Source organism: Rhamphochromis sp. 'chilingali', assembly GCF_963969265.1.
Source record: "Rhamphochromis sp. 'chilingali' genome assembly, chromosome: 17".
In the NCBI taxonomy this organism is placed as follows: domain Eukaryota; kingdom Metazoa; phylum Chordata; class Actinopteri; order Cichliformes; family Cichlidae; genus Rhamphochromis; species Rhamphochromis sp. 'chilingali'.
In genome coordinates, this window is record NC_137944.1 from 22,563,690 (window position 1) to 22,633,733 (window position 70,044).

Sequence of the window (70,044 nt, forward strand, 5' to 3'; positions counted from 1 at the left end):
TTAAGTTTGTGTTTTGGCGTTTTGTCTTTCGGGTGAACCAGTTTTTGTCTGAGCGTGTTGCTGGGTCTGAAATGCACCGGGATGTCATGCTTGGAGAAAACTCTCCTGAGTTTCTCTGATACACCGGCTACATAGGGGATGACAATGTTGTTGCGTCTGTCCTTCTTATCCTCCCTCGCTGGTGTCTGGTCTTCTTTTCTGTGCCTCTTTGCTGACTTTAAGAACGCCCATTTAGGATAGCCGCACGTTTTGAGTGCTTCCTTTACATGTGTGTGTTCCTTCTTTTTTCCTTCAGGCTTAGAGGGAACATGTTCTGCCCGGTGGTGTAGGGTCCTGATTACTCCAAGTTTGTGTTCCAGAAGGTGATGGGAGTCAAAGAGGAGGTACTGGTCCGTGTGTGTGGGCTTCCGGTAAACTTCGATGTTGAGTTTGCCGTTCTCTTCAATGTGACTCTCCACCATTTGACCTTAGAACTGAAGAAGCTTCTCGGATGAGAGGTGAAACGTCTTCAAGCAACTTAAAGAAGTCCAGACGCTTTTCTTTGCAAGCTCCTTTGACTACGATGACCTGAATGACTGAGAACCTTCACAGACATGTGAGGTTTTATGTTTACTGACCACAGATTTGTTCTGTGGTTGTCCTATTTTTTAAATAAATGCATCTCAAAGACCAAGATACAAAAATATATTTTATTTAGTTTTTGTATACAAACAAATGAGACGTACGTTAAAAAAAAAAAAAAAAAAAAAAAGATAGGACCATCTGGTCGATCACTTGAAGCGAATGATCTCCTGAGTGGCCAGTCTGATGAGCTGGTTGAAGTCAAACTGGATGTACTTCCTCCAGTAACGTCTGTCTTTGCCGTAGGTTTGAGCCGGATAACACGGACTGCCTGAAACACAGGTTGGATTTATTTAGCGTTAGTTTATAGAAGTTTTTACTTCAACATCCACAGCTGATGGATCAAAGGCCAAACAGTGAAATTCATACATGAGAAATAAATCGCACTGTCAACTTCTCCTTAGTTAAATATCAATGCACAATTACTATTATTAGCTGTGTTTAACTGTGGCTAATAACAAAAGGAAGGCTAAAGATCAAGGTCTATAATTCTGGGAGGTGCTGGATAAAACTTATTTTAATAGAAACGTGCCACCTCAACCTTTTTTCAGGTTGACAGCCAAAGAATCCCAAAAGAGTAAAATAAAATTCAAATGTAGGAAAATGTGAGAGCGATTATCCCTGTATCTGCGGTTATTACACTCTTGCATAAATCCAGATTCAGGTTAGTGTCAGACTGTACAGCTGAAACCCTAATGGAGGTCTTCATAACTTTCTCGTCTACATCACTGCACTGGTGTCCTCTTTGGTATGTTCAGAAGTCAGCTGCCAGAGATCTTACCTGCATCAAGTCAGATCCTATATCTTCTTTAAAAATCCTTCTCCTCACTTATCAGAACTTCTCCTCCCCTACACCCCATCCCAGACTCCGAATTCTCCTGATAAAGTCGTGCTCTCGAGTCCCCACAGAAAGTCTTCAGTCCTTATGTGGGGACTGTTCCCATCTGGGATTTGTAACGCCCCGGCTTTGGAAATTTCAACAAGTAGTTAAAATGTCACCTGTTCACGAGGTTTTTTGTCTAAACGCTTTGGGTTCTTAAAAAGATATGTTATAAACATCATGTTCTTTCTGAGAACTTATATAAATTAAAGATAAAAGATAAGTGTAAGGAGGGAGTTAGACTTTTGAAATAAAGAGCCCATTGGTCAGCTGAGAAGTGAACATGTGATTAGCTGAGCACAGTGAATCTCAAACTGTTTGGCACTTCCAACGCAAGTCATCTCCCGAGCCCCCAAACTTCTCAGCTCCTTATTTTCTTAGCTATTTATCCCAGTTTACAGTTGTAGTGAGGAGGGAGTCCATCCAGTACAACATACAGCCTGAACACACTGACAGGTCAACACAAAGGCCTCTCAAAACCTTTTTTCTCTCTTTTTTTACATAACACATAAGTAATTTCGTTCCATGCCTTGACAGATAATCTATAGCAACAATTTTCTGACGCTATCTAGCTTATGTTTGTACACTTTGAACTATTAAAATCTCAGCAAAACTGAAAAGTCCTAAATTAGCTCTCTAACGACCTCTAGAGGTTTATAGGTTCACTGCTTTGGAGTTGATGTTCTGACAAACAAAAAAATCTGTGACCAACTATTCACAACAGACAGGCTTCAGCTTTTTTAAGTTGGATAATTTGGTGCCATTTAAAAGGATACATTCTGAATATGTGTAAAGGTGAATGTAAACAAGCAAACACCTCCACATTTATTGTAAAGCATGAAGTACTTCAGTGAGAAGGGTTTGGAGAGAAAAATGTTCTGGTCCAAAAAAAGAAAAAGAAAAAAAACTACCTGCGCTTATGCAGGTAAATGTGTGTGCGCATGTGCGTCCTCACCTATGCCATGGAAGATACGAGCGACAGCCCTTCCAGAAAACTTCTCGTCACTTCGGTTGGAGAGGAAACTTCTGATGTCGGCTCTGATTTGATCCTCCCAGTCCAACAGCTAAAACATACAGAGGTAAGCCGAATCGTTCACAGACTTCACGTTAACTACAACTCCTGAAAAGTTTTCTACATTATTTGTCTTTGTAAAACCTTATATTTGTCGAGCTCCTCGAGATCAAAAGGTTTGAGAGCGTGGTCCCTGTCCCGCCTCTTATCAAAGTACTCGGACAGAAGGCTTTTTAACTGCAAACTGCGGCTCTCGTCCAGATCGTCTACACAGGACAGTACGCTGCAGAAGGCAACACTGAAGCACAGCGAACACAAAGTCAAACACCAAAGCAGACAGAGGGTAACTGCACGCAAAAAGACAAACGGTCAAAGCTAGCCAATACTGGAAAACAGGCTAGATCTTATTTAAGAATGTGTTTGTTTTAATTAGTGGATAATCCATAAAATCAGCGGATAATTAAAAAAGCTTAGCGTACCTCTTGAAGGCCTTAAAACAGGCCGTCAGCTGGTACAGCTGCGTTCTCTCTTGGTCCTGCACTCGTTTATGGAGGAACTGACAGACTCTGTCTATCTCCTCATCGCTCAGGTCGCCATAGGAACGAAAGTAGAACGAAGGACTGGAGAATTCGACGAGGACGCCGCTACGTCCCCCAGCTGAAACAAAAGCATTTTTGACTGATTATTTCTACTGCAGCCCAGCAGGAAAAGAAGGGAGACATCCAACAAGCATCTCACAGAACTAAATTTAGACTCAAGGTTAGACCCTAAAACCACAGAGGGTCGATCAGAGAGTGACACTGACGTTAGAAGGCAACAGGGCATCCCTACATGTATAAGCAAGTTGTACTTTTTATGGGCTTTTAGTAAAACTTTAAATTAAACTACACTTGCAAGGAAAATACATATAAAAGGTCAGATTGTCTTAAGAACACAAACTGATGTCAGGAAAATTGTAGGTACAGTAAAAGTATCTATGGCAGCCCGTTTCCGCCTCTCATACTCTCAGTGATGTGAGACCCTTCTGAACCGAATTCAAGGCAGCTTAATACTTTTTAAGGTCTTCTATTACTAAATGTATGTTAAAGACATTTTCAGACTTTATAAGGGCTGAGATCCTCCCTGAAACATTTTCCATGGCGACTGCCTGGATTGTTATTGCTGTGAATGTGTGGATACTAAATCGATACTAAATGAAAACAAAGCAAACATGAACTCATGAACAAACCTCTATCGGTGCTCCACTGCAGCTGCCTGAGTCCTCTCTTCACGAGAGGGAGCTGCCATCCCATAGTGTCCGCGACCTCGACAACATCAAACTCAAGCTGGTCGCACTGCTCCACCCGCTCGCCCGCCATCCGCCGCCTGGCCAACACCACAGCGATCGGAGGACAACTGCAGAGAAAAGACAAGTTTAAGACGTCTTAACAGTAACATTACAATCACAGACGCACACGTTCATGTGCCCGGCCAACGTTGTCATACATTTTAGTGATTTTCTGGAGCTGCCTCGGCCCATCGTAGCAGCTGACTTTACACACAGACAGAGTGGGGTGGAGCAGCTCCACGAAGCGCTGTGGGTGCAGCTCCAGATAGCAGAGCAGCGTTTCCACACCTGGAAAAACATAAAAAATGTTAAAATTTCAAAAACACTGGGAGTAGTTGTTGTTTGCTGGATTTTAGAGTGTTTCTTGGGAAATTTAGGTTGAATTTCTGTAATCTACACGATTTGTTTTGTTCTGTTAAACCAGATAAGAATAAATACGAGTGATTTTATTAGATGGTTTTCTTATTTTAATGCAACGTTTGCTCCAGTTGTATCATTTTATTTGTTTTCTAAATTCATCTGTTTGAGCGTAATCTGGTCATCAAACTGTTTTGGCTTTAGCTTTTTGGCCTTTTGCTTTCAGCGGATTCAGCGCACGAGCCACTAAACAACCTGCGTGGATGAGATCAGGCTTAAATTCTGTCTTAACCTCGAGTCAGAAATAATTTTTAAAATGTTTAAAGATTTATGCTAATGTGCTTTCCGTGTACAAATCAGCCTACACCTGTTCATTTTACTGTCTTATCAATCAATGTGATTTTTTTACTGTACGTTTCCACTCACCTTCCTCCGTGATGTCCAGAGCCTCGATGGTCTCTTGGATGGGAATCGCTCTTTCGTGCGTGTGACAGACTCGCTCTCTGGGCCAATCACAGCGCTCCTCTTCTTGGTCCCTCTCCCGGTTATCTCTCTGGTCTTCTGTCTGTTTTTTCATCTCATCCTCATTTCGTTCCTCTCTTTTATCGTTGTCTTCTCGGATGGCTAGCCCAGCAGAACTGAGATCTGATTCCTTGCAGTAAAAATAGTCATATTACCAAAAAAAATTATGTACTAAAAAAGTAATTATGAAATTAGCATTTCATTATTTTTTTGTTTAAATTTCTCTATTGTGTGAAGCGATCAGAGACCAGTTCCCACTTTACTTACAGGTGCAGCAGCAGGTTGTGATTCATCTTTGTCTGACATGTCTTGCTGAGCAGAAGAATTCATGCTGCTCTCCTGATCGCACACATCCATCACCTCCAACAGCTCAGAGTCTTCAACATCCTACACAAACACACAGACACACAGTCCTTTACTTCACAGAAAGTTTGAGTTCTACAGACAAAGACATTTCTTCAGGCTAAAACACACTCACAGACAGACGAAGGAGGAGTTACCTTGAAGAGTTCCTGCTGTTTCTGGTGTATCTGTTTACATTTGCAAGCTGGGAAAACTTTCTGCACCAGTCTTTTCACCGTATAGTAGTCCACTGTGTCTGCGTAGATATGGCGACGGAGCTCATGGAGGTCTCCACCCTACAATCACACACAGAATGACATGATATTATTCGTATATGCAATATACACTCACTGGTCACTTTATTAGGTTCACCTGTACTGCTCCTTGTCAGTCCAAATATCTCATCATCAGACAATCACACTCAACACGACAGCAACTCTATGCATTTTTCACATGCACACGTTCGGTTGGAACCTGCTGAAGTTCAAACAGAGCACCAGAATGGAGAAGAAAGATGATTGTTGGTGGTGTAACAGTGTGATATTTTCATGGCACATTTTGGACCTCTCATTACCCACTGAGAATCACTTAAACACTACAGTCTACATGTGTATTGTGCTGACCATGTCCATCCCTTTATGACCGGGAGCATCTCAACTCCTCTCTCTTACTTACACAAACATTTTATTACAAACTGATTGTGAATATGACAGAAGGTTCATGATTCCACTTTCTCTCTGGTTTATTTGGGGTCATTTTATCTACACCGACACAGAACGCCCCCAAAGATCATTATTTATAAAGTATTTAAAACGGGATTTGTTTGAAATTGCCAGCTGACATTGAGGAAGTTCATTTCTTAAGCACAGTCGACCATCACAACAAATGTGTACAAAGACCTATTTTTTCCAAGAACTGCAATCCCACTGCATCAGTACTGCTTTCTGTAACTACATCATTGACGTCAGTAATGAAGAAAGTAATCACAATTTTAAGACTCACCTCCGGGTCCAGGAAAAGGTGACAGTGAGCCGGCTCTCCATCTCTTCCTGCCCTCCCAATTTCCTGAACGTAACTCTCAAAACTCTGTCAACAAGAAAAACAGGATAAGATGCCCCAAAACAGACTAAAAGAGAAAGTTAAAAAATATTTAATGTATTTTCAAGTCCAGTATGAGGAGACACGAGTCAGGATAGATCCGAGCACTGCCCACCTTAGGCATGTTGTAATGGATGATACCACAAACGTCAGATTTATCCAGGCCCATGCCAAACGCCACTGTGGCCACCACGATCCTGAGCTCTCCGCACATGAAGTTGTTCTGCACGCGTCGCCGCTCTGACCCCGACAGGCCGGCGTGGTACGATTCAGCCTGCCATTTCAGTGGTTTACGAATCTTCTTCCGAGCTAAATACATAAAGGACAAAACCACAAAGTCATGGAGACTGAAGGAAATAGACTTCACCTGTAATTAATGTTATCTTAAGTTATGTACCACAGATTTCCATAACACAGCATAGGCTCCACATACATATTTCACTTGTTCCCCCGCCATATCAACTCTCTCCTTACTAGTTTTTAATTAATCACATTTTTAAAAAACACTTACCCAGTTCTTTCTTTCTCTGCCCTACAGGGTTGTTTTCTGACCGACTGCTGCTGCTGCTCTTCTTGTTTTCTTTTAACAGCACCCCTTGAAGGCAGGTTCGGAGAAGTGCCGCCACACGCACCGTCTCCTCTCTTCTGGTGCAGTAGACGATGATCGAGTCAAGACAACCAAACCGATCACCTTTCAACAAGGAGACTAAAGCCTAAGACGACAATTGCACACATTGCAAACTCATTTTAGTAAGAGAAGGACTCTTGGATCTAGAACTACTAAAAATCCACAAATAAATGTCAGTCAGGACACAAAAACACTCATTTGACCTGATCCTTTTCTCTATCCGTGGACACAGAAAGATTCAGGTTTGGAGGCACAGCTGCAGATCTGACAGCAATGCCGGCTTGATCACTGATTTCCAGATGTTTAGCAATGTCCAGAGCAGTGGACAGAGTGGCTGTAGCTGTGAGTCCTAGCAAGCATCGTACTCCCAGACGCTCTCGTAACACCTACAAACAAGCATTGTATTAAAGACTTAAAGAGATAATCAAGAGTGATACCACTGTTCTAAAGAAGCCAGTTTACATAAATTTGACAGAACTTTTTACTTGTTTCAAACTGGAAAGTTCAACACAGTGAGTTGTTTGAACAAGTAGCAGAATTAACATCACTTGTGTTAGAGTACAATTATCTCCAGAAATCATCAACCCACCTTGCAGAGTCTTAGGTAGCAGGGTCTGAAGTTGTGGGACCACTCTGAGACACAATGAGCTTCATCTATACAGGCGAAGGCCACAGGAGGGAGCTCCTGAGCAGAAGGAAGACACCCTGAACCTGAACCTCCTCCCCCAACAAGGGCTTCTGGAGAGAGCAGCAGCAGACATACCTGGCCTGACTTCACCTGGAAAAATAGCAGGAGGTGAATACAAGGTATGAACGGAAAATAATCAATGATATAGTAAAGTTTCAAATAAGCATAGAAGTCAATTAATTCACGCCTGAAATTAGAAGATAAGGTGCTGTAGAAGTCGGCAAATCGCAAGCAGAAAGATGAGGAGGGACAAACTACACATTTTGACTTTTTGTGGAGAAAACAGCTGTTACTTCTGTGCAGAGGTGTGCGAGCATATGGAGCTGGGACCACATCTGCACACACCTTGATCTGACTGATTTGAAATTCCAACTCTATCTGATTTAAGACCATATGTGGATATTTGTATTCACACTGGCATAAAAAAGGGCATCTGAGTGTCGCAGAATATTTAAAAATAAAATAAATAAATATGTTTGTATGACTAACTATCTTAAACCATTTATTTGCATCCCAGCCAAAGAACTGGGACTGCAGGAGAAGAAAGACTTGCATCTAGTGTGACTGGATTCATGGATCCAATAAGAGGCTGTTCATTTTTCAATGACATTAACAAAGAAGCTGTAATCAACGTGGCTCAGTCTCACTCATATCTTATTCTTGATGCACTTCCTTTTACCTTTTCTATCGCTGCTTCTCGCTGTTTCATTGTCATATTGGAGTGGATACAGGCCGCCTTCAGCTTGGCTGGCAGGCCAGACAGCTGCACAGAAACACAAAAAGATATTCAGCAAATACATTCTCAACTCTATCATTAGTTTAGAGAAATTAGATTTGCTCTGTGCCTACAGCCATCAGGTGTACAAGTGTTTACCTGGTCGTCCATTAGAGAGACGAGAGGCGATATGACCAGAGTGATGCATTTGGATCTCTGAGCATAGAGGTAAGCTGGGAGCTGGTAGCACAACGATTTGCCCATCCCTGTTGATAACACTACGAGGGTAGACAGACCTAAAGGTGGAAACACACAAACATGTACAGAGATTGTAAATTAGCAAATGAGTGTGTGCAGATGAGCTCATGAGTGTGCTCACTACATACCCGACAGGATCCTCATGATGGCTTCCTCCTGTCCTGGTCGAAATGACTGATAGCCAAGATCTCTTAGAGCCGAATAAACATCTTCATGTGTTTCTTAATATAAAGAGAAAAATCAGTTCTTAGGCCAGTGTACTGTATGTCTATTTTTCAGATTTCATGAGATCAGTGTGCAGTCCTTACCCTGGACTTTTCCATCCTCTGTGAGCTCATAAAGCGGCTCCATGGGTGGAGGAGGAGGAGGTCGTTCATAATCGGGGCGAATCACATTCAGCAGCACTTCATCTTTACGCTTACTGTCCACTTCCTTTTCCTGATCATTCTGCTCCTCTTTAAAAGTGGATGCTGCCACTGGAACACACAAACGCATCAGGGTCTAAACGCGCACGACTTAGGAACACAAAACATCTGTATTTGACAGCTTCGTTACTTAAAACAGCTCAAATTTAAGCTCTAAAAATAAATGTGCACAAATTTACATGAACAAAGTGTTAAAAACTTTTTTCCATTAATGAGCAGATGTAAACATACACCTCCAGTCTATGTGTTAGCTGTAGAAAACATAAGGTTAATAACTGCTCTTATTGTAAAGTAAGAACAGTTATTAACCAGATAAAAGATAAAACTAAATTTCACATAATGTCATGAATATGATGCACAAAGTAAAACTTAAACAGTGCATTTATGACACTGGAACTATGCAGTCATGCATAAGCCGACTAGTTCTGTCAGAGAGCGGCATGCAATCAAGTCAACAGATGTACCCTGTGGCTGAGGTTGTAGTGTCCCAGTTGCCCTGGCAACTTCCTCCAGGGTGGGTAATTCAAACGGCTCCTCCTCAACCGCCTTCTCGTCAGCAACAGGAGGTGGAGGGGCTGCAAAACATATCAAAACTTTTAACAGACCTGTGATGCTGATTTCCAGCTCTGAAACTTTATTTTTGGACTCTAGCAGAGCAACTCCGTCATCCTTCAGATAAAAGACGAACTGAAGGGCGTCGCTGGAGCTTTGAAGAGAGCTCTTCTCTCTTTACAGCCACCCTCCCTACAAGTAATCTTTTTGCTAACTGACTTCCTCTTACTATGGGTGTGACTGCCGTGTTGACGACACTAAGGACTGTCTAGAGCATTCTGAAGGAATCACAACAAGGTGAGATATGCGTTTAATAATAGTTATTGTTGTTCCTGCATCACCTCGCCCTTTGCAGTCAATAGCCCAGTGTCCGGTCCCTCCACATTTGTAGCAGGTGTCACCCTGTCGACTGAGGCCCCCTCTGAAACCCCCTCTGAAGCCCCCCCATCTTCCTCTGCCAAAATATCCCCCACCTCCACCGAAACACTCTCCCTTCAGCTGGAACTTCTGCATGTACAACTGCAACACCAAGAAGACATTTATGACACCAAGAAAATATAAAAAATGCATTTTAATTACTCAGTTTGTATTATAACAAGGACGTGTTATACATGATATAAGCATAAACTCTTTGAGAAAGTGTGCGCTTCTTCTCACTTCTTTTTGATATGTAAACCTAAAAAAATAGGCCTTAAACTTTCATGCACAATGATAACCACACACACACACACAAACAAATAAATAAATGTAATATACCTGTCTGCGCAGAGCAATCCCTCTCAGGGCATAGCCTTTGACATGAGATTTCTTCTTCAGGTTTATTTTCACAAAGTTACCCTCGGCTCCTTTTGCGACTCTGTTAAAACAGGAAAACAAACACATGTAGAAACCTTTCAAAGACATTCTGCTTTCCTCACATGCACTTTGTCCTACCTGGCTCTAGCAGACTGTGCCCGATAGATTTTGTTAACTCCAAATTCTTCTTCTATGTCTCCAAACAAGTTCTCTTGGGGCATCTAGACAGAAGCAAAGCTACATCAGATAATCTTATATAAGCTTAAAATAAGACATACAATGCACCCTCCAAATCCCCCCTTGCCTTTTTTGGTCCCTTGGTTTCTTCCTCTCCTTCACCCTCTCCATCACCTTCTTTTCTCTTGCTTCTCTTTTTCTTTCCTGCTCCTCCGTGAGCTGAGCTGGGGCTAACGTCAGAGCTCTCCTCTTTCTTTCTACCACCTCTCCGTCTCTTTTTTACTCCTCCTTCTTCTGTAGTGTTTCCCTGCGTGTCACCCACTTCTCGCTGCCTCTTCTTCCTCCTATTTTTTGAAGCTTTAGTTTTTGGACTGCTTTCATTGTCATCATCAGCTGTTATATGTGATGTCTGCCCTCTTTCCATCTCCTCCTGTCCCTTCCTTTTCTCTTTGCCAACCCCTTCTTTCTTGCTTTTTCCAGAGTTTGTAGCACTAGTAGTGACTATTTTATCCCCTGTTACACTCTCAGACTTTTTACCTCTTCCCATTTCTAATGACTCCTGTCTTTCTCTCTCTATATCCATCTCTTCCTTTGCTTCTCTTTCGACTCCTTGCATTTCCCCTTTTAATTTTTCTCCCTTTTCTGCCATCCCTCGTTGCTCCACATTCATCTCCTGGTTGCCTGCTCCAGGCTTCTCCTCTGCTCCCATCTCTCCAAACACCTGACACCTCTCTAGCCACTTCCTGTCCACAAGGCTCAGCCTGCTGGCAGGAGAAGGCCTTGCTCCAAGGCCTCTGCCTCCTCTGAAACCTCCACAAATCTGTGGACTTCCGTTAAAGCCAATTACACTTTCACCACCTGCAGAATCGGTACCTCTATTCTGAGTTTTTGATGTTTCAGCATTTTCTTTTACATCTCCTAAAATGCCTTTAGTTTCACTTCCCATAGTTCTGGCTCCTACTTTTGAAGCCCCTAAATTTCGCTCAGGGGATAAGGATGACAACAGGGTGGAGGATCTGATGGGAGAAGGACTTAAAGCAGAGGTAGTGAATTGTGAACTAGTGTCTTTGCCAATGCTACAGCTACCAGCAGCATCTGCAGCTTCATCATTGTCCTGTCTGAACGTTTCAAATGGTTGAAACTGCTCTTCAGGCTCTGCTGGTTGGAGCGTCTTTGAAGCCAGAGATCCCAGGCAAGGATTCATTCTGTAAGCAAAGACGTGATAACAAGGAGGGCTCACATAAATCATCACAAAGTCACATTATTCAAGCTTTTTAAAGTGGCACAAGCAAAACAACTACTTAGTAACCATCTTGCTTGAACACTCAAAAGTAAAAGACGATATTGGATTCTCCAATATCCAAACTGCTTTATTTTGCAATTCATTCATCCTAATAGTAGTGTTAAAAACAAAAGCAATCAAATTTTTATAATAAAAATGAGAGAAATAGTATCTCGGGTATAAATTAAAATTAATTCCTTTTCCTTATTTTCTGGTTATATATATAAGTAATCCATATGAGCTAAAAGCTTTCACAAACTGAAAACCATCACTAAATTAAAGTCATTTTTTTCATTAAAGGATTTAGAAACAGTTATCCACGTCTATGTTATCTTTTCTATTCTTGTATAAAGGATTTCCAACTTTCACTCTCCCTTTCTTAATTCCAAATACAGCTGCTCGGCTCTTAAGAAAGAACAGCACATCACTTTGGTCCAAAAGTAAATGCTCACAAAATAACTTACTTATCACTGAATAACACTTATTGTTAACATGAAATGAAATTATTTTCCTTGATCTAATTACCTTGGTGAAAAGGGACTGAATTCAGAGTCAGTGGTTGTGGTCTTGGCAGTGGCAGCAGGAGAAGTGACGCTCTTTGTTCTTATAGTTTGTTCATCTTTCAAGGAGTCCAGAGGTAGCCGACCAGGACGGTGCATTTTCTTCAGTGACACAGGCCTCTCCTTCATTAATAATAAATAAATAACAGCAGAACAAACACATTATTATATAATGGCTACTTTGGTAATCTCCTAATTTCAATATCTCATTAGTTTATTTTATTGTTTTCTGTCCACATGTAATCCAGGGAAATGATAGAAATCATTGAAAAAATTAGCCTTAAATTATTTCTATCATTTGCATTATCTTTGTATCACTAAACAACACAACATGTAGGGAAAATGAAATTAACTACCACTGGTTAATGTCATCATCCTCACAGATGGTCATCAACAAGTGAATATGGTCCTTTTGCAGGCAAATCAGTCTTAGCACAACAAGTTGAATTAGGTGTGGTGATTCTCACCTTACTGATTGAAGACAAGTTGTTTTTAAGCTTTAGGCCATAATACTGAGAAGACGCCTTCAGACTGTCTCTGTCCTGGGATGTCAGTTTGGGAGATGATGTCGGCAATGCACTGCGGTTCAAGTGGGAACCCCAACAGTCTGACTCCTTCATAGACAGAGACAGAAAACAAAGCAACAGCCTCATTGAGAGATTTGTTCAGATATGTTAGATATTTATTACATTTGAGATTAAAACACAAACGTCAGACAACGATGGACACAAAGAGAGCCTCCTCATTACCTTTTGGCTGTGAGTATGCCCATTGGCGGCCTCATTGCTGTTCTCTTTGGCTTGTTTTAAGCTGCGGTATTCTTTATACAAGTCTGCAAGGAAGACACCAAATAAATCATAATCTTCTTCGCTTATTTACACTACAGCTGGAAATTCCTACTGATGGTGAGCACTTACTTCTGGTCTCCTCTGGCGCCCGATCAATGTCCTCCTGAAAAATGTACCATTCAGCGTTCATAAACAATAATACTAAAACAGGTAGCATGCTAAGAAAGCTCGTTGTTGTTAACAGTTAACTCACCTTGTTGGGTTTTCTCTTGTGCTCTTTGACAAACCCCTGCTCCCAGTTTTTCAGCAAAACTTTCACGTCATTGTAGCGATCCATGCTGAGGTGGACAGGGCTGTTTTCAAACTGCTGTCGGGAGTTTTTGTTATAACATTGGCGTTATTGTTCTTTTTTCAAAGAAAGTAGCAGCGTAAGCTTATATTTTTATCCTCTATTAGCTGCTTTAGCTTCTTCTCACTCCAATTAACATCTCTGCCAGTATGGCAGATGACATGAAGACATTTTTGTGAAGTATACAGTAACTATCAAAGCTCCTTCCGCCGTGTTGTTTACGATTTTCCCGCGCCGGAAGTCAGCTTGTGTTGCCAGGTTCTTTCCTGTATCCTCCGATCTCACAAAATTGCTTTTTTGGTGTCAAACGATTGAGTTCAAGTATTTTTTTTTTAATCATTAATGATGAAATGAAAATATAGCAATGAAACAAAAGCGCCTTCAATACATAGCTGTGAAGCACGTACATTTATCTTGCAAGACGTCAAATTTCTTAAAACTCGTCACCTCATTTGTCAAGCAGGCACTTCCGCTTAGTTTTGACCCGCCTTCATTAAAGAGACATGGACAGTTTAAAAGGACTCAGCTCTTTGATCTATGCCTGTTTATGGGATACATTATACTGTAAACATGAAATTTCTATAAGATGCGCATTTTGTTATTATAATTGTCAGGACTTCAGGCATATAAAAAAAATAGTAATAATGAATTAATGCGATGTCTCAAAGCAGACATCAAGTGCTACTGGTTTAAGTAACTGACCCTTGTTTGTTTCACAACTCGTTTCACCACAGTGGCAAGTTTACTTTTATTGTTCATTTATAGCTAATATATCAGACTGAATTAAAGAATATAAAAGAATATATGTCTGAACGTCTTCATAAGTTCTTGTATAACATTTACAACGCTCTCCTTCCTGCATCTTCTCCTTCTCTCTCTCTAAATTAATTTTTTTCCTGCAGGATACTTACCTGCACCTTTATTCTTTAGTAAATTTTGACTTCTATCATTTCAGTTTTTAGACATGGCAGGATTCATCTAGAGGAGGGCTGCTTCATTACAAACTATTTCATTACTTCATTACAAACAGCTCATCTCCTCTGTGTCCAGAGGAACACAAAACACTACTTTACCATCAAATCCTGCCCACATGCGTAACAACTAGAGTCCAGATAGAGAGGCAGATTTTTTTTATTTATTTATTTATTTTTTTTGATTTTGTTTTGTTTTTTGTGGACCTTATTGTCACATTGTATGATGAACCTCATCTGAGGTCTAACATTATTCCTCCTGCCTGGCAGCTCCATTTCTTCTCTCTCTCTTGCTGCCTCCTAACATGCTTTCTGCCTTCTCTTTCCTCTTGTCTTTGGAAAACAGCATCACAGTTTCCACGGACACCGTATTGGCCAATATCACCAAGGTGGTTGTTGTTAATCCTAAATGATCCAGTATGGAAGTCTCATTATTTATGAGCTTGATATTTCCTGACACAACCATCTCCATCGCCAAATAGTACCAGCCTTTGGTCATGCTGCTATCACTGATGCCTCAATCACATTTGACAGCTTCTAAATTAAGCTTATCAACATTTTACCCTGTTATAGTCGGTTATGATGGTAAGCAGTGCACTGCATCAAAAGTACATCTTGTTACATCATGAAATGAAAAGAAAAACAACTCAAAGTAAGAAAGACACATTTATTATCAGCAGGGTGTATAAAACCATTCATTGTGAAAGGTAAACCCACAAAGTTTATGGTCTGACATGAAGGACGAGCATATATTACACCTGTCATTATGAGACACCATCAAATCACTCCAGCAGAGAGACCTCATGGAAATATGCTCCTAGCAGCTTGACTCCCTGAATGTAGTTTGATCTGAAAATGGAGAAATAAAGCGATGATAATGGTTTATAATTTAAAAAACTCTCTTTACCTGTCATTAAGTTTAGAACAGAAATAATCTGGAGATGACAAACATGATCATCTTCTTTTACTGCAATATTTCATCCATTTTATCAATAGTTCCTACTTGTTCCACATTTCAAAAGAAGTGAAACGGTGTGAGCTGTGACCAACCTGTTGATCTTTTCATTCTGAGAGTGAGCTCCATCATCAGAGGACCCTATAGGAAGCAGCATGACATTACGGCCTGTGGCCTCCTGGAAGGTCAGGGTGACCGGGATGCTGCCGCCCTCGCGAGTCAGATCAGGCTCGACCCCGAAGACTACAGCACAACGAGGAGGATAAGACTTTTTTTGTCACAACAAAACTGGATACACTCCTATCAGTGAAAATATCTGAAAAAGACTTAAAAAGTTTCACAAAAACATGCATATAACAAAAAACTTATAAAATTTGCTTGTCTTTGTTTTTAATGTCCTGAAACATCTAGCGAGGACAGGAGCTGAAACATGAAAAAATATTTTCCTCTTAAAGAAAAAGTATCAACATGTAAACTGTAAGAAAGTCAGTTGTACCATTGCAGGAGAAAGTGTTTTACACTTTTGCAATACAAAAAACACAGAACTGATTTAGACTTTTTAGCAAAATAAAAGAAATGGGGGAGATTGAGTGAACTCCCGCTTTAATCTAACAGCTTTTATCATTAAGTCCTTGTACCTGTCTTTATGGCCTTTCTCCCTGCCATGTAGTGTGGGTGGTTGAAGTCTGAGACCCAGGCTTTGGCCCCGTGGCCCATGTTCACTTTCAGTTTATTGGGGCTTCCCAGTTCAGCAAACTTCTTCTGCAGATGATCGACGACCTTGAAGAGGGAAAAATAACTTAGACTTGTTGGAGCTTTTATGCAGAAACAAACTGAAGCTAATCATGTGGCTACTTCCAAGTGGCCCACAGTCAGTCCAGGCTCAGCTTTAGGTAGTAAAACTTAACTAAATCTCTTTGTCATGTTAATTCAGAGTCAGTTTTAAAAAAAAAACACTATGTGTGCAAAGGGTTGAACTGTATTAGGTAAGGCAAAAGAAAGTGACTTGATTGGTTGGTTTGCCTGTATATTTTAATGCTATGATCTGTGATATTGGTTTTCTGTCTAAATAAAGTTACCTTCATTCACATTAAATCCCTCCACAGTTTTTTACTACATAATATAATATATTCATAATATTTCTCAATTTTATACATTGCAGTTTGTTTCACGGACTTCTTAAAAAAAGCATGGCTAAGCAAATCATCTGAGCAACAAACTACCAATAAGTGGCAGAGATACAGAGCGACTTCTGCTACATTATTTAGGTGAGTGCTATATGCCATCATTGTTACCTATCACAGTGTTTACCTGCTTCTCCACATCTCTAGGGTCCATGTCAGGCACAAGGCGGATGGAAAACTTGCCGATGACCTTGCGAGGAATAACCGTCTTGGCTCCTGCTTCAGAGAAAGCCCCCTCAATACCATGAAGGGAAAGAGAAGGATATCTCCAACGGTGCATGAGGATTTGCTCCTATGGTGGAAGAAATCAAGAACACTAGGTTCAAAAAGTGTGAATGACCCCACATTATACAGCACATTTCCACCAATGAGTGATGCGAACAACATAAATAATTTCTTTGCCTTTGTGTCATGCAGCAGCTGGTCAACCCCCACATCTTTACAGTACTCATCCAAGTCAAAGTCGATCTTCTCGTACAGCTTTTGCTCCTCTGCTGTCAGAGGCGCCACACTGTCATAGATCCCAGGAACCAAAATCTTACCCCTTTTGTCAACCAGGGAGCCTGTGCAGGAAGTCACAAACACATGATTAAAACTCTAAACTGCTGTAAAATAAGGTCGGTGAGACCAAAAATCACAATTATCAGCTTCACTTGCCCATAAGTGCAATGAGGTCAGTCATGGCCTCATGAACAGAGCCACCAAACACCCCTGAGTGCAAGTCCTTTCCACCACACTCCACCTTGAGGTTGGAATGTAAAACATTATTTTAAAATACACAGATTGTGTGTCTCCCCACCAACAGTAATCCAACAGGACTTCACCTCAATGAAGAAATAGCAGATTCCTCTCAGGCCGTAGGTGATGCAGGGTTTGTTCTTGCCCAGCCAGTAGTTGTCAGAGATGCAGATGTAGTCCACATCTTTAAAGAAAGTGTCCTTTCTAGAAAACACAAGATCATCCAGACCCTCAGATCCAGATTCCTCCATCCCCTCGAAGCAGAATTTGATGTTGATGGGAAGGTCCTGCAACAAGAAGAGAGATGCATAAGAAAAAAAATTCTGGCTCATTTTCTAGAGTTGAAATAATCTCTTGACAACAAATGACCCACAATTTCATATACAATCAAATTGTGGGTGCTCCACTGAATAAATGTGAATAGCAGGTAGCAGGAATGCATGTTTAAAAATAAATACGGTACATTCACCAGCTGGGATTTATTTGTTCTGACTAAACACCCATTAATGAAATTCCTGCTAAAGATTTACTCTAATTATCAGAAGATCCAGAGAGCCATATCAGAAAGCACCAAGTAAGGAAAAACTCAACAGATCAAGCTAAAATAATATTTTTAAAATGATACAAATGACCCACATATCCTTTTAGAATAGTGCTGTATAGTAGCTATTCTGCTTTATCATCACTGTACAAAAACAAAATAAAAACCTTGATAAGAAGTAATGCTATACATTTTCAGATACTGGAATAAAAATTCACACCTCAATATACTCCTTCCTGTCAGTAATTTCAATTTAGTTTTCAAACACGCCCATCTTAGCATGTCAGGCCACAGGGTTGATTCTTTAGGACACACTAAAATATCATATCATCTTTAAACTATCTAAACTTGAAACACCTTTTGTTGGCCAGCTTAAATCTGGCAGTAACTGTACCTTTCCGATCTTCTGATACGCTTCAATGCAGTTAAACCAGGCCAACACTGGACCCTTGTCATCAGTAGATCCTCGTCCATAGAGCTTACCTACAAAAAGAAAACTTTGTTTCAGTTTCAAGGTTTTAATGAGAAATTATTGGCACTGAAAAATGTTTCTAAGGTTATGTTTATTACATAGTCAGCACACCACAGGCCCTGATTTTAAACTTGGAGGTTAGGGTTAATGATATGAAATCCTTGTTTATGATACAAAAAAAGGTCTGCAGCAGGTTTTGTAAAATGTGACATAAGCAGCACTAACACAACTGAGCAGGCAGGAATGAGACAGGGGGAGTCAGCTGGCATTTTGTGTCAGCTGACTCTCACCAGAAAACACACAAGACCACGTGTGCTCAATTTTCTAGCTGAAAAAAAAAAAAACCCGTCCTACCTGTCCCATCAAAAAAGTTTGTTTAAATGCAAATATGTACTGAAATGATGCAACATAAAGAAGATCTAAAAGAGCAGCAAAGAATGGTTAGGTTACCTTGTGGTACACAGTATTAAAGAGTCTGAAAGATCGTGCACAACAGAGTCAATCTATGTTGTTTAACATAAAACAAAGAAGCCTTAAAGGGTTGAAATTATTCAGGTGCAGCTTTTGCATTACTGTGTGAAGCATAACAAAGCATAGACACCAATTCAGGAATGCTGCAGTGACTTAGTTATGTGCACAAACAAATGCAGTCTGTGAAATAAAGGACCAGTCATGACTCACAAAGGAAAACGCCTCACTTGAGCCTTTTTGCCGAGTGTGTTTCACAAGTCTGTCATGTGAACCTTTGCACAATCTTTGAACCTTTGCTAAATGGAAGTGTTCGGTCAAGGTCTCAACCTTACCTCATATGATGGTAATGGCCCATATCTTTTGTTTTCTTCACACCTTGGCTAATGTGATGCATGATTAACAACCCTCAGAACCTCCTGAGAAAAACTATTAGGGGTTAAATACCTGAGACACACAACCATTTGTTTTAGAACTGAAGAAGTCTCTTGGATGAGAGTTTAAAACTTAAAGAAGGCCAACAGCTTTCTTTTTTCATGTTTTTAAGACCCTTCTGTGACTTGTTTTGTGTTTCTTATCTTTGCTAAAAATACATTCACCCAGTGTTCCCAGTCTACATAGTTAAGCTTGTTGATACCGTGTTTTCTCTTAGTTATGCTACCTTACAGGATTCACACACCTCACTCCACACTTCGTCATCCTGCACTACCAACGTGCTGACTGGATTTTTTTTTTTGTTTTCTGTAATCTCAGTTAAGACCACTAAAACACCGAGTCCTCATCAGGTTATTACAATGTTCTGATAGTAACAAACTGCCTTTATGCTGCTCTGAAAATTAATTCTTCTTCATCTTTTAGTTTTGCCATCTATTCTATCTACAGGACAGTACTGTAGCTCATTTTTTTAGCCATATTTGATATTATAACTTTGCTAAACCAAAAACTACCCGGTGTAACTTACAAACAGCTGGATACAGTAGCCTTAAAGTTTTCATTCTCATCTATTTTTACAAGCACAAAGTGCGTTCCAGCTGACTTCAGTTATTCACATAACTTTCCAGCTCAGAAAAATCTCCAGAGTTGTTTTGTAAAAGACCAAAAGTATTCTCCTCTTACCGTCTTTCTCCACCAGAGTGAAAGGCTCTGTGTCCCAGCCGTCACTGATGTTGGCTGGCTGAACATCAAGGTGCCCGTAAATACACACCGTCTTCTTGGCTGGGTGTGATCCTAACTGCCCCAGGATGATAGGAGGCAGGGGGATCTCCTCTCCTGAGGGAAGCTGCATGAATGAAACTTAATCTGAGTGACCGTTTAACAACAAGGTCCATTTATGGTGAAATTTAAGTAGAAAAGATAACGCAATATACAAATCATTAATGCATTAAGAAATGTAACCAGTGCAAGACCTTCTGCTTGCCAACGTCCACCAATTCCACAGTCCCTCCCAGCCTCTCGATGTCCTTGGCTGCCATCTCCATCATTTTTTTGATCTCCCCGCGCTTCTCAGGCCAAGCAGAAACACTCTGGACACCCACCCACTCAGCCAGGCGCTGAGGACAATTACGAAAAAGGGATTTAAAGACATTAAAATGGGTTTTTTATAGAGATTTTATCTTTTTTTTTCCTTTTCTTTTCTTTTTGTTTTTTACTATTTCATGCAGTTACTTGTTGCAAAAGAATGAGCCACAATGAGTTATTCTTAGGACATTAGACCCACAAAATTTGACTCGAGCAGCAGTTGTAATATCACTGATTCTTATCAGGAAAACTGGTTTTACAGCTGGAACTGTACTATAATCCCAGTTTAAGTGAAGGAATTGCAAATCTGTCCAGTTTTCAGTTAGCTCAATAAGCCATTAAATCAAGTGACAATCACACAAAAAACTGAATGATTAAGCAGCTGCACTATATAGTTTTTTCTGAGTGATCTTACCTGCACATACAGGTCCTGGTGGTCGTCCACATACTTGAAAAGTTCAGTGAGATGAGCCATTTTTGGTAGTGATGGGATCTGAGGGTTAAACAAGCAGACTGGTGTGAGTCTACGTCTGGGTTTGTGCAATCTTATGAGAGGACAAACCCTTCATGCACGCATGCACTTCACGTAACCCAGATAGCAAGGAAACATTGAAACAATGTTTAGTCAATATCAGACGATGTCATTGAATCAAAGTTCAGGTGTGACGTTGACCTAATGTCACCCTTGCACCCTTTTAAAATATTGAAACAACGTCAGGTTTTGATATTGAATCAATGTTGAAACCTGACATTGATTCGACGTTATATTTTCTAATACTGTTGACATTGAAACAATGTCAGATTCTGATATTGAAACACTGTTGAGCTGTGGTGTTGATTTTCCACCTCTTTCGCACAGTTGCTTTTTATTAAAACAACAGTTAAATCATGACTGGAAATCTACCTTTCTTTATAGGTATTTTAACCAAAGTATGTAAACTCCTAGGCTGATAAACATGAAAGTCACCAGGCGTAAATCTGCAAACTGCCGCATTTGATTCCTAAAGAGCTATGAGCGGAAAAAGTGATAAGTCTTAGCATGGTGTGCCGTGTATCCTTTAAAACAAAATAAACATGGGGTTGATTTCCAGCCAAACTCGTTTCACTTCATAATTTTGCAGAACTATAGCTGCAGTCGATTGGAGCTGCAGGCTTTCAGAACCAAACAGTGAGAAAAAAGCCAACACGTATGTGGCTTACATTACAAAGCTTTGCCATAAAATGACAATAAAATAGAATTCTCATTTCAGATCTGCACAGAAGGTTAAATATGGAATTTTATGGTCATAAATGACGATCAAATTGTGTCATGCTGAGTGAGAATCTGAAAATAAAAAATGAAATACTCACATCGTAATTTTCCACAGGTGTGCACTGAATGCCAACAATGGCAAGTGAAGTGAAAGTATCTCGGGTGTAATCGCTAAGCAAAGCGAAAGCAAATCACGTAGGTAACACTCCATAGCTAAGACCTTATCTAGCCCTCTCTGACAAATACGTTTCCTGGGCATGTCTGAACTGCAAAGGGAACCATTAAAATCTACCTGTCCCATAAAACAGCCTTACTTTGTTGTTATTCCGGTGTTTCAGATTAACTGGTGTCACAGATTGACTGTTGGTCGAAGATATGTGTGCTAGACTTGCTTTTCAGGAGCCGCTAACAAACCAGGAGAACGCAGTCAATATTTCGTCTTTAAACATGCATTCGTGTGCTTGTTGTTTTTGTTTTGTTTTGTTTTAGATTTGAAAAAAGAGTAAAGAGCACGTGATTTTATCGGGAGACGCTAAACCCCAAAGAACAGGCTGAAGGTGTCTGCGCTGATAGGTTAAAGCAGTGGTTCCCAAACTTCTTTTGCTAGGGCCCCCTTTAAATCTTAAAGCAGGCCAGCAGCATTTTTGTTCATGTTTTTAAGACCCTTCTGTGACTTGTTTTGTGTTTCTTATCTTTGCCTGTTAAAAATACATTCACCCAGTGTTCCTAGTCTACAAGAAAACCTTGCCCCGCCCCCCCACACACACAAACACACAAACACGTCTTCCAACCACAGCAAAATTGGGTAGCTGAACCACAGGTGCAAAAGTAAAGAAAACAACGAGGAAGGGGAAAAAACAATTAAACAAATAAAAATAAACTGCAAAAAATTACAGGCTGCAATAAAATAAACCACTAAACTAACCATCTTTAAGGTTTAATTATTTTATTTTACGTGCCCCCTCCACTTTCAGAACCACTGGGTTAAAGTGTTTGATAAATGCTCTTACTGCCTTTGTTATGATTCCCACACACTTTTGTGTGATAGAAAAAAACACTACAGCACACTCAGAGTGGATGTTAGACTGCTCAACAATTTCGTGTTTCGAGTTTGGTGTTTAACACATCAGACACACCTCTGCCTGCAGCTGTCAATGTTTTCAGACTACTGCGTTGACGTCATGTTACCTTGAGCATACGGCTGTCACACGGCACATCAAACTGTGACTATCATCAGTTAACCTGGGTGTGTTGGCTCCTGATTTATGTTGCAGAAACAGAGATTAAAGATCAGGCACAACACCTTTTGTTATGTTTTTATTAAAATAGTTTTATTGTTGTCTGAAGATAATATTAATACTACTGATGGTCAGATGAAGCCTCGAAGCTTTCTGTCCAATTGCTTAAAAACAAGGTTTCATTTCTCGAGACTTTATGTTCACACAACTCCCCACCCCCTGCTGGTCAAAACCTTTATTGTCATTTCAACTATTTATCTTTACTATTAGCTGTCTTACAGCAGTGTCGGTGAGAATAATTATAGCCAAGTATATATAAAAAACACTTTAATAATCTAATCCTTCTGTGCATATGGTTCATTCATTTATTAATCTAGTAAGATCTTGGGTGTTGTTCCTGGGATCTGCTAGAGCCACTCACCCAGCTTGGGGGTCTGTTGCCTTCACCTTCAACCTGGACAGTGGTTTTGACACTCGCTAGTCCTCAGTGTCCTTCCTTCCACTTAGCGTACTGTTTCATGGTGCTGGGTTTGAGGTGAAATCCTCCATGCATGCTCAGGAGCTTCCTTTTCTTGATGTTAGTTTCTTCTGTCTCCTTCTTTGGTCAGCTTATTATCCTAGCAGGGTATCTGATCACCGGTAGAGCGTAGGTGTTAATTGCCCGGACATTCTTCTACCCATTCAGCTGACTTTTCAGGACTTGGCTTAATATGTGGATGTCCCAGGTACCTATAGCTGTCCTCGATGTCTGCAATGTTGCCTTCTGGTTGTATAATCCCCTCAGTTCTAACTGCTTTCCCTCTCTTTGTTACCATCCAAATACACTTCTCCAATGTCATTGCTGTAGATCATAGTAGTGTGGGTCAGTGAATCGATGTGTCGTTCACTCCTGGTATACAGCTTGCTGTCATTCATGTAGAGGATTTGCTGATGATTATGCCTTTCTGTAGTTGGTTTCCCTAGCCAGTCTTGTCAATGATCTCACTGAGGGGGTTCAGGCCTATGTGGAACAGCAGTACGGAAGACCACCTCCTTGTTAAATCGATTGGCTTGAAGTTGGACTGATGTTCACCACAACGCCATCAAATTTCTGATGAAGGCTCTTAGGATCCTGTTGATCTTGTATAGCTCAGGGCATTCCAGGATCCAGGTGTGCTTTCTATCAGTAGATGGTGTTTCACCCCTCTGGTGTTTCTTCCCATTCCTTTCCGTGCCAAGTATTGAGCCATATGCCTGTTCATCTTAGCCGCTATGATGCCAAACAGAAGCTTCCATTTGGCACTGAGGCAGGTCTTTGGCTGGTAGTTGGATGGGACCAGTCCCTCATGGTGATCCTTAGGAATCAGGACTGTCCGGCCTTTAGTGAGCCATTTTGGATGTGTCTCATCTACTAGCTACTGGTTCATTTGTGAAGCCAGACACTCATGGAGTCCAGCCAGTAGGTGTGAATCATGTTTGGTCTTGGTGTTTTCCAACTCTTCATACTGAAGACATTTTCTTAGATATCTGACACAGTGATTGTTACTGGATCCTGTTCAGGGGTCGACATTTAGATCCACTGTGGAGGTAAACACAGACAACACGAGAGCTCTCGCCAATCAACGGGGTCCTTAGCTGTGATGAGTAACAAACACTCCTTGTTTATTACTCATCACCACACAACTGAATACTTTTCCCTCCAAAACACAGCAACAACACTTCCTGAGAACTGGGTGTGAGTGGAGCCCTCCAGTGGTCCACCACAGTGTATGCTTTTGCTGCCCTGCAAGTAAAACAAACGCAGTAAAGCCTGCTGCTCTGTGTGTCTCACTTTTTTTTTCTCACAGAGTCTGCACGCAGACCTGTAACAACAGCAGAAACATGACTGTTAATAACAAGATTTGTGCCTTGCTGCATGCACGCTACAGAAGTGATGTACCACAGACAGATTGCACCAAACACAGACGACATCACAAAATTACACATCTGCTGACATCCAACCAGCAAGTATCTGCTTCTTTTTCGTCCTATTAAAATGTCACTCATTCAAAGGGAAGTGTTAACAGCAGACTCAGACCATGGGGTAATAAAGAGGAAACTATTCAGCAGAGACAGAAACCACACATCAACTGCCTGTAAAAGACGAACATGGCCAGCAAATACAAGCGACTCGGCAAGTACATTTAAAAAGAGCAATCTATAATATTAGTGTTAATTAAACAGTAATAGAACTCAACACTCACTTTATCTTTCTTAGGTTTTATCTTTATTTGATCTATTCCTCTCACTGGTTTCCTTTGTTTTTACAATAGTTGACGTTTTTGTGTGGTTGTTATTGTAAAGCAGATTGTACAATATGATCTAAATACATGAGCACAATGACCGACGTAAACATTAATCGACCAATGGTTAAAAAAAAACCTTGATGGAAGCAGTTTGTAGATGACACGAGAAGTAAACACGATTTTAACACTTTTGACAGAAAAACAAAGGGCAGGTTTCGGTTTTTGTAGCTTCTTCTGTTTCCTTGTTTGTGGCTTTTGTTTCATTGATTGACATGTAGAGAGAGGAAGTACAGCGCAGGAAACATCTGTAGCTTCTCTTATCATCAGCAGATTAATGCTTAAACGATCAGATCAACTTTTCTGGCAAGGAAACATGGTGTTTTTTTAGTGACAGATGTAGCAGCTCCATTTCCTGAATCACTTCGTTGTACAATAAATTACGTATATTTAATGAGGTCATAGAAAACGTTTACCTTGATACTGTAAGTAATGTAAAAAAAAAAAAGATGTCAGTGGGGAGGCCACACGAGCCTCGCTCTTCTTCAACCACTCTTTGCCTTTTTCATCTTACCTCTCATAGCACATGATCAAAAATGGATTGACAACCATTTTAAGGTCCAACTAGACATTGTCTCCAAACGTCTCAGGGATCATCCAGATGTTTTCTGTCCAAACTGAGACGAGCCTTTATGTTCCTTTTGGTCTGCCGTGATTTTCTCCTTGAACTCTGCCATGGAGGCCATTTTTGCCCAGTTTCTTTCTCATTGCTGAATCATGACCTTAGCTGAGACGTGAACCCTGCAGGTCTTTTACGTTGTTCTGGGTTCTTCTGTGACGTCCTGGATGAGTCATTGGGGTACTCTTGGAGTAATTTTGGTCTAAACAGGATAATGTGCACAGGGTTAAAGTGGATTCGGCAGGTGGAGGAACCCTAAAATCAGCTGTAAGGTCTCAGTGTGGGTAAAAGAATCAAACTCTCAAACTCAATAATTTCTATTGAGCACTCCAGTAGATGTTCTTAGTGTACAGGCTGCGATCAGCTGACCTGCTGCTCTTCGTGCATGCACACACCAGATGTAAAAAAAATGTTTCATAAGTTGTCCTGGTTGATTTCATCCTCTACACTGACAGAGCACTGTTAATGCTGTCTGATTTCTAGATGGTATAAAGTTGGTATGAAGGTGAATTTCAGTCAATGAATCTCTGCTACACTTGATGTAAGCTAACTGTGACCATGAACCCACAACCACTGTGCAGCAGTCACACACTGTTCTTTACATTAAACCCAACACAGTGCAGCAAACTAACCCGTTTATCCTGCACAAACCTGCAGAAGATTCTCATGCAGAGACAAACATACAAAAAAATCTGAAATCAGGGAGGAGCTCAAACACTTTTTCACACTGTTTATTTGGTTTTACTGATGTTAACACAGTCGCTGATGTTAAAATTTTCTGATTTATTTAAACAGAGTCAGGGGAACCACAAAAGAAGCATACAAAAGCGAAACCAGAGCTCAGGATGGTGCTTGTTGGAAAAACTGGATCTGGAAAAAGTGCATCAGGAAACACCATCTTAGGAAGAAAGGGTGCTTTTGAATCTAGATCATCTTCAAGCTCGGTAACTTCAGTGTGTCAGAAGGAAACAGGAGAGTTTGAAGGTCAAAAACTGGCTGTGGTCGATACTCCCGGTCTGTTTGATAATGTTAAAACTGAAGAGGAAATGAAGACAGAGATCAGGAGAATCATCTCCTTTGCTGCTCCTGGTCCTCATGTGTTCCTGGTTGTGATCTGTGTGAGCAGATTTACAGACGAACAACGAGAAACAGTGAGAATCCTTCAGCAGATGTTTGGAGTATACTTAGCAGACTACACCATGGCCTTGTTCACATGTGGAGATAACCTGGAGCATGATGGAGTCACCATAGAACAATTCATCAGGGAAAATCGAGCTCTCCAAGACTTCATCCATCAGTGTGGAGGAGGATATCATGTTTTTAACAACCGAGATGATGACAATCCCTCTCAGGTCAGAGAGCTGCTGAGGAAGATCAACACTATGGTTCAGGGAAACGAACGAAGCTGCTACACCAATGAGATGTTCGAAGAGGCTAAGGAGTCCATGAGAAAAGCTGAAAAAGACTTCAGGATTGTTGTTGTTGGGAAAACTGGAGCTGGGAAGAGTTCATCGGGAAACACCATCCTGGGAGGAAAAGCCTTTAAAACAGCATCAGCTTCATCCCCTGCCTCAGTGACGTCAGAGTGTCAGCAGGAAGCAGCTCTGTTTGATTGTCAAACCCTGGCTGTTGTTGATACTCCAGGCCTGTTTCACTCTGTGTTTACCTTAGGCCAGGTGAACACGGAGATCAATAGATGCATCTCACTGGCTGCTCCTGGTCCTCATGTGTTCCTGGTTGTGATCCAGCCAAACATATTTATAGATGAAGAACAAAAAACCCTGAGAATCCTTCAGGAGGTGTTTGGAGATGAAGCCGTTCGTTACACCATGGTGTTGTTCACACATGTAGATCTGAATGTCTCCATAGAAGAATTCATCACTAAGACTCCAGCTCTTCGTGAATTCGTCCGTCAGTGTGGAGGAGGATATCATGTTTTTAACAACAATAGCAGAGATCCTGCTCAGGTCAGAGAGCTGCTGGAGAAGATCAGACTAATGGTTCAGAGAAACGGAGGAAGCTACTACACCAACAAGATGTTTGAAAAGGCAGAGAGCGCTATAACCAAAGAGATGGAACAACTTCAGAAGAAAAACCCTGGGCTGATGGCCACTGAAGCAAGATATGAAGCAGAGAGAAAAAACAAGTTTATCCGGGGCAGCTGGGTTGGTGCTGTTGCTGGAGCTGCTGCTGGACTCGGTGCTGGAGCAGCTGCTGGAGTCAGTACTGCGATTGCGACCGAGCTTGCTATTGGAGCTATTGTGGGAGCTGCAGCTTGTCCAGTAGGAGTGCTGGTTGGAGCTGGACTGGGTGTGGCAGCTGGAGCTGCACTGGATCGTACTACTGCTGCTAAAGTGAGGAAGCAGGCGTGTACTACACAGTGACAAATACTCACTCAGCAGCAGCTCATTCACATCATCAAGACAATATTAACAAGTCCTTCTCATTATTCTCATTTTTATTTTCTTATTTACTTTTTATTGGATTAAATTAAAACGAATTATTAATTATTGATCATGTTAGTTGTTGGAGTGATATTTTATGATTGTCATTTGTACTTAGAAACATAGCATCAATAATGTTTAGAGGTATATAATCGATTGAATATTGATAGAATGTCTCATCTGCAAAGACTGTGTGCGTTCCAAAGTGCTCTGGCATACACACACAACCTAAGGTCATGACAGGTCGTACCTTCTCTTCCTGATTTATGGTATGGGAGGACACCTACTCTGTATCTGTTTAAGTATAAGAGCCCTTTATTTAGGTGAACCGTTGGACTCCTAGCACCAGCTTTGGGGAGTTGTTCGCAGGGTCATATTTTCACACACACACACACCTACACACAGACAAGGTACTCTTTGTTCACATATATGCCTGGTTGAGATGTCACATGTTAATGAGACTATGCATATTTATGTAACCACAATAAAGAGCAGTGCTACGGGGAAGCTGTCTGAGAGTGACTGGGGTTCGAGCAGCAGGAACAGCGCTCGTCTTGGTCATCTCCCTCGTGCACAAGATCACACAAAGAGCTCTGGTGACTTGCGTCTTGCTTTCACCATTGTAGTAGAATTGTCTCGGCAGCAATAGGTTTATGCCGAGATAAATGTAATATTAGTTGTGGCGCTTTCTTGAATCTGTCTCTCTCAGATGATGTAGAGTGTGTTTAAAAGCATCGTGAGCTAAACAGATGGAATTTATTGATGAGGGTTGCTTCTTGTGCTGTCAGAGGAGAAACTGCAAAAGAAGCTGGTCTGACTGCACATACATAAATACATGTATGTATGTATGTCTGTATGTATAAGGGAGGGAGGAAGGATTCATCCAAAGGAGGGCTGCTACGTCACAAACTATTTCAGCGAGTAAACCTGTGAAATCTGTACACGAAAGCTCACCTGTTCTGTGTCAAGAAAACCACTAAACAAGACTTTACCATTAGATTCTGGCCACAGGTTTCAGGGCCAGTACTAAAAGTACACTGGTTTATTGGAAGCCCCCATGGCTGGGTTATGAACTAGCAAAAATAATAGCGTATAGTAAAAGAATAAATAGTGGTAGGTAGCTTCATTACACCTTTTGATTATCACCATGGACTGCTATCAGAATACCTGGTGGTATTTTCATCCTTCTCTCAGGAAATGGCATTAACTAAGTTTGTGATATAAACTCACCCTGATTTATCTTTCCTAAAGTAACATAAAGACAAGTAATGTCAGAAATCACAGAATAAAAGGGCTGACTGGACCGGTTACATATAACAAGCACAGTCATTTGTGGAACTGGACATTCAACAACTGTTAACATTGGGAAAGCTTCTACATATATCGACACATTCAAATTGACTGATTGTACTTTTTTAATGCTGTGATGTGGAAAACACTAATACAATAACAGCATTTGGTCATGCTGCTGTCACTGATGCCTCAAACACATTTGACAGCTTCTAAATTAAGCTTACCAACATTATTTTATTTCTTTTTTTATTAGTCCTTTATTTATCCAGGTAAAAATCTTATTGAGATTAAAAATCTCATTTCCAAAAGAGACCTGGCAGTATTATTGTGAGTTATGACCCACATGCTAAGTAGTGCACTGCATCAAAAGTAAATCCTGTTACATCATGAAAAGAAAAGAAAAACAACTCAAATAAAGTAACAAAAACATGTATATTATCAACAGGGTGTATAAAACCGTTCATTGTGAAAAGTAAATCCACAAAGTTTATGGTCTGATATGGAGGATGAGCATATATTACACCTGTCATTATGAGACACCATCAAATCACTCCAGCAGAGAGACCTCATGGAAGTATGTTCCCAGCAGCTTGACTCCCTGAATGTAGTTTGATCTGAAAATGGAAATAAAGCGATGATAATGGTTTATAATTAAAAAACTCACTTTACCTGTGATCACATTTTAGCATAGAAATAATCTGGAGATGACAAACATGATCCTCTCCTTTTACTGCAATATTTCGTCAGTTTTATCTACTTGTTCCACATTTCAAAAGAAGTGAAACGGTGTGAGCTGTGACCAACCTGTTGATCTTTTCATTCTGAGAGTGAGCTCCATCATCAGAGGACCCTATAGGAAGCAGCATGACATTACGGCCTGTGGCCTCCTGGAAGGTCAGGGTGACCAGGATGCTGCCGCCCTCGCGAGTCAGATCAGGCTCGACCCCGAAGACTACAGTACAACGAGGAGGAAAAGAAAACAAAAGCAGTAAAAATGTAATAATGACAATAATAATAACATCCTAGCTGTCCCTGCATAGGTACAACAAATCTGGGCACAAGCCTATCAGTGAAAATATCTGAAAAAGGCTTAAAAATATGTCCACAAAAATATGCATAAAAAAATGTCCCTGTACCTGTCTTTATGGCCTTTCTCCCTGCCATGTAGTGTGGGTGGTTGAAGTCTGAGACCCAGGCTTTGGCACCGCTGTCCCCTGTCACTTTCAGTTTATTGGGGGTTCCCAGTTCAGCAAACCTCTTCTGCAGATGATCGATGACCTTGAAGAGGGAAAAATAACTTAGACTTGTTGAAGCTTTAATGTAGAAATAAATTGAAGTTGATCTTTAGCTATTTCCAAGTCCAGGCTGAGATTCATTTAGTAAAACCTAACAAAACCTCCTTGTTACGCAATCATTTGTGACAAAATCACTATGTCTTGTCTGCTTGATTGGTTTGCCTGGTTTTCTGCAGATGTATTTTAATGCCGTAACCTGGGACTTTGTTTTTTTCTCTGAATAAAATCATCTGCATTCACTTTATCTTACAAAAATAAGGATGGCTGAGCAAATCATCTGAGCAACAAACTACCAATAAGTGGCAGAGATACAGAGTGACTTCTGCTACTTAATTATAAAACGATGATTTAAGTTAAGTGAGTGTTATATGCGATCACTGTGACCTATAACATTGTTTACCTGCTTCTTCACAACTTTGGGGTCCATGTCAGGCACAAGGCGGATGGAAAACTTGCCAATGACCTTGCGAGGAATAACCGTCTTGGCTCCTGCTTCAGAGAAAGCCCCCTCAATACCATGAAGGGAAAGAGAAGGATATCTCCAACGGTGCATGAGGATTTGCTCCTATGGTGGAAAAATAGGTTCAAAAAGTGTGAATGACCCCACATTATACAGCACATTTCCACCAATGAGTGATGTGAACAACATAAATAATTTCTTTGCCTTTGTGTCATGCAGCAGCTGGTCAACCCCCACATCTTTACAGTACTCATCCAAGTCAAAGTCGATCTTCTCGTACAGCTTTTGCTCCTCTGCTGTCAGAGGCGCCACACTGTCATAGATCCCAGGAACCAAAATCTTACCCCTTTTGTCAACCAGGGAGCCTGTGCAGGAAGTCACAAACACATGATTAAAACTCTAAACTGCTGTAAAATAAGGTGTGTGAGACTAAAAATCACAATTATCAGCTTCACTTGCCCATAAGTGCGATGAGGTCAGTCATGGCCTCATGAACAGAGCCACCAAACACCCCTGAGTGCAAGTCCTTTTCAGCGCACTCCACCTTGAAGTTTGAACGTAAAACACAATTTAAAAAAAAAAACACAAAAAGCTCAAGTATGCCCCTCTTAAATTGAAACACTGTCCCCACCCCCCAACAACAATAATCCAATACTCCACCTCAATGAAGAAATAGCAGATTCCTCTCAGACCGTAGGTGATGCAGGGTTTGCTCTTGCCCAGCCAGTAGTTGTCAGAGATGCAGATGTAGTCCACGTCTTTAAAGAAAGTGTCCTTTCTAGAAAACACAAGATCATCCAGACCCTCAGATTCAGATTCTTCCATCCCCTCGAAGCAGAATTTGATGTTGATGGGAAGGTCCTGCAACAAGAAAAGAGATGCATAAGAAAGAAAAAAAAATCAACAGAATAAAATTTGGTTACTGGTTCAAGTTTAAATTCAGGCTCATTGTGAATCTGTTTTTCTCATTTTCTAGAGTTGAAACATATGAAATAATTTCACATTTTTAACAACAAATGATCTCCAAATCAGTGGTGGGTGCCCCACACCAAATGTGCCAGAGTAAATATAAATAGTAGACAGCAGTAATGCATGTCTTACATTTCTCACAATGAGTTTTAATAACAAAGCTGAGCATGAGTCCAGACTAAGGATATAACTGACGATTATATATATGATAATTATTATGCAGCTAAACACTAATACTGTACATTTATCAGCTGAAATTTACTGCTACCAACTAAACAAGTATTTACTGCCATTTCATCTGAAGAGCCAGAGAGCCATAGCAGAAAACACCAACTAAAGACAGATAAGGGTCACATTTTTGTAAATAGGCCAAAATTATATTTTAAAGTGGTATGAATGACCCACATATCTTTTTAGAATACAGTGCTATAGTAGCTATTATGCTTTATTATCACTGTACAAAAATGAAAGAAAAACATTAATAACATTTTAAGTAACGGTGTACATTTACAGATTCTGAATTATACCATCACACCTCAATATACTCCTGTCACTGTTCAAACACAGCCAACTTAGCATGTTAAGCCACTTCAGGGTTGTTTTTAGGACACACTAAAATATCATATCATCTTTAAACTATCTGAACTTGAAACACCTTTTGTTGGCCAGCTTAAATCTGGCAGTAACTGTACCTTTCCGATCTTCTGATACGCTTCAATGCAGTTAAACCAGGCCAACACTGGACCCTTGTCATCAGTAGATCCTCGTCCATAGAGCTTACCTACAAAAATAAAACTTTGTTTCAGTTTCAAGGTTCTAATGAGAAGATAGTGGAGTTGAAAAATGATACTAAGGTTATATTTATTACATAGTCAGCATTGAATTTTGTAGCTCAAAAAAAACTCCCCCAAGGAAACACAATTTTAGGGAAGCAAAAACATCTAAATGCAAATATGTAGAGCAATAATTCAACTTAAAGAAGATCCTAAAGAGTAGCAAAAAAATGACTAGGTTAAAATTATTCAGGCACAGCTTTTGCATTACTGTGTGGAGCATAACAAAGCATAGACACCAATTCAGGAATGCTGCAGTGACTTAGTTATGTGAACAAACAAATGCACAGTCTGTGAAATAAAGGACCAGTCATGACTCACAAAGGAAAATGCCTCACTTGAGCCTTTTTGCCTTTTCACAATCCGAGTGTGTTCCCAAAGATTCTAATAATACCTTTACTGGTTCAACTTAACCTGAGAAGACTGTTGATAAGAATGCAGTTCTATCAAAAGACTTTGGAAACATGCTGCTACCTGTTACTGCAAGCTTTGAGAGCATTTAAATAAATTTAACCAATCTAATCACCAAAATTAGAGTTTGATTTTATTTGATTGTTATTTGATTTTATTCATGTTGCAGTGAGACATTCTGTCATGTGACCTGCTGAGGTTACCTGAGGCAAGGTGTGAGTGGAGACTGAAGTGCCTAAATAGCATCTCAAGTCTGCATTATAGGTGGCTGACAGCTGGCGTTGTAATTCACCACCTCCGTTCAACGATGGTCTTTCACGGTGGCAACCTCTAAACAACCTAAAGTGGTGGGGCAAGGTCTCAACTTTAACCTCATATGATGGTGAAGACATCTTTTTTTTCTTCACACCCTGGCTAATGTGATGACTCGCATGATCAACAACCCTCGGGACCACCTGAGAAAAACTATTAGGGGTTAAATACCTGAGACAAACATCCATTTGTTTTAGAACTGAAGGAGCCTCTTGGATGAGAGGTGAAACATCTTTACAAACTAAATACACCCTTCTTTTTTCAAGCTCTCAAGACGCACCTGTGACTTGTTTTGTGTTTCTTATCTTTACCTGTTAAAAATACATTCACCCAATGTTCCCAGTCTACATAGTTGAGCTTGCTGGCAGCATGCCTTCTCTTAGCTATGCTACCTTACGGGAATTACACACCTCAGTCCACATGTCCTCATCCTGCATTACCTACCTGCTAATTGGTTTGGTTTTTTGTTCTCAGTAATCTCAGTTAAGACCACTAAAACACTGAGTCCTCGCCAGGTTGTGACAATGTTAGAGCTCATACAGAAACAGCTCCAGGGTTGTTTTGTGCAGGACGCAGGCCAAAAGTATTCTCCTCTTACCGTCTTTCTCCACCAGAGTGAAAGGCTCTGTGTCCCAGCCGTCACTGATGTTTGCTGGCTGAACATCAAGGTGCCCGTAAATACACACCGTCTTCTTTGCTGGGTCTGATCCTAACTGCCCCAGGATGATAGGAGGCAGGGGGATCTCCTCTCCCGAGGGAAGCTGTATGAATAATGATTTATGGTGAAATTTAAGTTAAAAAAGATAATGTAAAATACAAATCATTAATGCATTAAGAAATGTAACCAGTGCAAGACCTTCTGCTTGCCAACGTCCACCAACTCCACAGTCCCTCCCAGCCTCTCGATGTCCTTGGCTGCCATCTCCATCATTTTTTTGATCTCCCCGCGCTTCTCAGGCCAAGCAGAAACACTCTGGACACTCACCCACTCAGCCAGGCGCTGAGGTAAATTATAAATAAGTGATTTAAAGACATTAAAATCCTTTTTTTTTTTTTTTTTTTTACTATTTCATGAAGTTACTGATTGCAAAAGAATGAGCCAATGTGAGTGACTCTTAGGACATTAGACCCACAAAGATTTGATTCAAGCAGCAGTTACAGTATTACTGAATCTTATCAGGAAAACTGGTTTTACAGTTGGCACCTACTATAATCCAAGTTTAAGTGAATAAGTTGCAAATCTGTCCAGTTTTCAGTTAGCTCAATAAGCCATTAAATCAAGTGACAATCATACAAAAAAACGCAATAATTAAACAGCTGCAATTTATTGTTTTTCCTGAGTGATCTTACCTGCACATACAGGTCCTGGTGGTCGTCCACATACTTGCAAAGTTCTGTGAGATGAGCCATTTTTGCCAGGAACGAGAGCTGAGGGTTAAACAAGCAGACAGGTGCGAGTACACCTCTGGGTTTGTGCAATCTTATGAGAGGACAAATCCTTCATGCACGCATGCACTTCACGTAAATGATGAGATTTCCAGCCAAACTCGTTTCACTTCATAATTTTGCAGAACTATAGCTGCAGCCGTTTGGGGCTTTAATGCCAGGCTTTCAGAAAAAAACAGTGAGAAAAAAAGCTAACACCTATGAGGCTTACATTACAAATTTTTACCATAAAATGACAATAAAATAGAATTCGCATTTCAGATCTGCACAAAAGGTTAAATGTGGAGTTTATTTGTTTTTTTCTTAGAATAAAACAGCAGTTAATGTAGTCTGATTGATAGCCTTTTTGAAGAGGTAAGATGTCCATTCATTGTGTGAAGAAAGCCATAAATGACGATTTAATTGTGTCATGCTGAGGGAGAATCTGAAAATAAGCCATGAAAATTTCACATGGAGGTTATTTTTCACAGGTGTGCACTGAATGCCAACAATGGCAAGTGAAGTGAGTGTAATCGCTAAGTAAAGCGAAAGTAAAACGGCTAGGTAACACATCAGAGATGCTGCCTTAAGGTGACTGAGACCTAATCTAGCCCTCTCTGACAAATACTTTTCCTGGGTGAAGGAAACGGCTTCCAGGGCCTAATCCGTGGATCGACTTCCTCCGAGGCGTGGACGTCTATCAGCAGAGAATGTACCTTCACCTATCAGCAGAGAATGTCCCTTAGTCTGTAACACAGTCAAATATATTCTCAAGTAATATTCAAGCATGCCATTCAGCGTGTTAGTACGAGCTCGGGAGCAGCTTGGGAGAACAAGAAAACAGAGACTGCTTCAGGTTGTCTTCCCAAATCGACTCAACTTTATTCACAAGTACAACAGTTTATATAGAGGGTAAAATTCATGAGACAGCAGATTATCAGTTTAAACCAGTACAGACCAAGATAAGGGAGCGTCTTCCTGCCCTTGGGTGAAGAAGCATCCTTTGTGTAGTTTATCAGTTCAGCTACAATTGTGATTATCTCAGCGACATATTTTCAAGGCACAAAATAAAGAGTTCTTTCATTAGTGAAATCTGAAACAAACCATCTGGCCTTCAACAGGCGTCTCCTAAAAGATTAAGAAACTAATGTAGCTGAGGGAGTGATCTCTGTGGTATTTCAACCTTGTACCAGCCTGTGATTCTCACACATCAATTCTTGGGTCAAAGAGAAAAATAACTAAAACAAAGGGGCCTTATTGAATGACAGAGTTTTCCTGTATAATGTCACTATAAAACAATATCCAGTAAATGCTCCCATGGTACTAAAATACCTAACACTGGGCATGTCTGAACTGCAAAGAGAACCATTAAAATCAGACTTACTTTGTTTTTATTCCGGTGTTTCAGATTGACTACTGTTGGTCAAAGATATATGTGCCAGACTTGCTTTTCAGTAGCCGCTAACAAACCAGGAAATGAACGCAGTTCACTACGTCTTTAAAGATGCATTCATGTGCTTGTTGTTTTTGTTTTGTTTTAGAATTTAAAAAAAGAGTAAAGAGCATGTCATTTTACCGGGCGACGCTAAACGCCGAAGATCAGGCTGAAGGTGTGTGCGCAGTGTGGAGCAGGGAAATTATTTTACTGCTATTGGTAAATAATCATCAACATTACTATTGCATTAATAATATAATCTGCAGCATTGATATTGTATTCAGAGGTTTAAACAGTGTGTGTGTCTTTCAGAAAACACACACACACTTAGTTAAAGAGAATCATTTATAGGTGGAAGTTTAATCATGTTTTGCTTGGGGTTGCAAAAAGAGCAGTTTGTCGCAGAACTGCTGCTGAGGTGTCAAGATGACAAGCAAGCATCCGGCAGTGACAGGATGTACCTGCCATGGAGACGAAGACAACGTTCTTTTAAACTGTGTTAAAAGTCATTGTGGTTTTGATTTGACGTATGCATATATTCTGTCTGTGACGTATGAAGGGGCGTCATTAATTCAAACCCTGATGGTATATCTGCTTATGCTTTGATTAAGTTGAAGATCAATCCCTGTCTGCGTACAGACTGGTCTTCCCACGCGTGTATTCATTAAAATCAATTGTTTGACCAAGATCTTGGACCATGGTTGTTTGTACTCTCCTTCCTCAATTATGTGAACCTTAACAGCAGGTTAAAGCAGTAGTTCCCCAAAAAAAAATTTTTGCTAGCCCCCCCCCCCCCCCCCCCCACACACACACACACACACCCAAATGTTGTTTTCATACTCCATTGCACTTTATTCCACACCCCAAACCTTCAATTAAACAAATAAACTAAATAAATTACAGGTTGCAATAAAATAAAATTGCAATAAAATTATACCATTTTATGGTGTATTTTACGTATAGTTGTTTTGTTGTTGTTGTTGTTTGTTGTTTTTATTTTGTAAGAATATTCAACATTGCTGTCAATACATTTTTCCAAAAAATGTCTCTCTGTGCAAAATGGGTTTAAAAACATAAACAACTGTGGGATACTGTTTGTCTGTGATTTGGACAGCCCAGCTTCTGCTCCCGACGCAGGGGAAATAAATTCTGTCGGGGATACCGACCTTGGCACCGCCGTTGTGCAGGTGAAGCCAAAGGCAAGATATGCGTCATCATGTTCTCTAGCCTTTGGCTTGGAAGGAAGCTGGTTTGGAAGCATATTTGGCGATACATCATCCCGTACTTTGCTTTTGGAAGCCCAGTCAAAAACCTGTACATTATGGTAGAAGTGTCCAAGCATTCTTTTTTTTTTTTGATTCACACTGCCCCCCTGCAGTTGCTCTGCCCCCTCCACTTTGGGAACCACTGGGTTCGATAAATGCTCTTACAGCCTTTGTTATGATTCCCACACAGTTTTGTGTGATGTGAAAACAACTACAGCACACTCACAGCGGATGTTAGTCCGCTCAACAATTTCGTGTTTCGAGTTTGGTGTTCAACACATCAGACACACCTGTGCCTGCAGCTGTTTCAGACTACTGCGATGACGTCATGTTACGTTGCACATGCGGCTGTCACACGGCACGTCAAACTGTATATCACCAGTTAACGTGGGTGTGTTTCCTAAATTAGCAACAGGTGTTTAACAGCTGACGGAGTGAACAGATGTGTACAGGTAAAGTCGAGGCACAACGCCTTTTGTTATGTTTTAATTTAAATAGTTTTATTGTTGTCTGAAGGTAATATTGATACTACGGTCAGATGAAGCCTCGAAGCTTTCCATCCAATTGGATAAAACAAAATAAAACTCTTTGTTACCATCCAAATACACTTCTCCAATGTCCAAATCACATTCCATTGTCATTGCTGTAGATCCTAGTGGTGTGGATCAGTGATTTTATGTCTCGTTCACTCCTGGAATACAGCTTGCTGTCATTCATGTAGAGGATTTGCTGATGATTACGCCTTTCTGTAGTTGGTATCCCTAGCCAGTCTTGTCAATGATCTCACTGAGGGGGTTCAGGCCTATGTGGAACAGCAGTGCGGACAGACCACCTCTTTGTTAAATTAATTGGTTTGAAGTTGGACTGTTGTTCACCACAACGCCATCAAATTTCTGATGAAGGCTCTTAGGATCCTGTTAATCTTGTATAGTTCAAGGCATTCCAAGTCAAGTCAAGTCAAGTCAAGTCAACTTTATTTGTCAATTCTGCCACATGTACAGGACATACACAGAATAGAAATTGCGTTACTCTCAAACCCTAGTGATTAGAAAAATGCAAATAAAATAATTAAAAAGTAAAAATTTAAATAAATACAATACAATTTTACGTATAACAAAAAAAAAAGCTATGCAATATACAATATACAATATTCAAGTAAGAAGGCATAGTGGTGCAAAATAGGCAAATAGTGCAAATGGGGATTTCCAGGATCCAGGTGTGGGGCATTGAGTCATAGGATTTCTGTAGTCAATCCAGGTGATGCACAAGTTGGTGAGCCTGATCTTGCAGTCTCCGGTTACTGTGCTTTCTACCAGTAGCTGGTGTTTCTGCCAATTCCTTTCCGTGCCCTGCTCAAGTATTGAGCCATATGCCTGTTCATCTTAGCCGCTATGATGCCAGACAGGAGCTTCCATATGGTACTGAGGCAGGTTATTGACCGGTAGTTGGATGGGACCAGTCCCTTATGGGGATCTTTAGGAATCAGGACTGTCCGGCCTTCAGTGAGCCATTTTGGATGTGTCACATCTACTGCTGGTTTATTTGTGCGACCAGACACTCACGGAGTGCAGCCAGTAGGCGTGAATCATGTTCAGTCCTGGTGCTGTCCAACTCTTCATACTGGAGACCTTTTCTTGTATGTCTGCCACAGTAATTGTTACTGGATCCTGTTCAAGGAGGGAGGCTGCTGTGCAGAAGAACACTAAACATGATTTTACCATTAGATCCTGACCTCAAGCGTAACAACTAGGGCCCAGGGTAGATTTTTTTTGGGACCTTAGTGTCACATTGTACAATGAACCCGATCTGAGGTCTAACTTTATTCCTCCTGCCTGGCAGGATTCCTTTTCTCTCTCACTGTCTCCTAACATGCCTTCCCTCTTTCTTCTGTGTCCTTATTTGTCTTTGGCCAACTGTAGCAGTTTCCACAGAAACCCTACTGGCCAACAGCACCAGAGGTGATTGTTGTTAACCCGGGCCTTAAACGATCCGGTATGGAAATCTCATTCTTTATGAGCTGCATTTTTTGATTTGGCCAAGATTTTAGACTCTTCCTGACACAACCATCTCCAATTATCTGGGCTTGGGACTGGTACTAAAAGTACACTGGTTTGTGGAAGCCCCCATGGCTGGGTTGTGCACTTGAAAGAAAAAAGAAAAAAAAGTAGCATATAGTAAAAATCAGTATGTAGCATCAATACACCTTCTGATTAACATCATGGACTGCAATCAGAATACATGGTGGTATTTTCATCCTGCTCTCAGGAAATGGAATTATCTAAGGTTGTGATATAAACTCACCCAGATTTTGTCATGGGACTGTACTGAACTGATTTCAGGCGCAGAAACCCAGAGCAGAGACAGCAGATGATTTAACAATATTTTATTAGGCTTAAGCACTAGAAACATAGCAAGGACAAAAAGAAACAATAAGACAGAGTTTGACGTGGCATGGCCTGGGAAACGTGGCTAGGGTGAGGGAACGGGGCCTGAGATGCAGAATGGATATGAGCAGGGAACTGTCACATTGCAGTAGGGGACACAGAGTGTTGAGATGGGAGTGACGAGAATCCAGGGGAGCCGAGTGGTGTGGCGAGGCTGACCTGAGATCCAGGGTCTTCAGATGGAGTGTGATGGCAGGAGGGCAACCAGGTGAGGCACAGAGTGATTTTCAAAATGATTGCTTGGTATCCTGAGTCCAGAGGTAAAGCGCGAGCCAAAATGAATCCAGCAAATGGGTTGATGACAAACTGGCAGTGAATGAACATCAACATGTGGCTTAAATCCCTCTGGCTTGATTGCCTGCAATTGGCTCCAGGTGTGCAGGAGCTGGACTTGGTGGTGGCCCTGCCCAGGGGCGGATCCCAGATAGGTTCAGGAGCCTTATGGAAATTCCAGCCACCCACAGCAGACTATGACAGATTTATCTTTCCTAAAGTAACATAAAGACAACTCATGTCTGAAACCATGGAACAAAAGGGACCACCCTATTAACCACAAGTCTTCATAAACTATCGACACACTCAAATTACAGTATGAATGCAAGACTGATTGAAGTGGTTGTTATGCTGTAATGTGGAAAACGCTAACACAGTAACAGTATTTGGTCATGCTGCTATCACTGATGCCTCAATCACATTTGACAGCTTCTAAATTAACCTTACAAAAATTTTACCCTATTATTGTGGGTTATGATGGTAAGCAGTGCACTGTATCAAAAGTAAATCCTATTACATCATGAAAAGAAAAGAAAAACAACTCAAATAAAGTAACAAAAACATGTTTATTATCAGCAGGGTGTATAAAACCGTTCATTGTGAAAAGTAAATCCACAAAGTTTATGGTCTGATATGGAGGATGAGCATATATTATACCTGTCATTATGAGAAACCATCAAATCACTCCAGCAGAGAGACCTCATGGAAGTATGCTCCCAGCAGCTTGACTCCCTGAATGTAGTTTGATCTGAAAATGGAGAAATAAAGCGATGATAATGGTTTATAATTAAAAAACTCACTTTACCTGTGATCACGTTTTGGTACAGAAATAATCTGGAGATGACAAACATGATCCTCTTCTTTTACCACAAGATTTCATCCGTTTTATCAATAGTTCCTACTTGTTCCACATTTCAAAAGAAGTGAAACGGTGTGAGCTGTGACCAACCTGTTGATCTTTTCATTCTGAGAGTGAGCTCCATCATCAGAGGACCCTATAGGAAGTAGCATGACATTACGGCCTGTGGCCTCCTGGAAGGTCAGGGTGACCGGGATGCTGCCGCCCTCGCGAGTCAGATCAGGCTCGACCCCGAACACTACAGCACAGCGAGGAGGATTAGACAATGTGAAACGCAGTCAAAATATGTCATAATAATAATGATAATAATAATAATAATAATAATAATAATATTATCATTATTATTATTATTATTATTATTAAATCTTTGTTGTCACATCAAAACTGGATATAATTCTATCAGTGGAAATATCTGAAAAATGCCAAAAAATGTTCACAAAAACATGCATTAAACAAAAAAGCTTATAAAGATATGTAGAAAAAAAGTTATGTTAAAAAATTGCTTGTCCTTGTGTTTAATGTCCTGAAACATCTGCCAGGAGCTGAAACGTTTCCGCAGGTCCTTCCTCCCTGCAGCTGTCAGACTGTACAATCAGAACTGCTCCCAACAAACATAGATGTTTACATCTGCACTGTAACTGCAATAAGTTAATTAACCGATTTGCACTACAACCTGGTTTGCCTCTTATCTGTAGTTATTTTTATTTAATTTAATAACTGTACAGTACTCTCTGTATATAGTAACCATTGTCCTTAATGTAAATATGTAAGAAAAATTGTGTATGTTTCTGTTCTGTGACCTGTGTACTGTTTGTTTGTATATGTGTCTTTTTGGCTGCTGTTACAACCAAAATTCCCCTTGTGAGACAATTAAAGGATTATTCTATTCTATTCTATTCTATTCTATTCTAAACATGGCGAAATATCTGATTTGTCTTAAAGAAAAAGCATCACAATGTAAGCTGTAATAAAGTCAGTTGTACTATGGCAGGAGAAAGTGTTTTACACTTTTGTAATATAATAAACACACAGCTGATTTGAGCTTCGTAGCAAGATAACAGAAATGGGTGCGATTGAGTGAACTCCCGCTTTAATCTAACAGCTTTTATCATTAAGTCCCTGTACCTGTCTTTATGGCCTTTCTCCCTGCCATGTAGTGTGGGTGGTTGAAGTCTGAGACCCAGGCTTTGGCCCCGTGGCCCATGTTCACTTTCAGTTTATTGGGGGTTCCCAGTTCAGCAAACTTCTTCTGCAGATGATCGATGACCTTGAAGAGGGGAAGATAAGACTTGTTGAAGCTTTTATGCAGAAACAACCTGAAGCTAATCATGTGGCTACTTCCAAGTGGCCCACAGTCAGTCCAGGCTCAGATTTAAGTACTAAAACTTAACTACATCTCTTTGTATTGTTAATTCAGAGTCAGTTCTAATAAACTCAATATGTGTGAGATACAGAGCGACCTCTGCTACATTGTAACTACTTGATTATAAAAAGATGACTTGATTTAGGTGAGTGTTGTATGCCATCATTGTGACCTATCACAGTGTTTACCTGCTTCTCCACATCTCTAGGGTCCATGTCAGGCACAAGGCGGATGGAAAACTTGCCGATGACCTTGCGAGGAATAACCGTCTTGGCTCCTGCTTCAGAGAAAGCCCCCTCAATACCATGAAGGGAAAGAGAAGGATATCTCCAGCAGTGCATGAGAATTTGCTCCTATGGTGGAAAAAATAATGAAAAATAGGTTCAAAAAGTGTGAATGACCCCACATTATACAGCACATTTCCACCAATGAGTGATGCGAAAAACATAAATAATTTCTTTGCCTTTGTGTCATGCAGCAGCTGGTCAACCCCCACATCTTTACAGTACTCATCCAAGTCAAAGTCAATCTTCTCGTACAGCTTTTGCTCCTCTGCTGTCAGAGGCGCCACACTGTCATAGATCCCAGGAACCAAAATCTTACCCCTTTTGTCAACCAGGGAGCCTGTGCAGGAAGTCACAAACACATGATTAAAACTCTAAACTGGCGTAAAATAAGGTGTGTGAGACTAAAAATCACAATTATCAGCTTTACTTGCCCATAAGTGCGATGAGGTCAGTCATGGCCTCATGAACAGAGCCACCAAACACCCCTGAGTGCAAGTCCTTTTCAGCGCACTCCACCTTGAAGTTTGAACGTAAAACACAATTTTAAAAAACACAAAAAGCTCAAGTATACCCCTCTTAAATTGAAACACTGTCCCCACCACCCAACAACAATAATCCAATACTCCACCTCAATGAAGAAATAACAGATTCCTCTCAGGCCGTAGGTGATGCAGGGTTTGTTCTTGCCCAGCCAGTCGTTGTCAGAGATGCAGACGTAGTCCACGTCTTTAAAGAAAGTGTCCTTTCTAGAAAACACAAGATCATCCAGACCCTCAGATCCAGATTCTTCCATCCCCTCGAAGCAGAATTTGATGTTGATGGGAAGGTCCTGCAACAAGAAGAGAGATACATAAGAAAAAAAATTTAGGCTCATTTTCTAGAGTAGAAATAATCTTTTAACAACCAACAATCTGCCAATCAGTGGTGTACTTTAACACAGCGGTCCCCAACCTTTTTTGCGCCACGGACCGGTTTGTGCCCGACAATATTTTCACTGACCGGCCTTTAAGGTGTCGCGGATAAATACAACAAAATAAAACTAGTACCGGTACCGAAAAAAAGATCTATTCATAACACACGTGAAAAGACCCAGGAAAACAGAGTTAATGGAAAAAAAAAAACGATAACAACCCTGAAAACCATACATTTCGCACCAGAGTCTCAACTCTCGCGGCTCAGTACCGGTCCGTGGCGCGGGGGTTGGGGACCGCTGCTTTAACGCACAAATAGAATAGAATAGAATAGAATAGCACTTTATTGTCATTGTACATGTACAATAAATTTGTGGGTGCTCCACTGAATAAATGTAAATAGTAGACAGCAGGAATGCATGTTTTACATTTCTCAAAATGAGCTAACAAAGCTGAATATGAGTCCAGACTAAGGATTTAATTGATGATCTTAGGTGTGATATTTTTTATATAGATAAAAATAAATACTGTACATTCACCAGCTGGGATTTACTTTCTCTGACTAAACACCCATTAATGAAATTCCTAACTAAGGATATACTCTAATTTTATAGCTAGATAAGGTCACATTTTTGTAAATAGGCTAAAATTATATTTTTAAAATAGTACAAATGACCTGCATATCTTTTTAGAATACAGTGATGTATAGTAGCTATTCTGCTTTATCATCACTGTACAAAAAAAAAGAAAAACATTAATGACATTTTAGTATCAGTGCACATTTACAGATTCTGAATTATACCATCACACCTCAATATACTCCTGTCAGTAATTTCACTTCAGTGTTTAAACACAGCCAACTTAGCATGTTAAGCCACTTCAGGGTTGTTTTAGGACACACTAAAATATCATATCATCTTTAAACTATCTAAACTTGAAACACCTTTTGTTGGCCAGCTTAAATCTGGCAGTAACTGTACCTTTCCGATCTTCTGATACGCTTCAATGCAGTTAAACCAGGCCAACACTGGACCCTTGTCATCATTAGATCCTCTTCCATAGAGCTTACCTACAAAAAGAAAACTTTATTTCAGTTTCAAGGTTCTAATGAGAAGATAGTGGAGTTGAAAAATGATACTAAGGTTATGTTTATTACGTAGTCAGCAGACGACAGTGCCCCGTTTTAAGCTTGTTTAAATCATGACTAAGATTATGTGTAATGATATGAAATCCTTTTTCATGATACAAAAAATGATCTGCAGCAGGTTTTTGTAAAATGTGACATAAGCAGCACTAACACAGCTGAGGCAGGCAGGAATGATACAGCGAGAAGAGGATGTGGCATTTTGTGTCATCTGACTCTCACCAGAAAACACACAAGACTACGCGTGCTCAATTTTGTGGCTCTAAAAAAACCCAAACCTCTCCTACCTGTCCCGTCAAAAAAGTTTTTTAAATGCAAACATGTAGGGTAGAGCAGCAAAAATTATTAGGTTACCTTGTGCTACACAGTATTAAAGAGTCTGTAAGATCGTGCACAACAGAGTCAATCTGTGTTGTTTAACACAAAACAAAGAAGCCTTAAAGGGTTAAAATTATTCAGGTGCAGCTTTTGCATTACTGTGTGGAGCATAACAAAGCATAGACACCAATTCAGGAATGCTGCAGTGACTTAGTTATGTGAACAAACAAATGCACAGTCTGTGAAATAAAGGACCAGTCATGACTCACAAGGGAAAGTAAGTAAGTAAAGTAAAATTTTATTTATATAGAACCTTTCAAGATAAAATCACAAAGTGCTTTACAAAGGCAGAAAACAGACATTAAAATCTAAAACAAAACAAAATCAACCAAAAGCGGGTTTAAACAGATACGTTTTAACTGCTTTTTAAAAGACATGACTGAGTCCACAGATCTCAAACTCAAAGGGAGCGAGTTCCAGAGTCTGGGAGCCACTGATACAAACGCTCTGTCACCTTTTGTTTTTAACCTTGTATGCGGGACAACCAGCAACCCCTGGTCACAAGACCTCAGGGACCTGCTGGGGTGATAAGAAAGAAGAAGATCACTTAAGTAAGTTGGAGCTCCACCGTGCAGGGCCCTATAAGTCATGATTATGATCTTAAAATGGACCCTGAACTTGACAGGGAGCCAATGCAGCTGAATCAGCAGGGGAGTGGCATTGGAGTATTTGTGATGCTTTATCAGAAGCCTAGCAGCAGCATTTTGAACACCCTGCATTCGTTCCAGGGAGGCATTACTTAAGCAAGTAAACAAGGAATTACAATAGTCTAAGCGAGATGAAACAAAAACATGAATAATCATTTCCAATTCGGAACGTGACACAATGGGACTCAGTGATATTTCTTAAATGGTAAAAACAAGAGCAAACCAAAGATTTAACATGTGTGTCCAGCGTCAGAGCTGGATCAAATGTAACACCAAGATTCCTAATGGAGGATTTAATATAAGAAACAAGAGGGCCTAGATTTTTAACCACAAGGAGAACAAATTTCTCAGGAGAAAAGACAATGACTTCGGTTTTATCAGCATTTAGTTGAAGGTAATTACCAGCTATCCAATCTCTAACGGAATCTAAGCAGGACTGCAAGATTTGGAGCTTAGAAACATCAGGTGGCCTAAAAGAGATATATAGCTGAATATCATCTGCATAACAATGATATGAAATATCAGAGAAAGAGCTAAGAAGTTGCAGAAGAGGGAGTAAATACAACAAAAACAATAACAGTCCCAAGACAGAGCCCTGAGGCACCCCATAGGCAAGAGAGCTGACGGAGGATCTGAACTTAGAGGTAGCCACAGAGAAAGATCGATTTGACAAATAGGATTTAAACCATTTCAATGCGGTACCTGATACACCCACCCAGTGGTTTAATCTATATAACAAAATAAGATGATCAACAGTGTCAAAAGCAGAGGTCAGATCCAGCAACATCAAAACAGTGCACTCTCCAGCATCATAATTCATCAAAATATCATTAGACACTCTAAGAAGTGCAGTTTCGGTAGAGTGAGCCTTACGAAAGCCAGATTGAAATTTATCAAGAATGTTATGTTCATCTAGAACAACTGTGAGTTGCTTGGCCACAACCTTTTCTAAAATCTTGGCAATAAAAGGCAATTTTGAGATAGGTCTGTAACTGGAAAGCAAAGAAGGATCAAGTTTAGGCTTTTTTAAAAGTGGGTGAATGACAGCACTTTTACAGTAACCAGGGACCTGACCAGAGAGTAGAGATGCATTAATAATTTTAAGAACACTAGGATCAATAGACTCAAAAACATTTTTGAACAAAGACCCAGATAAAATATCAAGGGGGCAGGAGGATGATCTAATTGAAGTAACCAGCTTCAACAACTCAGGTAAAGACACTGGTGAAAATCTTTCAAATCTGACAGGCTTAAGTAAAATCGGAACAGGCAAATGGTACATGGAGGGAGAGATGTTGCTCCTTACATTGCTAACCTTTTCAACAAAAAGGAAAGAAAATTTTCACAGTCTTCATTCGAAGAAATTGGGACAGCAGCAGAAGCCGGAGCAACAATATCCCTAATAGTGTCAAATAAAACCTTAGGGTTACCTCTGCTCTTAGAGACTAGGTTTGAAAAATAAGCAGCCCTTGCATCACGAATTGAAGCGTTAAAGGAAACTAAAAGGTCTTTTAAATGAAAGAGATGAACCTGTAAACAAGTCTTTCTCCACAAACGCTCAGTTTTACGACAGACAGGCTTTAAACAGCGAATGCTGTAGTTTATCCAGGGCGAGGGTTTTGTAACAGGGGGCTAGTCTAGTTTTAATATAACTTCAAGATGAAAGATAAAAAGTTACTGAATTCCTTTAAAAATTGACCGTTAGGTCCAGGTGGACAATAAACTACAGCACAGTAACACGGATCTTTAATTCCAATTTTAACCAGCTGTAGTTCGAACGTTGACATTTTTTCAACCATCAATGAGCGACAGTGAAACCAGTTTCGATACACCACAGCCAGTCCTCCGCCACGACCAGAAGTCTGCGGCCGACTGACAAAGGAGTACCCGCCCGGGCAAAGTTCGATAAGGGAAGAATAGTCACCATCACGCTGGCAGGTTTCAGTTAAAAATAATAAGTCCCGTTTTTTGGAAAGAATAAGATCATTCAATAAGAACGTTTTATTTGTCATAGATCGGGCATTGAGAAGCGCCACGCTCAACAATTAATAAGTCAAAACATTACCGACACTGACCCGTTTTAGGGGGCGTAGAAACTGGGGGTTCGATCACTTGAGCCTTTTTGCCTTTTCACTTGCAGAGTCTGTTTCACCATTCTGTCATGTGACCTGCTGAGGTTACCTGAGGCAAGGTGTGAGTGGAGGTTGAAGTGCCCAAATAGGATCTCAAGTGTAGGTGGCTGACAGCTGGTGTTCTAATCCACCACCTCCGTTCAACGATGGTCTTTCACAGTAACAACCTTTGCACAATCTTTGAAGCTTTGCTAAATGGAAGTGTTCAGGCAAGGTCTCAACCTTAAACTCATATGATGGTAATGGCCCACATCTTGTTTTCTTCACATCTTGGCTAATGTGATGACTCGCATGATCAACAACCCTCAGAACCTCCTGAGAAAAACTATTAGGGGTTAAATACCTGAGACACAACCATTTGTTTTAGAACTGAAAAAATCTCTTGGATGAGAATTTAAAACTTAAAGAAGGCCAACAGCCTTCTTTTTTCAAGCTCTCAATATACTTCTGTGACTTGTTTTATATTTCTTATCTTTACCTGTTAAAAATACATTCACCCAGTGTTCCCAGTCTACATAGTTAAGCTTGTTGATAGCATGTTTTCTCTTAGTTATGCTACCTTACAGGATTCGCACACCTCACTCCACACATCCTCATCCTGCATTACCTACCTGTTGATTGGATTTGGATTTGTTTTCAGTATTCTCCTCTTACCGTCTTTCTCCACCAGAGTAAAAGGCTCTGTGTCCCAGCCGTCACTGATGTTTGCTGGCTGAACATCAAGGTGCCCGTAAATACACACCGTCTTCTTTGCTGGGTCTGATCCTAACTGCCCCAGAATGATAGGAGGCAGGGGGATCTCCTCTCCCGAGGGAAGCTGCATGAATGAAACTTAATCTGAGTGACCATTTAAAAACAAGGTCCATTTATGGTGAAATTTAAGAAAAGAAAGATCATGCAATATGCAAATCATTAACCCATTAAGAAAAGTAACCTTCTGCTTGCCAACGTCCACCAACTCCACAGTCCCTCCCAGCTTCTTGATGTCCTTGGCTGCCATCTCCATCATTTTTTTGATCTCCCCGCGCTTCTCAGGCAAAGCAGAAACACTCTGGACACCCACCCACTCAGCCAGGCGCTGACAATTATAAACAAGTAATTTAAAGAAATTAAATTAAAAATGGGTTTTTTATACCTTTTATAATTTTTTCTTTTCTTTTCTTTTCTTTTTACTATTTCATGCAGTTAATTATTGCAAAAGAATGAGCCAATGTGAGTGATTTTTAGGACATCAGACCCACAAAATTTAACTCAAGCAGCAGTTATAATATCACTGAATCTTATCAGGAAAACTGGTTTTACAGTTGGAACCTACTATAATCCCAGCTTAAGTGAATGAGTTGCAAATCTGTCCTGTTTTTAGTTAGCTCAATATGCCATTAAATCAAGTGACAATCACACAAAAAACGTAATGATTAAGCAGCTGCACTATATAGTTTTTTCTGAGTGATCTTACCTGCACATACAGGTCCTGGTGGTCGTCCACATACTTGAAAAGTTCAGTGAGATGAGACATTTTTGGTAGTGATGGGAGCTGAGGGTTAAACGAGCAGACTGGTGTGAGTCTACGTCTGGGTTTGTGCAATCTTATGAGAGGACAAATACTTCATGTACGCATGCACTTCACGTAAATGATGAGATTTCCAGCCAAACTCGTTTCACTTCATAATTTTGCAGAACTATAGCTGCAGTCGATTGGAGCTGCAGGCTTTCAGAACAAAACAGTGAGAAAAAAGCCAACACGTATAAGGCTTACATTACAAAGCTTTGCCATAAAATGACAATAAAAGAGAATTCTCATTTTAGATCTGCACAGAGGTTAAATATGGAATTTATTTTTTTTAGTTTTATTTGGGTAAAATGTCATTTAATTGTGTCAAGAAAGCCATAAATGACGATCAAATTGTGTCATGCTGAGTGAGAATCTGAAAATAAAAAATGAAATACTCACATCGTAATTTTCCACAGGTGTGCACTGAATGCCAACAATGGCAAGTGAAGTGAAAGTATTGTAACGTTCACAAGAACCAGACGGTTGGGGTCTCAGTTTGTCCGTTTATTTGGCACATAAGCCAGCGGGTTGTTAACTCAGGGGGAAGCGCTCTCGAACTCCACCTCTCTTCAGCCTGGCACACACACAGAACAACCAGGTCCCACCCACCCCTTCCTGTACACCACAACCAAACATGAATCTTAAAGGAACAACAACAGTGTGCAGAGATCACCAACATGTCACTGTACAATAACACTTAACCATCGTTACACTGCCCCCCCAGCAATAAGTTCCTCGTCCCCGAGGGAACGACACAGTCTCTGAGGCGGGGTGGTAGCCTACGTTCCCTCCTTGACCTCCTGAGCCCCTGAGGTGGACGCGGAGCTTCGGGGCTTTGGGGTGGAGAGTCCGAGGGAGGGGAACGCAGCCCCGGTCGGGGGTCCCTCTGAGCAGGGTCACGGACGCTCTGTACACGTCCCTCTGGAAAGGAGGGGAGGGACTGCCCTCTGTAGGGGGCCATCCGGTCTCTGTGCAGCGCTACTATCCTCCCCCTAGGAGGCAACTGCACCCTGTAAACAACCTCCCCTACTCGCTCTAGGACGCTGCAAGGCCCCACCCAGCTGCTATCCAGTTTAGGACACCGTCCCTTCTTCCTCTTTGGGCTGTAGACCCACACCAGCTCCCCAGCATGGAAGTGCCTCCCCTTAGTGGTGATGTCGTAATTCCTCTTTTGGCGCAGGCCTGCCTTCGCCAGCTGCTCTCGGGCGTAGGAATGTGCAGAATCCAGCCGGTCCTGCAGCTTCCTTGCGTAGTCCCGGCCCGGTGGTGCCTCTGGCGCGTCCGGGGGCTTCCCAAAAGCCAACTCTGCAGGAGTTCTCAGCTCTCTCCCTAACATGAGCAGGGCAGGCGTACATTGGGTGGAGTCCTGTACTGCCGACCTGTAGGCCATGAGGGTAAGGGGAAGATGGTAATCCCAGTCCCGTTGGTGTTCTGAGGTAAGGATGGCTAGCTGCTGGGCCAGCGTCCTGTTAAACCTTTCCACCAGCCCATCGCTTTGGGGGTGAAGTGGGGTGGTGCGGGTTTTCTTAGTCCCAAGGCGTTCACACATGGCAGCAAATACCTTGGACTCAAAGTTACGCCCCTGGTCACTGTGGAGGGTCTCTGCTGTTCCAAAGCGGCTGAACATCCCCTCCACTAATACATCAGCGACCGTCTCAGCCTCCTGATCTGGGATGGCGTATGCTTCCGGCCACTTGGTAAAATAGTCCATGGCCACAAGAACATAGCGGTTTCCTCTGTCTGTGCGAGGAAATGGGCCCATGACGTCCACAGCTACTCGCTCCATTGGGGCTCCTGCTGGTTGCTGCTGAAGCTGAGCCCGGGACTGGTCCTGTGGCCCTTTGTGTGAGGAACATGCATCACAGCTGCGGCAAAAGTCCTCCACGTCCCTCCGCTGTTGACCCCAGTAATAGCCCTGGCGGAGGCGGCGGAGAGTCTTGGAGACCCCAAAGTGGCCGGAGCCAGTGCTCCCATGGCAGGCTTCCAGCACAGCTGACCTCAGCGACCTTGGCACCACAACCTGCCACCTCTCCTCCCCCGTGGCAGGATCCTTCCAGGCACGCTCCAACACCCCCTCCTTCAGCCTGAGAGCTGCAAACTTGGCCCATAGCCCCCTGGTACAGATGGAAAACCCAGTGACCTCATCCCAAAGGGGTTGCTCCCCCTTCTCCAGCCACTGCAGGACCGGCAGCAGGTCCGTGTCTTGTTCCTGCCGTGCCCTCCACTCCGCTGCATCCACCATCAGAAGAGCCCTGCAGGCGAGCTGTGCTGCTCCGTCTATTGTCGTGAGTTCCCGCTCTATTTCCTCTCGCTTCTCACAGTAACGGCAGCCAGCTGCAGCACATGGGCGACGAGAGAGGGTGTCTGCGTTAGAATGGTGCGTCCCTGCTCTGTGCTCCACAGTGAAATTGAAGGCTTGGAGCTCCTCCAGCCAGCGAGCCACCTGTCCCTCTGGCTCCCTGAAAGACATCAGCCACTGAAGGGCAGCATGATCAGTTCTGATAACAAATGCTGTGCCGCACAGGTAGTACTTAAAGTGTCTCACCCCCGCCACCACAGCCAACAGCTCTCGTCATGTGACACAGTAGCGCCGCTCACTCCTGTTCAGGACCCGGCTGAAGTACGCCACCACCTTCTCCCCTTCCGGCCCAACCTGCGACAACACCGCTCCCAGCCCCACATTACTTGCGTCAGTGTCCAGGACAAAAGGCAGGGCGGGGTCAGGGGGGGCAAGGACTGGAGACTCTGTCAGCGATCTGCGGAGGGTGTCGAACGCCTGCTGACAGTCCCGGGTCCAGATGAAGTCACGGTCCTTCTGCAGCAGGTGGAAGAGTGGTGCGGCTATGGAGGAAAAGCCCTTCACAAACCTCCTGTAATAAGACGCCAGTCCTAGGAAGCTTTTGAGCTGTTTCTGGTCTGCTGGTGTGGGCCACTCGGTAATGGTGTGAATTTTTTCCTCCAACGTGCTGATGCCCTCACGACCCAGCTTGTGGCCCAGAAACTCCACCTCCCTCCTCATGAAGTGGCACTTGTCGGGGTGCAGCTTCAGGCCTGCAGCTGCCACCCTCTCCAACACTTGTCTCAGGGCATCCAGGGCAGCATCAAAGGAGCTCCCGTGCACTAGAAGGTCATCCAGGTAAACCAGACACCGTTGCCGTGGGACGCCAGCCAGCACACTGTCCATAAGCCTCTCGAAGGTCGCAGGAGCATTGCAAAGACCAAAGCTCAGGACTTTGAACTGCCATAGTCCCCTGTTAGTGCAGAAGGCTGTCTTCGGTCTGGATTCCGGGGACAGTGGCACCTGCCAGTAGCCACTCCGCAGGTCCAGGGTGGAGAACCAGGAGGACCCGGCTACTAAGTCGAGAGACTCATCAATCCTGGGAAGGGGGTAAGAGTCCTTCTTCGTCACTTTGTTGAGTGGTCTGTAGTCCACACAGAAACGCATCCTAGGACTTTTTTTCTTAGGCACCATCACCACCGCGGAGGCCCACGGGCTATCAGATGGCTCTATGATGCCCGCCTTCATCATTTCACACAACTCTCTGTCCGCAGCCTCCTGATGAGCCAGGGGCAGGCGGCGTGGGCGCACTTTAATAGGCTGGGCATCCCCGGTCTCAATGACGTGCTCTACCAAGTGTGTCAAGCCAACATCACTTTCTTTCAGGGCAAAAATGTCACTAAACTCTTTTAGTACCTGCCATAGACTCTCTTGCTGCTGTGGAGTCAGCCCCTCACAGTTCTTTGACCAGATACTCCTCACTGCTAAGAGCCTCTCCTCCTCCTCCTCCGCTCACTGTTCTGCTGGCGGGTCTGCAGCGGTCTCTGCGGTGGAGGTGGACACCGCGGCAGATGCTGTGCAGATCGGGGGAGGAATAAGCGGCACCTTCTTCCCATCAGGGGTTACGAGGAAGCCTTTGCCTAAGTCCAGTACACCGCCAATGGCTCGTAAAAAATCCAGCCCAAGGATGCAGGCGTCCTGCACGTCAGCCACCCAGGCAGCATAAGACACACCGAGGTCCCCCACCTTGAACTGGAACACTCCCCTCCCTCTCATTGGGGCCAGATCACCGGTCACAGTCTTAAGTTGCACATTAGTCGGTTGCACAGCAGCTCCGGTTGGGACAATATCGGGTCGGACCAGCGTTGCATTGGACCCCGTGTCCAGCAGGGCCGTACAGGACACCCCCGCGATCGTCACTGGAACATGGCAAAAGCCGCCAACCTGGGTCCAGCCCACAGCGATGGCCGCACCGGGTGGAGGTGGCGGTGGTGTGGGGATGTCGTTCTCCCAGGCCCGTGTACTCCCGCCTACATGGGCCCGTGGGCGTTTCCCTGAACCGCTGCAAGCTTGGGGCACTGCCTGATGAGGTGTCCGGGTTGTCCACATCCCCAGCAGCTCTGTGGTCGGCGGTGTGGGCCAGCCCGAGGGGAAGGCGACTGCAGCGAAGCCGCCTGCACCAAACTGCACAAGCCCGCTGGCGTCTCCATCTGTTCCACAGGTGCTGACACAGCCCTCACCACGTGTGCGTCATCAGCGCCCCCAGAGGATCCTGCAAGCATCTCCCTCTCCAACGCTAGCTCCAGGGCTGCACTGAGTGTGGCTGGCCGAGCAAGCTGAGTTTGCATACGGAGCTCTTTAGGGCTCAGGGCCTGCAGGAACTGGTCCCGAGCTAACTCCGCTTGCACTGATGGTGGCATGCTGTCATACGCCCTCCGGCAAAGGCACTCGATTTCATGGGCCAAAATGCGGAGGGGCTCGCCTGGCAATCTGCGTCTGTTGTGGAACTCCGACCTCAGCAGCACTGGTTGGTTATACTGCCCGAAGCGCCTCTGAAGTGCTCCGACCAGAGCATTATAATCTCCCCTCTGCTCCTCGGTCAGCAGCAGCAGGCATGCAGCTGCATCCTCACACAGACACAAAGCCAGTTGGAGAGCTTTATGTTCCTCAGACCAGCCAGCTGCGACAGCTAACAGCTCGAACTGTGCGATAAACACTTCCCATGGCGTCTTGCCGCTGAACTTAGGCGTTTTTATATTCGCTGCAGCTTGCTGGGCGCCGCCATGTTTGTTTACATCACGTGACGGCGCGCCAAGCGAGGTCGACTCCTTCCCGCCGGATTCGCGGCCGCTGTGCGAACAGTTCCCGAGCCTAGTCAAACCTGGAGAAAATCCAGCCTCGGCAGACAGCCGCAGCGCCGTTTCCCTCACTCCATGGGCGGGCGAGCGCGGACGAACCTCCCTCTCCTCCGTCTCCTTCTTAATCTTGCCCGGCAACATCCTCGTCTCGTAACGGCAAGCGTCGCCAGCAACAGGGTGTCGGGCGTTCTGGGGTTCTTTTTTCTTTCTTCACTTCTGACACCAATGTAACGTTCACAAGAACCAGACGGTTGGGGTCTCAGTTTGTCCGTTTATTTGGCACATAAGCCAGCGGGTTGTTAACTCAGGGGGAAGCGCTCTCGAACTCCACCTCTCTTCAGCCTGGCACACACACAGAACAACCAGGTCCCACCCACCCCTTCCTGTACACCACAACCAAACATGAATCTTAAAGGAACAACAACAGTGTGCAGAGATCACCAACATGTCACTGTACAATAACACTTAACCATCGTTACAGTATCTTGAGTGTAATCGCTAAGCAAAGCGAAAGCAAATCAGGTAGTGTTGTGTGGTGTTAGTTCAGCAAGCATTACACACACACGCAGGTAGGAACAGAGGATTACCGGAGTTGACTCCTTTCTTTATTTTTCTTTTTTTTCTTCTTCAAAACCACAACCAGAACAACATACTCACTAGCGCCCTCTAGCGCTTCTGGTAAATGCATCTACAGAACAAATGCAATAGTATGTGTGGACACAACATCTCCCCCTTTGAACAAGGATTTCTTATGTGAACCTGACTTCACCATTCTGATGTATGTCACCTAATACACTTTTAACATATTTCACATTACTCAGTAACATTCACTTTCCCATGACAAAGTCTTGGGTCCAGCAAGGTGGGTTCCTCATCCTGGTGGGCCTAAGCCTACTATCAGACTCAGAGTTAGATGCTAGATCAGTTCCTGGTTTATGACAGTCCATTGTTGTGTCAGAATCAGTACCTGCGTTCAGCTCTGACAGAGCCGATAAGTGTGAGGCGTTCCAGGTCCGTCCATCATCCAGCAAATAAGTGTTTGGTCCTTTCCTTGTCATGACAGTCCTTGGTTTGGAAAACTTTAACTCGCCTTTCTTTACCTTCCACGGCTTCCTAACCCGTACCTTGTCACCAGGCTGAAAGTTGGATGGTTTGGCGTGTCTGCGAGCATCAGTGTATTCTTTCATTTTCATTTGCTTATTCTTAACTCTTTCGCACATGGTATGCCTCTCTGTCTGAGGAACAGGCATATCCATTACCTGTAACTTTGTTCTCATTCGTCGTCCATGGAGCAGTTCTGAAGGGGAAACTCCAGTTGTTGAATGAGGGGTTGCTCTGTAGTCCATCAGGTAAGTTCTCAGGAACGATTTCCAGGGTTGTCCTTGAATCGAGGCAGTCTGTAGGCAGTCTTTAATGCATCTATTGAATCTCTCAACTTCCCCATTAGCTCTTGGGTAATACACTGAGGATCTCAGGTGTTGGATTCCCCTGCTTTTCAGGAAGTCAGTGAACTCAGCAGAGAGAAATTGAGAGCCATTGTCACTTATCAGTGTCTTTGGATTCCCTTCACGAGAGAAAACTACAGAAAGGAATTGAATGATAGTAGCTGCATCAGCTCGGGGAGCAAAAGCTACTTCAGGCCACTTGCTAAAGTAGTCTACCAATGTGATGGCAAATCTACAGTCAGAAGGGGCTATTTCAAAAGGGCCTATGATGTCCACAGACACCTTTTCCCAAGCAGCAGCTGGTAAAGGAATGGGTTGGAGTGGAGCATCATGGGTGACAGCGGACTTGTCATTCTGTCTGCACGTTGCACAGTTCTTTATCAGTGTCTCTATATGACAATCCATTTTGGGCCACCAGTACATTTCCCTCAGGCGTTGTTTGGTACGGACGATGCCTTGGTGAGTTTCATGAGCTATATCAGTGAGTTTTTTCTGCAACGACTCAGGCACTAGCAATCGATGTGTACCTCTGATGATGCACTCGTTCAAGACCGCGAGTTCATGGCGGATTGGGAAGTACGGCTGTAAGTCAGGATCCAGTGACGTCTTCCTAGCAGGCCAGCCTTTCTGTATCTGCACACGGAGCTTTGTGAACACTGGACAGTCTTTGCACCCTGACTGGAAGTCATCCTCAGACACAGCACTCAGATCAGTGAGGATGGCTGCAACTGACTCCCCATCCTCTGCACATGCCATGTCTGTCTCGGAAAGTGGAAGCCTAGAAAGACAATCAGCAACATGGTTCAGTGACCCAGTTCTATATTCCACTTCATAATCAAACTCCAACAGGCGAGCTGACCATCTGGCTATGCGTAGACCAGCTCTGTTATTGCCCTTAGTAGTCAGCAGTGTTGTCAGTGCTTGGTGATCTGTTCGTAGGAGGAATTTTCTGCCCCAGAGCCATGTGCGCCATTTTTCAGCAGCCCAGACGCAAGCTAGAGCTTCCTTCTCAACGATTGAGTATTTCCTCTCTGCATCAGACAAGCTGCGAGATGCAAATGCAACAGTATGTTCTGCATCATTACCGTCAAGTTGAGTCAAAACAGCACCTACACCGTAGTCTGAGGCATCTGTTGAGACTATGGTTGGCTTACTGGGGTCGAACATCACCAGGGCAGGGCTGTGCACGATTAACCGCTTGACTTGATCAAACGCTGCTTGAGCTGCTTCGTTCCAGTGGAATGAACAGTCCTTACGCAGAAGAGCTCTCATAGGTTCAACAACAGTCGCGTAATTTGGCACAAACTTGCTGTACCATGCACTCAAGCCAAGAAATGAGCGCAGGGTTGCAGGATCAGTAGGGGGCGGAGCATGCAGGATGGCAGTGACATGAGAGTCATCTGGCAGCAGACCTTCTGGCCCGATCTTTTGACCCCAAAAGCTCAGAGTAGTTTGACGGAGTTGACATTTGTCAACATTGAGTTTCAGTCCTGCATTGTTGATTCTGTGTAACACAGCACGCAAGTTGGCCTCATGTTCAGCTTCTGACGTTCCGTATATGATGACATCATCAAGGTAGCATTGCACCCCTTTCTGGCCGCGTAGGATTTGTGTCATCATCTTTTGGAAGGCTGCAGGTGCTGAACTCAACCCATAGGGAACTCTGCAGTACTGGTACAGTCCTTCATGTGTAATGAAAGCAGTGAGCCCTCTACTCTCTTCATGTAGTTTCAGCTGATGGTAGGCGGATTTTAGATCCAGGGTGGAGAACATGACAGCCCCACGCAGCTCAGACAGTATGTCCTCTATCAGTGGCAAGGGATGACTGTCAGCGACCACCGCTTTGTTAGGTTCTCTCAAATCAACGCACATGCGTATGCCACCAGTCTTCCTTCTAGTGACTACAATCGGGGAGACCCATTCAGATGCATCAATTTTCTCTATGATGCCATGTTCCTCAAGGTTCTTGAGTTCTGCGGAAACAGCATCACGGACTGACAGGGGTAAGCGTCGAAGTTTCTGCTGTATTGGCTTCACTTCAGGTCGCACCTTCACTTTATGTACAAAGTCCTTTGCACATCCGAATGCAACTGGAGACTCACATTCCTGTTTACATTGAGTGGGCAGAGCCGAGGTTTGCTGGAGTGCAGCACAGACCTTGGGACTGTCAAGAACTAATTGTCCCCCTTTTATGTGTAGCTGGAGGGCAGTCACCAAGTCCATTCCCAGTATGGGTGTTCCTGTTCTCACAATGTAGAGATCTGTGGAGGCACTCTTGCCATTGTAAGTAACTTACATTGTTTCACGAGCTCACGCAGTGCTGCAACGTAGTGATCTGTAGACTCACCGACAGCTTGGGCTCGTTGCCTGAAACGGTATCTCTCGGCGACAACATTGACTTTAGGATGAAAGTACGTTTCCAAAGCCTTTACGGATCCCTCGTAATCATCCGTAGCGAGTGGTAAGGCGCTGTAGATTCGTTGTCCCTCCATTCCCAAGCAGTGAATGAGCAGGGCCCTCTTCCTCTCCGTAGCAAAGTCATTACCCCCGATCGCCAGCAAGTAGTTATCGAACAACTTTTTCCACGCAGCAAATGGAATTTTCGGTTCGCCCGGGCAATCCAGGAACACAGCCGGGGGTTGCAAAGAGAGCAGAGCCATAACTTAATCACCACTACTCTCGTCGCCACTTGTTGTGTGGTGTTAGTTCAGCAAGCATTACACACACACGCAGGTAGGAACAGAGGATTACCGGAGTTGACTCCTTTCTTTATTTTTCTTTTTTTTCTTCTTCAAAACCACAACCAGAACAACATACTCACTAGCGCCCTCTAGCGCTTCTGGTAAATGCATCTACAGAACAAATGCAATAGTATGTGTGGACACAACAGGTAGGTAACACTCCATAGCTAAGACCTTATCTAGCCCTCTTTGACAAATACGTTTCCTGGGCATGTCTGAACTGCAAAGGGAACCATTAAAATCTACCTGTCCTATAAAACAGCCTTACTTTGTTTTTATTCCGGTGTTTCAGATTAACTGGTGTCACAGATTGACTACTGTTGGTCAAAGATATGTGTGCTAGACTTGCTTTTCAGGAGCCGCTAACAAACCAGGAGAACGCAGTCAATATTTCGTCTTTAAACATGCATTCGTGTGCTTGTTGTTTTTGTTTTGTTTTGTTTTGTTTTAGATTTGAAAAAAAGAGTAAAGAGCACGTGATTTTATCGGGAGACGCTAAACCCCAAAGAACAGGCTGAAGGTGTCTGCGCTGATAGGTTAAAGCAGTGGTTCCCAAACTTCTTCTGCTAGGGCCCCCTTTAAAAGCATTTTTGTTCATGTTTTTAAGACCCTTCTGTGACTTGTTTTGTGTTTCTTATCTTTGCCTGTTAAAAATACATTCACCCAGTGTTCCTAGTCTACAAGAAAATCTTGCCCCCCTGTAAAAAATTACAGGCTGCAATAAAATAAACCACTAAACTAACCATCTTTAACGTTTAATTATTTTATTTTACGTGCCCCCTCCACTTTCGGAACCACTGCCTTTGTTATGATTCCCACACACTTTTGTGTGATATAAAAAAAACCCACTACAGCACACTCAGAGTGGATGTTAGACTGCTCAACAATTTTGTGTTTCGAGTTTGGTGTTTAACGCATCAGACACACCTCTGCCTGCAGCTGTCAATGTTTTCAGACTACTGCGTTGACGTCATGTTACCTTGAGCATACGGTTGTCACACGGCACGTCAAACTGTGACTATCATCAGTTAACGTGGGTGTGTTGGCTCCTGATTTATGTTGCAGAAACAGAGATTAAAGATCAGGCACAACACCTTTTGTTATGTTTTTATTAAAATAGTTTTATTGTTGTCTGAAGATAATATTGATACTACTGATGGTCAGATGAAGCCTCGAAGCTTTCTGTCCAATTGGTTAAAAACAGGTTTCATTTCTCGAGACTTTATGTTCACACAACCCCACACCCCCTGCTGGTCAAAACCTTTATTGTCATTTCAACTATTTATCTTTACTCTTAGCTGTCTTACAGCAGTGTTGGTGAGAATAATTATAGCCAAGTATAGAAATAAAAAACACTTTAATAATCTAATCCTTCTGTGCGTATGGTTCATTCATTTATTAATCTAGTAAGATCTTGGGTGTTGTTCCTGGGATCTGCTAGAGCCACTCACCCAGCTTGGGGGTCTGTTGCCTTCACTTTCAACCTGGACAGTGGTTTTGACACTCGCTAGTCCTCAGTGTCCTTCCTTCCACTTAGCGTACTGTTTCATGGTGCTGGGTTTGGGGTGAAATCCCACATGCATGCTCAGGAGCTTCCTTTTCTTGATGTTAGTTGCTTCTGTCTCCTTCTTTGGTCAGCTTATTATCCTAGCAGGGTATCTGATCACCGGTAGAGCGTAGGTGTTAATTGCCCGGACATTCTTCTACCCATTCAGCTGACTTTTCAGGACTTGCCTTACTATGTGGATGTCCCAGGTACCTATAGCTGTCCTCGATGTCTGCAATGTTGCCTTCTGGTTGTATAATCCCCTCAGTTCTAACCGCCTTCCCTCTCTTTGTTACCATCCAAATACACTTCTCCAATGTCATTGCTGTAGATCATAGTAGTGTGGGTCAGTGAATCGATGTGTCGTTCACTCCTGGTATACAGCTTGCTGTCATTCATGTAGAGGATTTGCTGATGATTTTGCCTTTCTGTAGTTGGTTTCCCTAGCCAGTCTTGTCAATGATCTCACTGAGGGGGTTCAGGCCTATGTGGAACAGCAGTACGGAAGACCACCTCCTTGTTAAATCGATTGGCTTGAAGTTGGACTGATGTTCACCACAACGCCATCAAATTTCTGATGAAGGCTCTTAGGATCCTGTTGATCTTGTATAGCTCAGGGCATTCCAGGATCCAGGTGTGCTTTCTATCAGTAGATGGTGTTTTACCCCTCTGGTGTTTCTGCCCATTCCTTTCCGTGCCAAGTATTGAGCCATATGCCTGTTCATCTTAGCTGCTATGATGCCAAACAGAAGCTTCCATTTGGCACTGAGGCAGGTCTTTGACTGGTAGTTGGATGGGACCAGTCCCTTATGGTGATCCTTAGGAATCAGGACTGTCTGGCCTTCAGTGAGCCATTTTGGATGTGTCTCATCTACTAGCTACTGGTTCATTTGTGAAGCCAGACACTCATGGAGTGCAGCCAGTAGGTGTGAATCATGTTTGGTCTTGGTGTTTTCCAACTCTTCATACTGAAGACATTTTCTTAGATATCTGCCACAGTGATTGTTACTGGATCCTGTTCAGGGGTCGACATTTAGATCCACTGTGGAGGTAAACACAGACAACACAAGAGCTCTCGATTGTCTCGATCCTTGTTTATTACTCATCACCACACAACTGAATACGTTTCCCTCCAAAACACAGCAACAACACTTCCTGAGAACTGGGTGTGAGTGGAGCCCTCCAGTGGTCCACCACTGAGCGTCATGCCTGATGAAAACAAACTGTGAAGAGTCCAACGACCTTGGATCAAATGTGTCGGGCAGACAATGGTGCACTGGGCCAGGAACAGAAAACGAGTCTCTTGGGGGATGGAGAGACAGCCCAGAGGGATTGAAGCACGGGTGTGGACTCTCGGGCAAGAATTCCCTGGGGACCTGGAGGGGCTGACCAAGTTCAGCCGGGGAAACCCCGAGGTCTTCTTTAACCGCGCAGCGCAACCCCAGTAAAACCCACAGAAGACGGTCAACCCAGTTGCCATCTGTGAGAGAAGCACGGAGCGCGGCCTTAAGCGACCGGTGGAAACGCTCGCACATCCCGTTGGCCTGCGGGTGGTACGCAGTTGTTCGGTGGACCTTGATTCCCAGGCCGTCACCCATGGCAGACCAAAGCTCTGAAACAAACTGGGGGCCCCTGTCTGAAGTGATGTTGGCGGGGGGACCGAAACACGAAAAATGACAAAAATGCCCTGGCCACCGCTGCTGCTTTAGTAGACGCCAGAGGCACTGCCTTGGGCCAGCGGGTTGTGCGGTCCACTAAAGTCAAAAGGTGCGTGAAACCTTCTGACTGCAACAGAGGACCAACCAGATCACATGCACATGATCAAAACGCCTCCCTGGGGCGTGGGATGAGCGCTGCTGCCCAGTCTTTCACCGATTTACAAAGGCTCAGCGAAACAAACCTAGAGCTGACCAGCTTGACCGAGGCCTAGACCCCTTGGATGAGAGAGGGCGTGTACTGAGTCGAAAACGCCATGTCTGACGCGTCGGTGTTCAACGCAATCTCCGCCGATGGAAACGGGTGGGCCAGCAGGGCGGCGTTGGCCAGCAGGGCGGCGTTGGCCAGCAGGGCGGCGTTGGCCAGCAGGGCGGCGTTAGTCAGCGCGGCCTTGGCCCCAGAAAATGGCTGGATGCGTTCAGGGAGTCAATCAATGGGGTCATTAGCTGTTTTACCCTTCAAGGCAGCACAGAGTGGCTGCAGCAGGTGCGCAGCTCTGGGGGAAAAGTGGTTGTAGAAATTGACCATCCCTGAGAACTCCTGCAGCGCTTTAACCGACGTGGGACGTGGAAAAGCCGAAACGGCCCGGACCTTGTCTGGCAACGGAACCACACCGTCAGCGGAAATGCAGTGGCCCATGAAATCCAGAACCGGCAACTCAAACTGGCACTTGGAAGGGTTGACGATCAGGCCGTGATCGTGGAAAGTGCAGGTAGCCAAGAAAATACGATCCACTTCCTCAACCAGGGAGCGATAATCCTTCACGCCCAGAAGCGGAGAGTTGGTGAGGCCGGTTCTCACGGCCACTGGCAGCTGTCGGAGGAAGATGTGGGCGAAGAGCAATCCCCCGTCGTCCGGTCCGAGAAAAGATAGCATGTGCTGCATCAGTTCGAGAGCCGTACTGCCACCCAGGCCTGAGAGGGAGAGGAGCTTCTCGGCTCTCTCTGCGTCGGAGAGGGCATAGCGCCGAAGAAACAGCTCCTTAAGGGCGGCGTATTTCCCTTGGGTGGGTGGGTGCCGGAGGAGAGTCATCACACGACGGGTGGCTAGCAGGTCGAGAGGCCACCACATGGTGATATTTCGTGAATACTTTTCTCTCCAAAACACAGCAACAACACTTCCTGAGAACTGGGTGTGAGTGGAGCCCTCCAGTGGTCCACCACAGTGTATGCTTTTGCTTCCCTGCAAGTAAAACAAACGCAGTAAAGCCTGCTGCTCTGTGTGTCTCACGTCTGCACGCAGATCTGTAACGGCAGCAGAAACATGACTGTTAATAACAAAATTTGTGCCTTGCTGCATGCACACTACAGAAGTGATGTACAACAGACAGATTGCACTAAACACAGACGATATCACAAAATTACACATCTGCTGACATATAACCAGCAAGTATCTGCTTCTTTTTCGTCCTATTAAAATGTCACTCATTCAAAGGGAAGTGTTAACAGCAGACTCAGACCATGGGGTAATAAAGAGGAAACTATTCAGCAGAGACAGAAACCACACATCAACTGCCTGTAAAAGACGAACATGGCCAGCAAATACAAGCGACTCGGCAAGTACATTTAAAAAGAGCAATCTATAATATTAGTGTTAATTAAACAGTAATAGAACTCAACACTCACTTTATCTTTCTCAGGTTTTATCTTTATTTGATCTATTCCTCTCACTGGTTTCCTTTGTTTTTACAATAGTTGACGTTTTTGTGTAGTTGTTATTGTAAAGCAGATTGTACAATATGATCTAAATACATGAGCACAATGACCGACGTAAACATTAATCGACCAATGGTTAAAAAAATCCTTGATGGGAGCAGTTTGTGGATGACACGAGAAGTAAACACAATTTTAACACTTTTGACAGAAAAACAAAGGGCAGGTTTCGGTTTTTGTAGCTTCTTCTGTTTTCTTGTTTGTGGCTTTTGTTTCATTGATTGACATACCCACAACCACTGTGCAGCAGTCACACACTGTTCTTTACATTAAACCCAATACAGTGCAGCAAACTAACCTGTTTATCCTGCACAAACCTGCAGAGGATTCTCATGCAGAGACAAACATACAAAAAAATCTGAAGGAGCTCAAACACTTTTTCACACTGTTTATTTGGTTTTACTGATGTTAACACAGTTGCTGATGTTAAAATTTGCTAATTTCTTTAAACAGAGTCAGGAGAACCACAAAAGAAGAATACAAAAGAGAAACCAGAGCTCAGGATGGTGCTTGTTGGAAAAACTGGATCTGGAAAAAGTGCATCAGGAAACACCATCTTAGGAAGAAAGAGTGCTTTTGAATCTAGATCATCTTCAAGCTCGATAACTTCAGTGTGTCAGAAGGAAACAGGAGAGTTTGAAGGTCAAAAACTGGCTGTGGTCGATACTCCCGGTCTGTTTGATAATGTTAAAACTGAAGAGGAAATGAAGACAGAGATCAGGAGAATCATCTCCTTTGCTGCTCCTGGTCCTCATGTGTTCCTGGTTGTGATCTGTGTGGCCAGATTTACAGACGAACAACGAGAAACAGTGAGAATCCTTCAGCAGATGTTTGGAGTACACTTAGCAGACTACACCATGGCCTTGTTCACATGTGGAGATAACCTGGAGCATGATGGAGTCACCATAGAACAATTCATCAGGGAAAATCTAGCTCTCCAAGACTTCATCCATCAGTGTGGAGGAGGATATCATGTTTTTAACAACCGAGATGATGACAATCCCTCTCAGGTCAGAGAGCTGCTGAGGAAGATCAACACTATGGTTCAGGGAAACGAACAAAGCTGCTACACCAATGAGATGTTCGAAGAGGCTAAGGAGTCCATGAGAAAAGCTGAAAAAGACTTCAGGATTGTTGTTGTTGGGAAAACTGGAGCTGGGAAGAGTTCATCGGGAAACACCATCCTGGGAGGAAAAGCCTTTAAAACAGCATCAGCTTCATCCCCTGCCTCAGTGACGTCAGAGTGTCAGCAGGAAGCAGCTCTGTTTGATTTTCAAACCCTGGCTGTCGTTGATACTCCAGGCCTGTTTCACTCTGTGTTTACCTTAGGCCAGGTGAACACGGAGATCAATAGATGCATCTCACTGGCTGCTCCTGGTCCTCATGTGTTCCTGGTTGTGATCCAGCCAAACATATTTATAGATGAAGAACAAAAAACCCTGAGAATCCTTCAGGAGGTGTTTGGAGATGAAGCCGTTCGTTACTTCTTAAAACAGAATAATTGCTACGATGCCTTCCAGTCAGGTTTTAGACAGAACCACAGCACTGAAACCGCTCTGACCAAAGTGTTTAATGACATATGTCTGAACACAGACAGTGGAAAAATGTCAGTCCTAGTTTTACTGGATCTCAGTGCAGCATTTGATACAGTTGACCACAACATATTACTCAAACGACTGGAGAACTGGGCAGGTCTTTCAGGAACTGTACTAAACTGGTTTAAAACATACTTAGAAAACAGGAAATACTTTGTATCAATAGGTAACTTCACATCCGAGCAGACAAGTATCACATGTGGAGTTCCCCAAGGTTCCATCTTGGGACCCCTTCTGTTTAACATTTACATGCTCCCACTGGCACAGATTATAAAGAACAACAAAATAAACTACCACAGCTATGCAGATGACACACAAATATATATCACAATGTCACCAGGAGACCGAGGCCCTGTACAGGCTCTTGGTAAATGCATTGAGGAAATCAATGACTGGTTGTGCCACAATTTTCTCCAACTAAACAAAAACAAAACTGAAGTAATAGTCTTTGGCGCCAAAGAAAAACGATTACAGGTCACCAGAGAACTTCAATCTATACATCTAAAAACCACAAACCAGGCGAGAAATTTGGGTGTAGTGATGGATGCAGACCTAAACTTAGAAAAACACATTAAGACAATAACAAAGTCAGCTTACTATCACCTCAAGAATATTTCAAGGATAAAAGATCTGATGTCTCAACAGGACCTGGAAAAACTAGTCCATGCATTCATTTTTAGTAGGCTTGATTACTGTAACAGCATCTTTACAGGTCTACCTAAAAAATCAGTCAGACAACTACAGCTCATTCAGAACTCTGCTGCTCGAGTCCTCACTAAGACCAAAAAAGTGGACCACATCAGTCCAGCTCTGAGGTCTTTACACTGGCTGCCTGTCCGTCAGAGGATAGACTTTAAAGTTCTGATGCTGGCCTATAAAGCTCTGAATGGTTTAGGTCCAAAATACATCAGTGACCTCCTGACCCAGTATGAACCTTCCAGATCCCTCAGGTCATCTGGATCCGGTCTTTTATCAGTTCCCAGAGTTAGAACCAGACACGGAGAAGCTGCATTCAGCTTTTATGCTCCTTATATCTGGAACAAACTCCCAGAAAGCCTCAGATCAGCTGAAACACTCAGTTTATTTAAATCCAGGTTGAAGACTCACCTATTCTCAGCTGCATTTGAATAAAGCACCAAATCCACACTTTTAAGCTTAAATTTCAAAACTTACACTAACTACTGATCTTATCTATTTTGATTTTATATACTGTTTTGTTTGTTTGTTAAGCTTAAATTTCAAAACTTACATTAACTACTGATTTTATCTACTGTTCTGATTTTATCTGTTTTGATTTTATATACTATTTTGTTTGTTTGTTTGTTTGTTTGTTTGTTTGTTAAGTGGGTTTAGAGCTCTGGGTAGCTCCCCAACTGCGTCTAGACTGGGTCTAGAGAGTATTTTAAATTCAGGGAATTTAAAATAGAAAGTAGCTCCTCCACAGAAGGACTGGTAGCTCCCCTTACGATAAGGGTTCAGATCGCGCGAACAGGTGTGGGATTAGAGCTCTGGGTAGCTCCCCAACTGGGTCTAGACTGGGTCTAGAGAGTATTTTAAATTCAGGGAATTTAAAATAGAAAGTAGCTCGTCCACAGAAGGACTGGTAGCTCCCCTTACGATAAGGGTTCAGATCGCGCGAACAGGTGTGAAATGTGTGTGTTTAGTTAGTTTGTTTGTTTGCTTGTTTTAATCAATTTTAAATCATGCTTTTTATTTGTTTTTGTTTCTAATGTCTCTGTAAAGCACTTTGAATCACCTTGTTGTTGAATTGTGCTATACAAATAAATTTGCCTTGCCTTGCCTTGCCTTACACCATGGTGTTGTTCACACATGTAGATCTGAATGCCTCCATAGAAGAACTCATCACTAAGACTCCAGCTCTTCGTGAATTCATCCGTCAGTGTGGAGGACGATATCATGTTTTTAACAACAATAGCAGAGATCCTGCTCAGGTCAGAGAGCTGCTGGAGAAGATCAGACTAATGGTTCAGAGAAACGGAGGAAGCTACTACACCAACAAGATGTTTGAAAAGGCAGAGAGCGCTATAACCAAAGAGATGGAACAACTTCAGAAGAAAAACCCTGGGCTGATGGCCACTGAAGCAAGATATGAAGCAGAGAGAAAAAACAAGTTTATCCGGGGCAGCTGGGTTGGTGCTGTTGCTGGAGCTGCTGCTGGACTCTGTGCTGGAGCAGCTGCTGGAGTCAGTACTGCGATTGCGACCGAGCTTGCTATTGGAGCTATTGTGGGAGCTGCAGCTTGTCCAGTAGGAGTGCTGGTTGGAGCTGGACTGGGTGTGGCAGCTGGAGCTGCACTGGATCGTACTACTGCTGCTAAAGTGAGGAAGCAGGCGTGTACTACACAGTGACAAATACTCACTCAGCAGCAGCTCGTTCACATCATCAAGTCAATATCGGGCGATCGTGGCTCAAGAGTTGGGAGTTCGCCTTGTAATCAGAAGGTTGCCGGTTCGAGCCCCAGCTTGGACAGTCTCGGTCGTTGTGTCCTTGGGCAAGACACTTCATCCGTTGCCTACTGGTGGTGGTCAGAGGGCCCGGTGGCACCAGTGTCCGGCAGCCTCGCCTCTGTCAGTGCGCCCCAGGGCAGCTGTGGCTACAATGTAGCTTGCCATCACCAGTGTGTGAATGGGTGGATGACTGGTTGTGTAAAGTGCTTTGGGGTCCTTAGGGACTAGTAAAGCACTATATAAACACAGGCCATTTACCATATTCACAAGTCCTTCTCATTCTCATAAATAAGGTGAATATTGGATTAAATTAAAACGAATTATTAATTATTGATCATGTTAGTTGTTGGAGTGATATTTTTATGATTGTCATTTGTACTTAGAAACAGAGCATCAATAATGTTTAGAGGTATATAATTGATTGCATTTTGAGATATAAATTTCTGAAAATAAATACTTGATTTTCTTTCTATCATAGTTTAGACTAAGCAAATGCACCTTGTTTCCTTAGCAGAGATGTTGGAGCCTCTATTTACCCTCAGAGTGATCTGATTTAAAAATTGTAAAACAGGATCTAAAGGAGGGAGGAAGGATTCATCCAAAGGAGGGCTGCTACGTCACAAACTATTTCAGCGAGTAAACCTGTGAAATCTGTGCACAAAAGCTCACCTGTTCTGTGTCAAGATGACCACTAAACAAGACTTTACCATTAGATTCTGGCCACAGGTTTCGGGACCAGTACTAAAAGTACACTGGTTTATTGGAAGCCCCCATGGCTGGGTTATGAACTAGCAAAAATAATAGCGTATAGTAAAAGAATAAATAGTGGTAGGTAGCTTCATTACACCTTTTGATTATCACCATGGACTGCTATCAGAATACCTGGTGGTATTTTCATCCTTCTCTCAGGAAATGGCATTAACTAAGTTTGTGATATAAACTCACCCTGATTTATCTTTCCTAAAGTAACAAAGACAAGTAATGTCAGAAATCACAGAATAAAAGGGCTGACTGGACCGGTTACATATAACAAGCATAGTCATTTGTAGAACTGGACATTCACAACTGTTAACATTGGGAAAGCTTCTACATATATCGACACATTCAAATTGACTGATTGTACTTTTTTAACGCTGTGATGTGGAAAACACTAATACAATAACAGCATTTGGTCATGCTGCTGTCACTGATGCCTCAAACACATTTGACAGCTTCTAAATTAAGCTTACCAACATTATTTTATTTCTTTTTTTATTAGTCCTTTATTTATCCAGGTAAAAATCTTATTGAGATTAAAAATCTCATTTCCAAGAGAGACCTGGCAGTATTATTGTGAGTTATGACCCACATGCTAAGCGGTGCACTGCATCAAAAGTAAATCCTGTTACATCATGAAAAGAACAAAGACAAAAGAGGACAATTCAAACAAAGTACGAAAAACACTTTTATTATCAGCAGGGTGTGTAAAACCATTCATTGTGAAAGGTAATTACAGTTTAGGTTAAGTTTATGTACTGAAATGAAGGATGAGCATATATTACACCTGTCATTATGAGACACCATCAAATCACTCCAGCAGAGAGACCTCATGGAAGTATGCTCCCAGCAGCTTGACTCCCTGAATGTAGTTTGATCTGAAAATGGAGAAATGAAGCAATGACAACGGTTTATAATTTTAAAAAAAAAAAAACAAAAAACAAACTCACTTTACCTGTCATTAAGTTAAGCACAGAAATAATCTGGAGATGACAAACATGATCCTCTTCTTTTACTGCAATATTTCATCTATTTTATCAATAGTTCCTACTTGTTCCACATTTCAAAAGAAGTGAAACGGTGTGAGCTGTGACCAACCTGTTGATCTTTTCATTCTGAGAGTGAGCTCCATCATCAGAGGACC

The 70,044-nt window shown here is 42.6% G+C and overlaps 6 protein-coding genes across 8 annotated transcripts in view; 2 read left to right on the forward strand and 4 right to left on the reverse strand.

Annotated features, from left to right (window-relative positions):
• Positions 1-716: 716 nt before the first annotated feature.
• recql4 (RecQ helicase-like 4) lies at positions 717-13,630 on the reverse strand. 2 transcript variants are annotated; one of them, XM_080863988.1, is made up of 28 exons: positions 13,281-13,630; positions 13,157-13,190; positions 12,989-13,071; positions 12,707-12,853; positions 12,205-12,362; positions 10,525-11,602; positions 10,359-10,441; positions 10,182-10,281; positions 9,767-9,944; positions 9,338-9,448; positions 8,757-8,924; positions 8,577-8,669; positions 8,350-8,486; positions 8,155-8,238; positions 7,377-7,565; positions 6,991-7,173; positions 6,671-6,872; positions 6,275-6,468; positions 6,064-6,147; positions 5,220-5,357; positions 4,987-5,106; positions 4,624-4,849; positions 3,999-4,128; positions 3,742-3,908; positions 2,993-3,170; positions 2,658-2,811; positions 2,457-2,565; positions 717-892 (listed from the first exon to the last, which is right to left on the reverse strand). In XM_080863988.1, the coding sequence occupies exons 1-28, from the start codon at positions 13,362-13,364 to the stop codon at positions 771-773; spliced, it is 4,734 nt and encodes a 1,577-aa protein (XP_080720114.1). In that variant the 5' UTR covers positions 13,365-13,630; the 3' UTR covers positions 717-770. The 2 variants fall into 2 exon arrangements, with proteins under 2 accessions (XP_080720114.1, XP_080720115.1); XM_080863989.1 differs by lacking the exons at positions 12,205-12,362; positions 12,707-12,853; positions 12,989-13,071; positions 13,157-13,190; positions 13,281-13,630 and having other exon boundaries at positions 718-892; positions 10,359-10,443; positions 10,526-10,714.
• Positions 13,631-15,063: 1,433 nt separating this feature from the next.
• On the reverse strand, positions 15,064-35,095 carry LOC308384012 (cytosolic non-specific dipeptidase-like). Of its 2 annotated transcripts, none has more exons than XM_080862299.1 (11): positions 35,021-35,095; positions 34,527-34,670; positions 19,822-19,984; positions 18,160-18,248; positions 17,311-17,511; positions 17,144-17,228; positions 16,889-17,049; positions 16,614-16,778; positions 15,941-16,082; positions 15,398-15,545; positions 15,064-15,196 (listed from the first exon to the last, which is right to left on the reverse strand). In XM_080862299.1, exons 1-11 carry the CDS (start codon positions 35,078-35,080, stop codon positions 15,130-15,132), a joined length of 1,425 nt encoding a protein of 474 aa, XP_080718425.1. In that variant the 5' UTR covers positions 35,081-35,095; the 3' UTR covers positions 15,064-15,129. The 2 variants fall into 2 exon arrangements, with proteins under 2 accessions (XP_080718425.1, XP_080718424.1); XM_080862298.1 differs by lacking the exons at positions 34,527-34,670; positions 35,021-35,095 and adding exons at positions 20,112-20,255; positions 20,639-20,709.
• LOC308384009 (GTPase IMAP family member 8-like) lies at positions 24,841-28,067 on the forward strand (the record flags this gene model as incomplete). Its single annotated transcript, XM_080862295.1, has 2 exons — positions 24,841-24,865; positions 26,449-28,067. The coding sequence occupies 2 exons, from the start codon at positions 24,841-24,843 to the stop codon at positions 28,035-28,037; spliced, it is 1,614 nt and encodes a 537-aa protein (XP_080718421.1). The 3' UTR covers positions 28,038-28,067.
• Positions 35,096-40,148: 5,053 nt separating the features above from the next.
• On the reverse strand, positions 40,149-50,237 carry LOC308384013 (cytosolic non-specific dipeptidase-like). Its single transcript, XM_080862300.1, has 13 exons — positions 50,185-50,237; positions 49,690-49,767; positions 49,168-49,311; positions 48,888-49,050; positions 44,913-45,001; positions 43,650-43,850; positions 43,453-43,537; positions 43,198-43,358; positions 42,923-43,087; positions 42,497-42,638; positions 41,462-41,609; positions 41,170-41,260; positions 40,149-40,727 (listed from the first exon to the last, which is right to left on the reverse strand). The coding sequence occupies exons 2-12, from the start codon at positions 49,747-49,749 to the stop codon at positions 41,194-41,196; spliced, it is 1,425 nt and encodes a 474-aa protein (XP_080718426.1). The 5' UTR covers positions 49,750-49,767; positions 50,185-50,237; the 3' UTR covers positions 40,149-40,727; positions 41,170-41,193.
• A 13,662-nt stretch (positions 50,238-63,899) lies between these two features.
• Positions 63,900-68,045, forward strand: LOC308384010 (GTPase IMAP family member 8-like; the record flags this gene model as incomplete). Its single annotated transcript, XM_080862296.1, has 3 exons — positions 63,900-63,924; positions 64,535-65,560; positions 67,483-68,045. The coding sequence occupies 3 exons, from the start codon at positions 63,900-63,902 to the stop codon at positions 68,043-68,045; spliced, it is 1,614 nt and encodes a 537-aa protein (XP_080718422.1).
• Positions 68,046-69,575: 1,530 nt separating this feature from the next.
• The window catches only part of LOC308384011 (cytosolic non-specific dipeptidase-like), a 10,199-nt gene continuing 9,730 nt past the window's right edge, over positions 69,576-70,044 (reverse strand). Inside the window, exons 12-13 of the mRNA XM_080862297.1 lie at positions 69,999-70,044; positions 69,576-69,778 (exon numbers count right to left, since the gene is read on the reverse strand). The exon at positions 69,999-70,044 is cut by the window's right edge and continues 102 nt beyond it. Coding sequence (XP_080718423.1) covers positions 69,712-69,778; positions 69,999-70,044 — 113 coding nt within the window. The 3' untranslated portion in view covers positions 69,576-69,711. The remainder of the gene's footprint in view (positions 69,779-69,998) is intronic.

Coding starts and splice junctions, on each gene's coding strand:
- LOC308384013 (XM_080862300.1), bottom strand. CDS start 49,749: ATGTCTCATCTCACTGAACTTTTCAAGTATGTGGACGACCACCAGGAC. Junction 49,051..49,167: donor TGGACGTTGGCAAGCAGAAG/GTTACTTTTCTT, acceptor TCATTCATGCAG/CTTCCCTCGGGAGAGGAGAT. Junction 43,538..43,649: donor TCTGTTATTTCTTCATTGAG/GTGGAGTATTGG, acceptor TCAAACTTCAAG/GTGGAGTGCGCTGAAAAGGA.
- LOC308384012 (XM_080862299.1), bottom strand. CDS start 35,080: ATGGCTCATCTCACAGAACTTTGCAAGTATGTGGACGACCACCAGGAC. Junction 17,229..17,310: donor TCTGCTATTTCTTCATTGAG/GTGAAGTCCTGT, acceptor TCCAACCTCAAG/GTGGAGTGTGGTGGAAAGGA. Junction 16,083..16,613: donor CTAGAGATGTGGAGAAGCAG/GTAAACACTGTG, acceptor TCCCTCTTCAAG/GTCGTCGATCATCTGCAGAA.
- recql4 (XM_080863988.1), bottom strand. CDS start 13,364: ATGGATCGCTACAATGACGTGAAAGTTTTGCTGAAAAACTGGGAGCAG. Junction 12,854..12,988: donor GGCATACTCACAGCCAAAAG/GTAATGAGGAGG, acceptor CTGTCTATGAAG/GAGTCAGACTGTTGGGGTTC. Junction 8,239..8,349: donor TCTCTCTAATGGACGACCAG/GTAAACACTTGT, acceptor GTTTCTGTGCAG/CTGTCTGGCCTGCCAGCCAA.